Source organism: Sminthopsis crassicaudata, chromosome 2, assembly GCF_048593235.1.
Source record: "Sminthopsis crassicaudata isolate SCR6 chromosome 2, ASM4859323v1, whole genome shotgun sequence".
NCBI lineage: Eukaryota > Metazoa > Chordata > Mammalia > Dasyuromorphia > Dasyuridae > Sminthopsis > Sminthopsis crassicaudata.
In genome coordinates this window covers 152,623,109-152,695,197 of record NC_133618.1, presented here as the reverse complement: position 1 = coordinate 152,695,197, position 72,089 = coordinate 152,623,109, and the positions used below count along the sequence as shown (strand labels likewise).

General features: G+C 34.8%; 1 protein-coding gene across 1 annotated transcript; it reads left to right on the top strand.

Annotated features, from left to right (window-relative positions):
* Positions 1–40,205: 40,205 nt before the first annotated feature.
* Positions 40,206–65,340, top strand: CST7 (cystatin F). Its single transcript, XM_074287712.1, has 5 exons — positions 40,206–40,342; positions 60,069–60,188; positions 60,733–60,890; positions 64,326–64,442; positions 65,145–65,340. Exons 1-5 carry the CDS (start codon positions 40,273–40,275, stop codon positions 65,220–65,222), a joined length of 543 nt encoding a protein of 180 aa, XP_074143813.1. The 5' UTR covers positions 40,206–40,272; the 3' UTR covers positions 65,223–65,340.
* Positions 65,341–72,089: the final 6,749 nt, after the last annotated feature.

Sequence of the window (72,089 nt, the reverse complement as noted above, 5' to 3'; positions counted from 1 at the left end):
AAAGTGTGTAGAGTTTGACCCTAAGATCAAGTCAGGAAATAGGCTGGAAAAAAAGAACAAATGAACAAAGAATTCTATCACAGAAAGCTCTTATGGTGACAAGCATGTTCTAAACAAAAACTCAGAAGAGATTCACTCTAAAACAAAGCTCAAAGCTATGTTTGTTTATTTTTGCCAAATTTTGCCAAAATTTTTGCCAAACCTCAAAGCAAAACACAGTTTGGGCACAAATTTAACTAGAATTCCTGGAAGAGATGGAGCAAAAGTATTTTTTGTTTGTTTTCTTTGTTTTTTTAAGTTTGGTTTGCTCATACATACACATATACATAGGTGATAAAGACACAATTTTTAAAAGAAATGAAATTTATCAAAGGGCTATCTTCAATCAAGAGCAATGTGTCATTTGCTTCTATCAGGTCTCTTAGTCATATATACTGGTAAATTATAGGTAAGAATAAGACTAACACTAACATTCTATACCACATCGTACATTAAATATAAGCTACTCTAGATATCGAAAATATCTCCCTGCTGTTGACAATGGTCTGTGGGAAAATTAGATTAAAAGACTCTACAGATGCCTGGATTAGTCAGTAGGGAAGAAACATTTGGGCACTTGATTAACACAGTAATAAACAGTCAATAAATGAAGCTAAGATGAGATTGAATAGGAAAGTTATCATCATAAATTTAATTGGCAATCTTCATATAAGAATGAAAGGAGAAAATATACAATAAAGGATATATCAAGCCTTCAAAGATAGACTTTGTCAGGTAAGGAATTCTTCCCTGGAAGAAGTTAAACAGATTGATTGTATATTTTCTAAGACTTTTTGAAGGATGATGAAGTTTGTGATAAATATATCATTTTTGTAAAATCACTAAAGTTGGCCTATTGATTCAAAATTCCTTTTCTGAAAAATCACAGATGGTACAACTAATGTCTGAAAGCAAAGGCCAATCATAGGTAAAATTAGATCATTGAAATATTCCTAACAGAGAGCTAAGAGTCCTGATTTAAAGGATCCAGAATAATTAATTTTAATAAGGAAAAAGGGAAAGATCCAGAGTCTGGATACAGTGATATGGCTGGGTCAAATTATATATACATGGTTTAGTAATTTTTGAGGTGTAATTTTAAATTGTTTTCCAGAATGTCTACATCATTGGCATCAAACTCAAATAGAAATAGCAATAATTTAAGCCTTACTTAAAGTTCCCTGCTGGCAAGATATTGATTTAGACAACCATAAATTAACATTATCTATATTCTATTGTATTTTTATTTTGTTAACTTTTCCAATTATATTTTAATCTGTCTCTGGGCCCACTTAGGAGTTGATGAAGGAAACTGTGATTTTAATACCTCCAAAAGAGACTAATTCACAATTGCACAGGAATAAACCTAGATCTTATCTCCTAAATCCATGGCTTTCTCTCCTGTACTTACCCTGTCTTTCATTTTCCAAGATAAAGGAATTAAATGAAATGCATTTAATGACCATCAAGAGAGATTCTAGGTTAGTTCAAGATCTTTAGCTTTTTTCTAAAAACCTATTTCCCAAATTTGAATGTTAGGACCTCTCTTCAAATTGTCTGTATTTCTTATTTAAAGTCAAGGTCTCTATCTACAACCAGCATTCCCAAAAATGTGTGACTAGTGCTGAATGTAACAAGAAAAAAAATTCTCCCCAGCAGAATCATAATTAGAGTAAAAAGAGTTTTGCACCTAGATCAGGAGATGCTTCCTTCCCTCCTGTGATATAAAGTCCACTATACCCATAGTTCACAGTCCTCTGTTTGTGCTAGGACTCTGTCCTTTGCCCAGCTACAACCCAGACCATAATACTCTTCTCGAAATGAAATAATTATCTCATGGTCTGGGGGAGGATCTCCCTGGGATATAACCACCTTCCCTTCCTGGAATAATCATACTTATAATTGGATTATTCTCACCCACTCCTATTAGAGTTTCTAATAGCATTTTTAATCACATGGGGAAGAGTACAGTGAGTTTATTCTTTCCTTCTCTTTTGATTCAAGAAGAGAATAAAAGCCATTATTTCAAAAGGCAACTATAAATAAAAATTTGCAGTAAGTCAGCTTTATAATTCCCAACCTCTAAATCTTTCCTTGTTCTGGTATGGTATCTTCCTATTCTTTCCATAAACTTATATTCATGTTGTTATTTGATATCAATGATTCTATGCCCTACTCTGAATTTCAATTAAAGTGTTATCCCTGCCAAGGATATTTCAGCAAATAAACTTTTGTTAAGTGCCAACTAGGCTCAAGTACTAAGGCTGGAAAGGAACAAGGAAAGGAATGCAAAGTTTAAATAAAAGATATTCCCTACCTTCTTGCAGCAAGGGACCAAAACACTAGTACTAATATCATAAAAACATAGTATCACAGAATAAGCATCCTAAAGAGTTACAGAAGATTTTGCTACATGAAATACATCACTGATGGAGAATAAAAGATGTTGTTCTCTTTTTCAGGAATTTCAGAATTCAGAATTCAGAACATATAGGAAAAAAAACTTTGGAAAGCAGAGAACAGCTCCTGTAATCATAGCACATAGACAACTGATTAGTCAATTTGTCCAAAAGCATTTTTAAGAGCCTATTATATGCCAGATAATGAGCTAAACTCCAGGGAATGGGAAAAAATATATGCCCTCAAGGAGTTTACATTCTCATAGGAGCCAAAATATATCAAACTATATTAAAGAATAAGTGAACATATTTAACATGTATGAGACTATCTGCCATCCAGGGGAGGGGGGTGAGGAGGAGGAGGAACTTTGGAACAGAAGGTTTTGTAAGGGTCAATGTTGAAAAAGTAGCCCATGTATATGTTTTGTAAATAAAAAGATATAATAAAAAAAATAATAAAAAGAATAAGTGGAAGGTACTTTTGAGGAAGTATGAGCTACTGAGGATATAGGTAAAGTCCTCATACAAAAGATGGGATTTGACCTGAGTCTCCAGGGAAGCCAAGGAAATCAGAGGTGACAGAGGCAGAGTGTTCTGGGCATGGTGGATAGCCAATAAGAAGGCATGGAGAAGAGATGAAATGTCAAATTCCAGGAACTATAACTGGGCCATCACTGTCATATTATCTAATGCAAAGAGAAAAATAAAGTAGAAGAATGATTTAAAGGTAGGAAAGGGCTAGGTTAGGAAGAACTTTAAATATCAAACAAAGTAGTTTATATTTGATCCTGGTAATAAAGAGCTGCTGGAGCTCTTGGTGTGTGGGATATAGGAATGTAGCCAAAACTACACTCTGAAAAACCACCGTGGCAGCTGAATGGAGGGTGAATCCAAGAGGTGAGACACTTGAAGAGGGCAGAACAAAGAAAGGGCTAATAATTAATCCAAAGACTGGAGAAAAGGAAATATAACCTTACAGGTCACGCTACCTTGGAAAGAACTCAGTACAGGCAATCTGCTCCTTAATGGAAAGTGAATGGCCATAATATTCTAACTCATATAGACCCAGTAGGGGTTCTTCAATGTTAGACTTCAATCTATATTTCTCTTATTAATAATTGAAAATTTTCTTAATAGGTTTGTGAAACATAGGTCTTAATAAAATAGTTCATTCATATTTCATGAATTTATTTGGGATTTTCAATTGATTCTCAAAAGGTAGAGGATAAACAGCAGGGTGGAGTAGCTAAGTGACTTAATGAATAGAGTGCCATGTCTATTGATAGGAATACCCCAGTTCAACTCTGGCCCTAGATATTCAATAGCTGCATGAATGTGGACAAGTCATTTAACTGAATCTCTTTGCTTCGTTTCCTCATTTGTAAAATGAGCTGGAGAAGGAAATGGTAAATCACAGCAACATTTTTGCCAAGAAAGCCCCAAATGGGATTACAAGAAGTTGGGTATGACTGAAAATGATTAAACAACAAGATTAAAGAATGTTGTATAAATAAGATTTTGCGAGGACCAGATGTATTAGCATCCAGATGAAGGAGAGCTGGGGTTTGTGATGAACAAGAGAAATAAGCACTATGATTAAGACATGAAGAAATGAAAAACTTAGATATAGTTGCTGTATCTATATCAAAAAAAAAAAAAAATCATACTAAAGTCCTTGAACAGTAGCATGACCACTTGCATTTCTGAGATCACACCGCCACCTTCTGGATAGAGAAATAACTATTTTTTGTTCTGATTTAATTTTTCTCTTGCCTGTGGATCCTTTGAGGAACCCTTTGCAGATTCACACTTGTTCTGTGTGCACCTGAGGTTATGAACTATCTTTGCACAATCGTCTGGTCACTACCTTATACCTGCTTTTCAATCAAAGACAAGTAGTTGTGTCAATACCACAGAAGAGGACTAGAGACTTTGTTGCCCATCAATAAAGAAGTAAAATAAAAAATTGAAAAAAACAAAAATCAATACCAATAATTTATATGTATATAGTACTTTACTAAACACAATAAAACAGTACATAAACATGCCAGTCAAACTTCATTAATTCAGCCAAGATGTTGAGCCGGACAATGTGAGAGAAACAAAGATGGATTAAAAAAATAATTTCTACCCTCAAAATGTTTGAAGTCTTGTAGGGAAATCAGATATCTAGAAATATCTGTAAATATGAATCAAATACATGATTTAATGAGTAAATTCCTGTTACAATAAATAATTCGCCATTTTCAATTCAAGAGTCAACTATCTAAAAACAGGAGTAATTTATCTGAGTACTAAATTGTACTAAAAGTTTAGAGGAATTCAGAGATCCTTATGGCTTTATCATATGAGAAAACTTCATAGAGGAAAGAGGGACTTATATTGTGCATTGCAAGCAGTTTAAGATTTGAAGAGAAGAGAGGAGATATGATTCAGTAGTTTTCACCCACTTAGAAACTTGTTAAACATTCAATAAGAACTCATGATGTGCTTGATACTACGCCAGAGATTCAGCAGATAGTCCTAGCTTCTCGGACAGCCCCATGAAAAGAAAGAAAGACCAACAGATGATATAAAAGGATGGTAGGATCAGCAGTTCATTTTATATTCTTTTCTTTGATTAAGTAGTTTAATTTTAAATTCTAGATCCTGCCCACGAAGAAGAAGAAGAAGAAGAAGAAGAAGAAGAAGAAGAAGAAGAAGAAGAAGAAGAAGAAGAAGAAGAAGCTGAGTTCAAATCCATCCTGACACTTAATAGTTATTGGAAAAGTCACTTATCCAATAGAAGAAGAAGAAGAAGAAAAGAAGAAGAAGAAGAAGAAGAAGAAGAAGAAGAAGAAGAAGAAGAAGAAGAAGAAGAAGAAGAAGAAGAAGAAGAAGAAGAAGAAGAAGAAGAACAAGAAGAACAAGAACAAGAACAAGAACAAGAAGAACAAGAACAAGAACAAGAACAAGAACAAGAACAAGAACAAGAACAAGAAGAAGAACAAGAAGAAGAAGAAGAAACTCATTTATCTCTTGCTTGCAACCAAAACAAACATATCCCTTAATGTAACTGAGGTAATAAATAATTATAGCATAATTTGTTTGGAAGGGGACCTCTTTCCTTCTTTTATCTTCCTATCCACTCCCCACTCCTCCCATATTGCAAGAATTGATGGAATGATATTTCTACATAGGATATTTCTACCCCTATGTAATAGGAGTCAATGTATAACATGGGCACATCATCTGCCAACTCATAAGAAGAGGCCAGGGGTACTTCTGGAAATTTATGATGATCTGAAATGAACAGGACCTGTTCCCCCATATGGAACAAGTACAGAGATTCTGGAACAGGTTTTATTATCTAATATGGTGAAGGAACTAGCTGTTGACTAGCTACTGAACTGGATACAGGTTGCATTCAAAAGCTTCTGATCAATAAGAAACAACAACCAGGATGATTTCAGAAAAATCTGGAAAGATTTATGTGAACTAATGAAGAGTGAAGTGAGCAGAACCAGAAGAACACTATATAACACTATATATCACATGATGATCAACTACAATTGATTTAGCTATTCACAGCAATACACTTTTAAAGTAGTAAAAATGAAAAATGCTATCCACCTCCAGAGAAAGAATCACTGGATTCTGAATGTGAATTGAGCATACTATTTTTCACTTTAACTTTTCATGGATTTTCTTTTTGAGCTGTGTTTTTTTTTACAATATGACTAATATGGAAACATGTCAGGGGGAGAGAATTTGGAACTCAAATTTTTTTTAAAAATAAATGTTTTTAAAAGTCTTATGCAGTTGGGAAATAATGAAGTAAAGTATAGTACATAAATGTGCCACATTTAGGTTACTATTAAGAATATTACTATATTTATAAGATACAGTGAATAAAATGAATTAGAGAAGCTTGAGAAGATTTACAAACTAATACAAAATGAAGTTAACACAACCAGAAACCAGTACACACAATAATTACAGAAGTATAAAGAAAAAGGAAAACAAAGCAATCAAAAATGAATGCTATGAAAATATAATGGCCAAGCGTGGCCTTAGAAAAAGGAAAAACAAATTCACATATCTCCATTCTTCACAAAAATGAAGGGGTCTATATATAAAATTAAATTTTACTATGTCAGTTTTATAATTTTTATATGGCATATGGAAGGGAAGGGAGAGAAAGATTGGGAAAAACAGGTGGCATAAAGACAAATTTTTTAAAGGTTAAAAAAGAAGTTAGCCAATAAACTTTTATAGATGATGAATCATGCCCTCTTACCCACAAGAACCTCATATAATGATTTCTATTCTTAAGAGATCTCAGCAATACTAATGACTTGTATTTTACAGACTCTTGAGTTGTCACTGTCCATCTAGTCCAATCCATATACTCTCTATAATGTGCATATCCAGGTCATCTACATTTCATTAGAATACCTCCCATGAAGGTGAACTATCTTTCTCATGTAATCATGTAATCTCAGAAAGTTATACCTTTTACCAAGCTTAAATTGGCTTCTTTAATGCTTTTACTTGCTACTTTAGTCTTAAACTCTGGGACCAAACAAAACAATTTTATTCCTTCTTCTATGTTTAATTTTCCTCCAAGGTCAATGAAACAACATCTCATATGATTCAGTGAGTAGAATGCAAGTTTCTTGGTGGTAAGGACTACTTTCTCTAGGACATAATAATCAGGGATGAAAATTTGTTAAACTAAATTGAACCAATGATAATTGAATAATCTTCTTAACTGGTGCCTAAAATCACTGGAAAGGGTCTTCAGAGATGGTCAGCTACATATATCACTTGAAAACTTGTGCTTGTGCCATATTGGCCTTCCCTCCTCTCCTATTCATCATGTTATAAATCTGTGAGATCAGACAATAGGAAAATTCTAATAAACTTGTATTTCAAATGTTCTTGCCCTAGAGCTTTAAAATCCCATTTACTCTAATCATAATATTATTTATATGAAGTGAATTTTGTTTACCCAGTACTTTAGGAAATGATTAACTGAGTAATAAATATTTGTTGAATATTAGGAAATTTTTGTGAACTTAGCATAATGTAAGATATAATTGTTGATAAAATTTAAGATAAAATATTCATCTTTTTTACATTTTTGCCACAAGAAGAATCGAAAATAGCACAAGAAATGAAAAAAAAAAAAAAAAAAAAGGAGAAATAGCTAAAACCACTTCTCATATTAAACAATGACGTAGTGATTTGAGTATGATCTTTGCCATTCACTAGCCAAATGGCTTTGGTCAAATTACTTAATTAATCATTCTGAATGTCAGGTTTTATCTCTAGTAATAGTAGAGAAGATCATCTCAAATTCATCTTTATTCCATACAAATTATGCTATAATTATTTATTACCTCAGTTACATTAACTGTTTCATTCTTTCAACAAATATTTATTGCTTTAATAGTAACATTTGTGTACTACTTTAAGCAAAATGTGTTATAATTTTTTTTATCCACACAATCTTGTGGGATAAATGCTTTAATTATCCCCATTTTACATATAAGGAAACAGAAGAGAGAGAAGTTAAATGACTTTCCTATAGTCAAATACCTAAGATCCACAAATGAGGATAGATTTGATCTCAACTCTAACTGCAGATCTACTGCTCTAACCATTGAGACATCTAGTTCAGGGGTATCATACACAAATAGAAATGGAGTCATTAATCCATATATAAGGATCTCTGATAACCACATATTGACTTCTTAAATGAAATGTTATTTATATTATCACATTTTTATTTTTTTAATATTTCCAAATTACATTTAATTTGATTTAGGCTGAACTCAGGAATGTCATGCATGTGGTCTGGCAATGAACATATTTAACCCTTCGGATGTAGCTATTTCAATACAATACAAAATACAGTATTTTGCTGTACACATACAAAAGTATATGTAGTCCCTAGTCTTTGGAAAGGTTTCACTACTGTCACCTCTGCTTTTACAGATAAAATTTCAAAAAGACAGGCTAAAGGATATTTCTTCATCCACAATAACAAAGATATAACTAGAAATCTTGTTCCTGAGATAAATAAAGTTGGAGGAAAGTGAAAGACAAACTGTCTCAGCTATAGTCACACCAGCCCATTCTCCAGAGAAGGTTGTTTATACCCCCATGACATAATCAGTGCTTTCAGATAACCCAACCCCCCACCCCAGGAGGACCACTAAGTAATGAAATTTATGGGGATTGCACCCTGGGATATAAACCAAAGATGATCACAAAGCAAAGACATTATGGATCCCCAGACCACCACACAGAGGGATTATGTATGTCTTCTATTGTGTGAGTAGCAAAACTCCATGATCCATGGAAGAGGAAGGGAGAAAAATGAAATCCCTTCAACCCCAACAGGTGAGGAGTGATTTATTCTTAAAGAGTTGGACTCTTACTCCATGCTTTCTCAAATGCCAAAGACAGCATTTTCCACAGCTCAATCCTGCTTCCACTCATCCCTAAAAAGTGAAACTTGTTTTTAAAGGGCCATGAGGAGCATGGCCAACCCTTCAGCCAGAAAAACCAGCTGCCTGTAATTCCACCAAACTCAGCTGAGGAACCGTTTCAAGTCTCATAAAGAGTAGCAGACATTTCTTTAATACATTAATACTCTGTTGTCTCTGTTGGCTATCCCTTACTTTCTGCAATTTCATTATCTTGTATTAAGTAAAATCATTTGATTGAGGTGACCTAATCAAATCCTCACACTACAAAAGTAAATATAAAATATGTACAATGCAAAGACATACAATTCAAATAAATGGTTGGGAGAGATGTATATTACCAGCTGAGGGAATCAAGAACAACCTAATGTATATGTGGAACTCTATTTCTCATCACTTCTGTTTTTGGACAGAATTCTATTGGGATCATGGACCCAGGAAATTTTATCATTAGGAAACTCATTGTCCCTTGAGAATCATCAGCTTTATTACTCATAACTTATCAGTATCCCCAGTACTTCTGCCCCTCGGATTGGAGGGCTGGAAGTGGAGCAAAAAATTCTTTCCCCCCCCCCCCGGGGCAATTGGGTTAAGTGACTTGCCCAGGGTCACACAACTAGGAAGTGTTAAGTGTCCCAGCCGTATTTGAATTAGGGTCCTTCTGACTTCAGAGCTGATGCTCTATCTGCTAGGCCACCTAGCTGCCCCAGAGCAAAGAATTCTTCCCAAAGATTCCATTCAATGAGGATTCCCAGGCTGGTCAATTCTTCATTTTCTACCAGCTGCGCTCCTTGGACTGGATTCTTACCATCCTATCATCATGTCAAATATCTCCTTTTCACCACCCACTGTACTTTTCAGGTTACTTTCCATATCTTCCATGTTATCTTCCACAGTTACATTGTAAGCTCATTGAGAGAAGGGACTCTCTTTTTCTTATTTGTATCTGCAGCACTTAGTACAGTGTCCAGTCCCTAACAGACATTAATAAATGTTTATTAACTCATTGGCTTGAGATCAGCATTAAAGAAAGTAAGGATTCTAAGAAAGAGGCTGTGAGAAAGGAAAACATTCTAGCTCAGGGGAAACAGTCTGTGTAAATGTAAGGAGTTGGAAAACAAAATGCCATGGAAGGAAAGGCAAGAGGAAAAGCAAATCAGTCCTTTTGACTGGACCAAAGAGTGTATAAAGGGCTTCAGTGTATAGATAAGAGTCTGGAATGTTTTCTGTGTCAAATAGGAGTTTGTGTTTTATCCTAGAAGGAATAGGAAATCATTAGTTCTTATCGATTTATAAAGTGGCATGACCAGGTCTAAGCTTTAGAAATTTCATTTTGGCAGCTCAGTGGTAAATGGATTCAGAAGAAGAGATATTTAAGTCAAGGAAACCAATTAGAAAGCTATTTCAGTAGTTCAGGAGAGAACTAATAAAGGTATAAACTAAAATAGTGACTATGTGAATAAAGAGGACAGATGTTCTTGAAGATAAATCAGTAAGACTTAGCGACTAGTTGGATGTAGAGACTGAGAGAGTAAAAAGTTAAGGATGATTCTAAAATTATGAACCTACGTGATCAAAAGGATGATGATACCCTCCGCAGAAATGAGAAGTTCAGAATGGATGGGCTTTGAGTCAGGGAAAGGTAAGAGAAAATGAGGATGAATTCTGTTTAGGACACATTGAACTTGAAATCTGAAATTGAAATAGACCTAGTCTCAAGTCCTGCCAATGACACATATTGGCTATGTGACCCTGAGCAAATTGCTTAATCTCTAAGTATTCTGGGTACCTCTCCAAGTCTAGGCAGAAAAATCCCTAATACCAATGAAATCCCCAGTCTAGTCCATAGAGACCCTATTCTATGGAATACTCAGTTGGAAACCCCCATAAACAAGTAATAATATGGGACTCATTTACACAGAAATGATTACTGAATCCCTGGGAGCAAATTAAGTCAAGTAGAGAAAGAGAATATGGAGGTAACTGAGCCAAGGACAGAGCCATGGGATAGACACTCAGTTTAGAAAAAGGTCATGGAGAATAATCCAGTCAGGCATAAGTACCTACAATGGGCTGGCACTGTTCTAAAGCTGGAGTTACAAAGTTAAAAGGTACTCCCAGCTTTCAATAACTTCCCAGTTTGGGAAATAACATGTGTCAACTCTGAACAAACATGATATAAACAAGATAAAATGCAAATGATCAAAAGAGGGAGAGAGATCAGAAATTTTATGGTCACACGTGTCCTCTTTGCCTTTATCACTTCTCTAGAGCCTGGACTATTCCAATAGCTTTCTGATTGGTTTCCTTGACTGAAATCTCTCTCCTTCTGAATACCTCATCAGGTCAGGAATTTTAGATGAGTCTTGAAGAAAGCTAGGAAAATTAGGAGGTGGAGAAAAGGAAAACTTGCAGGCCTGGGGAACATCCAGTGGAAAATTAAGAGTCAGGACATGAGTGTGGAGTGCAAGGAACAGCAAGATCAATGTCCCTGGGTTATAGAATATGTAGAGGTGAAGAGATATAAAGAAAGAAACTGCAAAGGTCAGAAGGCGTTGGATTATAAAGAGCCTGAAAGACCAAATAGAGGGTTTTACGTTTGACCCTGTAAGCAAAGGAATCACTGCAAGTTGACTGTATAGGAGATGTCTCAGTCAAACTTGAACTTTAGGAAAATAAATTTGAGATCTGGGAGCTGATGGAAAACCGTCTCAAGAGTTGAGAGCTGAGTGAAGTGGCAAAGGAGACCAAAAAAGTGCAGACAGATAAGTAGAAAGAAGAAAAATAGAAAACAAAAATACACAGAGAAAAAAATTCTAAAAAAGAGTAGTCAATAGTGTCAAATACTTCAGAGTTCAAAAAAATGCGAAAAAAGTCCAATAGAATCAGCCAATAAGAAATCATTGGAAACTTTTTAGGGTACAATTTCACTTGTAATGAGTTGCATGACCAGATTACAAGAATTGAGCAATGAGTGACAGGAAAGGAAGTGGTCTCTTTGCATCTAGTTGTACAGACTACAGTTTTAACTAGAAACCACAAAGGGGGTCCCAAACTATGTGCTGGCACTGTGCCAGCTGGAACCCAAAGAGAAAAGAAATTTGTTCTTCCAAGAAAATTATTTTGAAAACTTGGAATATATGGGCTAAAAAAAATATGGCTAGCAGAATTCAGAAGTAGATGAATGCCAGAACCCAAAAATAGTAGGATCACAGGATCTTTGTCTTACATTTAGAAAGAACTAGAATTTATATAATCCAAAACCCCCATTTCACAGATGAGGAAACCGAAAGTCAAAAAGGCAAAGCAACTGAGTAAGGTCATTCGAGTACTAAGTAATAGAGATAGAAATGTAAACCAGATTTTTTCTTTTATTTCCATGTTTCATCTGTCTTTCTACTGATTACATGGAATGAGATATCTGGTGGTGGAAATGAGAGCTCTGTGCTATTTAATAGTTTTTCAGAGATTTGGAAAATGCATGAATTTTATGCATTGAATGTGAAAATAGCACAAAGCACTATGAGAAGTTGGCAGCCTCCAACATTGAGCTGAATCAGAGAAGTTGAAATTTAATAGGGAGAAATGTAATTCTTTACTTTTTTATTTCAAAAATCAACTTCAAGTATAAGACAAGGGATATCAGAAAAAGATTTGGAGGATGTGGACTATCAGCTCAAAATGAGTCAAAGTACAGAGTGGCTAACAAAAAAAGCTAATGCAATCTTACACAGAGTAGAAAGAACTGGGGTTGTAGGATGGCACAGGGTGAGCATCTCACTGTCCTCTTCCCTGATCAGACCACATTTAAAGTATTGTGTTTTAGGAAGAATGATGATAATAAAAGAAATTGTCCAGGAGAGGACACCAGGGATGGTTTAAAAAAAAAAAAAAAGTTTCAAGCTTTTGCCATGTAAACATTGGTTATATGAACAGGGAGTGTTTACCCTGGAAAAGGCAAAAAGGAAGTGGGGTAGCTGAGGTAGTACATAATAATGAATCAGGGTTCTAAAGTTAGAATCAGAATGATATGCATTTAAATCCTGCCTCAGATATTTACTAGCTGTGTGATGCTGGACAAGTCATTTAAATCTTCCACCTTCCATTTCCTCAACTGTGAAATGGGAAAATCCGAGCCTCTACCTCATGCAGTTGAGGATTAAATGAGTTATGTATTTAAAGTACTTGGCAAACTTTAAAAAGTGCTATAGAATTGCTTGTGTTGCTCAGTTCTGAACAATCCTTTTGGGATTTTCTTGACAAAGTTTGCCATTTCCTTCTCTAGCTCCTTGACAGTTGAAGAAACTAAGGCAAACAGGGTTAAGTGACTTCCTGAGGGTCATACTGCTAATAAGTCATTGAGGCTAAATTTGAACTAAGGAAAATGAATTTTTTTATCCAATTCACTGCCTATCTACACTCTATGGAAATATTAACTAATGCCATTGTTGTTGTTCCTAAGGGGAGAAGATTTCCAGTCAGAAAGGGCATCAAGGTAGTTTGTCAATCAATAAATATTTATTAAGTTGACTTCTATGGTTCATTCCATCTCTTTTTTAAAATTTATTTTATTTTAAATTCACAGAATAAAACAAGCATTTCCATAACACAGTGCAATTAAAAAAAAGACAATTGCAGAACAGCAAACAAAAAAGTCACTTCTTCCATTTCTTAATCTAAATCGAATAGCCTATGATCACAAGCACTGTGCTAAATTTGGGGAAGAAGACAAAAGGTAAAAACAATCCCTGACCTCACAAATTGTCAACACTTGAAGGTGAATGTAGAGAGAGTGAGATGGAGAGTGAGAAAGAGAATGAATCACCAGAGATGCCTACAGGGAGAACAGGGTCTTCTGACCAGCAAGCTTCTCATTTTTCCCTCTGTGGTGGTAAAGATTTATGCCCAAGAAATGAGAAAAGTCTGCTTTAGCTGAGAGTTTTTTCTTGAAAATGAGACCAAATTAAAGTACTTGTCAACTCTGGGAGCTCTTACTTCTTTGTTCCTTAGGTGGATAGATTCCTAATGCATATATTTATGTCTGACATAATAGATAGCTAGTCTCAGAGTCAGGAATATCTGCCTGGTAGGTAGGAAGCACTTGATGTTTCCTTTATACCAAAGAAATCATTCATCTGAAGGGGGTGTGGGAGAAGATGGTGTTGTTAGGGGGTAAGAAAACAGAGACAGAGAGAGAGAAACTGAGACAGAGACAGAGAGACAGAGAGATGAAGATATAGACAGAAAGAGAAAGGAAAGATAATATTACAATAAAAGAAATCTTGAAAAATTAATCTTAGGGGCAGCTAGGTGCCATTGTAAACTGCATACAGGACCTAGAGTTAGGAAGACCTGAGTTCAAGTCCAACCGGAGGTAGTTGATATACTATCTGTGTAACTGCCAAAAAAAAAAAAAAAAGTTAATCTCTAGTGTCAAATTTTTTCACTTTGGGGGAGGAAAAATTAAAGTGTATATTGTGCCTATCTTTATTCTCCCCATATATCTATATGCCTGGAAATAGAGAACAAGAAGAAGTTATTTGTTTTATATATTTTAATAGATTTTTAAAATCATGACCAAAAATGTTTGGATAGGCCTTAAGTACAGTCCCTACTGTGCCTATTAGGAAATAGTGCTTTTCCTGGCCAAAAAATAAGGAGGTAATCAAGGGAAAGAAAGCCGCCTGGGGAGATCGCCGGCTGTGAGGAAATGCAGCAGGGACTGTGATAAAAAGCAACATCTGACTACACCTGCTGGGAGCAGCAGGGAACTGCACAGATAAAAGTATGGTCAGTGACTAGAAGTTTACATAAATCCTTGTGAAAGGCTTGCTCATTAAAATCTTTCTGCTTGTGTTCTGAGGGTGCTTAGTTGTTTTCTTCACTGTTTTAATCAAACTTCCTATATTTAATCTCATGAACTGCATGGGTTTGGCGTCAACATACTAGCTAGTGCCAGGTGGTGATTTCCCCAAATTTTCTATATGGAGTTTTGTTTTCTTACTCCTAGCACTTAGCACAGTGCCTGGCATTTTGCAGGCACTTAATAAATGCTTAACAAATGGACTGAATAGTTTATTTTGAATTTCACTAATTAATTAATTTTGAATTAAATTAAATATGAATCAAGACAGCTAGATGGCAGAGTGGATAGAGGGCCAGGCCTGGAGTCAGGAAGATCTGAGTTCAAATTCATCCTCAGACATTTACTAGCTATGTGAACCCCTGAGTAAGCCACTTAACTCTGTTTTCCTCAGTTTCTTTATCTGTAAAATGAAATGGAAAAGGAAATAGCAAACTACTTCAATATTTTTGCCAAGAAAAACCCAAATAGGATCACAAAGAGTTGGACAAGACTAAAACAGATGACCAAAACCAAATGAATTAAATTGAATATTTAACTTTTAAATGAATCCATTCCTTCTTCTACTAGAAAATCATTGCCATCATGTTGGCTTAGGCTCAAAGACACTTAATGCAACCTGAGGTGAGTTATTTCAGAAAACTACAGTTTGTGATCTCACCAGACAGAAAGCATTTGAGCCTTAGGTAAAGAATGACACTGAAGTTTTTCAAAAGGGATAAGCACCAGACACAGAAAAATAAAGATTTCTGCTAGGGAGATCCAGAGAGCCTGTATTTCACATGGTATGTCTATAGAATGCTGGACCTGGAGACCCAAGTTCAAATCTGTTCTCAGATAATTACTAGCTGAGCAAATCATTTAACCTCTGTCTGCCTCAATGTCCTCATATGTAAAAAAGCAATGATAATAATAGCAATTACCTCCCAAAGCTGTCATGAGGATTAAATGAGATAACATTTGTAAAGTGTTTTGTAAACCTTAAAGAAACATTAATTCTTATGTGTTTTTTAAGTTCATCAGTTCAAATTACTGGTTACTTAAAAGCACTGGATAATCATTACAGGGGTGTAGAGAGTACAAAGGACATTCACGCCAAGTTCCTATCTAGAGAATAAAGAAGTAGTGAAAAAAAAAAATTGGGGCCAAATACAAAGAATAGAGATGGTCCTTTGAAAATGATGATTAAAAGGCATTCTGGAAAAACACAGACCATGTTAGACTGATTTAACTTAGATCAAACAATTACTATTTTTTCTATTTTGAATTCAATTTTTTAATTCTGAAATTTAACACCAAAAAAGAGCATTTCCAATCACAAAGAGGATCATATGTGAAACTATGAATCTTTTACTTATAGCTTGCTTTTTAAAGGTATTTCATAAATTTAATTCATTTCTTTCAAAAGTGTCCAAGTTGTATCTATTTCCTTCTGAACTTCCTTGCATTCTCTTCTCTGAGTTTTTAAAAATACTTCAATGACCCTCTTTTATCTTTTCTTTTTTTTTTGCAACAATATTAGTTATATACAAGTTTCCATCTCACCTCCAAATCCCCTTTTCTAAGAGAAGAGAGAGAAAAGAGAGAAACAAGACGTTTTGTAAACAATAGCATCAACAAAATCTATCTTCGTCTTGCCTTGTACAAAAACATGTAACTCAAGAGGCAAAGTCATTATGACAGAAAGACAAGAAGAACAGTGAGCTCCCCCATCTTCTGAAAAAGTATATATAAATATATTCATATGGACACATATACTTTCTCCTACCAGATCTAGAAAATAAACTAGACCAAATATTAATGAAGAAATCCAAGAAAAAGTCACAGTGAATTATTTCTCTAGCCCAGGCCTATGCCTAGGCCTAGGGAGAACACTCTGAGAACTCTGGGGAAAGGGTCTGGTCTGGAGTGAGCCAAATGGGAAACATTTCAGAGCATGGAAAAGCAGTTCACCAAGGCAAGAAGAAGTCTCAGACCCAAAACAGTGTATTAACAACCCATGCTGGGGCATTGAGATAGGAACAGGTCCCAAGTGGTAGTTTTATCACTCACTACCCAGGCATAAATCCAGGAAGGTTTAAAAAGAGACCTGCACTTGGGAGGCATTTCAGAGTAAGAAGCAAGCTCAGGACATGGGCAGTGTACCAAAAGAGGAGCAAGTTCAGAAGCAATCAACAGTGTGGCTCAGATCCCAGAAACAAATCAGGGATTTGGTTCCAGCTTTTAGCCCATGAAGCCTGCAGAGAAATAAGCAGGACAGGAATGCCAGGCAAAAGAAAAGCTTGCAATTCTGCCCCTTTGAACCAGAAGAACTTCCCAGTTAGAAAATAGAAGATGAATCCAAACAACAATAATCTGCCATCGCTCAGATCCAAACATAAGTGAGGAATTTACAAAGTTCAGGCCAGGGAAAAGAAGAAAAAGGAAACAACAATCAGACTTTGTCATGGATTAGATCACTTTGACAGCATGAAAAGCATGGACATCCTCAGCCTATCCCTGAAGTCCTGGAGTAGGACAACTCTCAATATCCCAAGAAAGCAGGAAAAAGATTAGACTAGCACAGACCTCCCCTCCATAAGTCTCTGAAGACTAGCCCTAATATCAAGTCTGAAGTCAGGAAATAGGGTGAAAAAACGAAAAAAAAATACTGCCATAAAAAATTATGATGTTGAGCACTCAAGATACAAACCCAAAAAACTCTCTGAAAATTAAAAAAGATCAAATAGAAATCAAAAATGATTCCATGAGACAAAAAGAAATAAACAAAATCAAAATTCTGGAAAGAAAGAAGAAAATTAAAGGTATCTGATAGCAAAAACAATTAACCTAAAAAAAAGATGAAGGAGGAAAAAGAATTAAGAAGAACTTTACTGGGCTTCCTGAATGATCAGAGACAGAGAAAGAAAGAGAGCATCCAAACATATTTCAAGAAATCTTAAAAAAAAAAACTCCCTGGATCCCTTAGAATTTTGAAGTGATAAATATGAAAAAAATCAACTATTCACCTCCTGAAAGAAATTTCAAAATGAAAACTCTCAGAAACATTATAAACAAAATTCATAGTTTCCAGGTCAAAGAAAAATACTGCAAGAAGCCAGAAAGAAAAAATTAAATTATTAAGCTACCACAGTCGGAATAATACATGATTAAAATATGAACAAAGGCAAAGAATTTAAACATAAAAACCAAGAAAAATTTTCCATAAAAACTGAGCATAATCCTTCAAGGAAACAAATTTATCTTTAATGAAACAAAGACCTTCCAAGAAATCTTGATGAAAAGACCAGAGAAGTGGGGGAAACTCTGAAGTTCAAGCCCATGAGTTAAATGAAGCATAAAAAGGTAAACATGAATGAACGACCATAAAGAACAAATTATAAAGACAAAGTTATACTGTGTACAGGAAAATGATGTGTTCTCTCTGACCTTATTATCAGGAATCATTGAAAGAGTATAATTAGATTAAAAACTCGAGAGTGATTCTGCATTTTCTTGATGACCTTATGAGAAGAATAGAGAAAGAGGAATATACTATGAATGAAAGAAGAGAAAGAAGTCCGGGAAAAGTTACCTCACATCATCAGGTTACAATGCACAAGTAGGTATCTATAGAAACTTCACTTCACTCTCATCTGAATTGGTCAAAGGAGAGGAGAACATATACACATGGATATACACAGAATTGGATATGGAAACATTTCATTAGTTTCATTCAACAAAGAAATCAGAGGAGAAAAGGAGAGAAATAGAATGAGAAAAGGTCAGTTAGGGAAGAGATTAATCCTCAGCAAAACAAACTAAGGATGCACAAAAATATTTATAGCTTTTTCTGAGGTGGCAAAAATGGTAATCTGAGAGTGGTGTCCATAAATTAAGAAATGGCACATTGCAGTATATAAATATGATGTAATATTATTGTTGGGGGTTTTTTAAAAGCATGAAGACGATGATTTCAGAGAAATCCAGGAAAACTTGTAAGAATTAATGAAGAGTGAAGTAAAGAAACCAAGGAGACAATGCCAAAAATACAGTAAAAACAAATAATTTTTAAAGAATTGGTAACTTTGATCAATGTTATTACAATCACAATTTCAGAGGACTAAGAATACAGAGATAAAGAACTCAGAGGGCAGAATGAGATATACATTCTTGGGAACATAACCAGTTCAGAAACTTTTTTTTGTTTTGTTTTTGTTTGACTATATGTGTTTGTAATAGGATATAGTTGATGGTATTGTTCTCACGTAGGAGTGTGGAGTGATGGGAGAAAGATAAACCAGATTTTTGCTGTTTAAAATATATATGTATATATATATATATATATATATATATATATATATATATATATATAATTGGATGTATATGTAAATATAGAGAGAGGAGTGAGAGAGAGAGAGAGAGAGAGAGAGAGAGAGAGAGAGAGAGAGAGAGAGAGAGACAGAGAGACAGAGAGAGACAGAGACAGAGACAGAGAGAGAGAGAGAGAGAGAGAGAGGGAGAGGGTGTGGTGGTTGGTGGTATTGTTCTCACCTAGGAGTGTGGAGTGACAGGAAAAAGAAACCAGATTTTTGCTAACTAAACTATATATATGTATATATATTTGAATGTGTGTATATATATATATATATACAATATATATGTATACACACACACACACACACACACACACACACACACACACACAGAGGAGAGGTGGAGGAGGGAGATTTTGATCTTCAAGTCCATCACCTCTCTGTCCAAAGATGGGTAACATGCTACATCGTGTAGTGAATCATCAGTACAAAGACAGAAACACAAGATGAAATACTGTGAATGAGTCAAGTTGTCAGAATCCAGATCTAAATGAATGTTGAAAGGCCAGAACAATGGGCCAAGTAGAATGAGATAAAATCCAATAAGAATCCAATATAAAGATTAGTACTTGGCTTCAAAATACCAATTTTATGATCACAACAAAAGAAAAATTGACTAGATGTATTCTGAAAGTAGTAAGGTATTACAATTTGAGTAAGAATCAATAGTAAATGTATAATGGTATTAGTCATTAGCAAAACAAATCTTCAGCTTGAAGGAGGAATCACAAAGAAATGTTTAAAAGGAAAGAAAGAAATGGTAAGTGCCTAAACAATAAAGATCTAATACTGTCTTCCTAGTGATCATGACATGATTATAACAATTGCTATAAAGGAAAATTGGGGACATATTTCCACAATAAGGAAATAATGCTTCCCTAATTTCATGTCAATTTCAGGCAAAAGTTGTACAGAAAGCCAACTGCATTGAGCCAGGCTGAAAGTCAGGCATGTGGGATATTTTCCATGCAAGAAGAAATATTAATAATAATATTAAGAGGAAATAATGGGGAAATTGAGTCAGGGGGCACCTCAGCCCATGCCAAGAGTCTATTCTCCCAACCTTTCCCATGAGAACTCCACTTGCTCTTCATAGATATAAACCCCATAAGGTTGTAAGCATCATGGATCATTGGTTTAACAGCATTCCTTGAGGATCATGCTTGGAATGAGACTCAAAAATGTTAGTTATAGTCCCATAAGGTCTTAAATAGCAAGTTTCAAAAATTAAAGCTAGATTCTATTTTCAACTATTACCTGTCCTAGATAACAAATATTGATTATAATCTCAACTATTACCTGTCCTAGATAACAAATATTGACTATAATCTCACAAGCATAATCTATTTTTATGTCATTTGAGCATGGTTAAGCAAAACCTCATTCAGAATTGTCCCAAGAATAAAACCTATTGTCCAAGAAAAGAAAACTAGAAACCAATCGTATGAGATATCTGAGACTCAAAATGTGCTCCTTAAATGGACACTGAAAATGGGTTCTGAGCCATCTGCACCTAGAGAGAGAACTGTAGGAACTGAGTGTGAATCACAACATAGTGTTTTCATTCTGTTTGTTGTTATTTGTTTACATTTTGTTTTTTCTCATTTTTTATCTGATTTTTCTTGTGCAACATGATAATTGTGGAAATATATATAGAAAACTTACACATATTTAACATATATTAGATTACTTGCCATTTAGGGGAGAGGGTGAGGAGAAGGGAGGGAAAAAATTGGAACACAGGATTTTTCAAAGGTGAATGTTCAAAATTATCTATGCATATGTTTTGAAAATAAAAAGCTTTAATAATTTTAAATGGCTTTTGAAAATATAAGGAGACTTTATGTTAGTTAATATTGGTAATAATTACTGTATTATTTAGTCTTTTGTCTTTAGCTTCTGAGATTGGGTTCTGATCTCAGTCTTGATATACTGGTTTATGTTTAAAGTTTCTTGGTTACTTTGGTGTCATGTAAATCTCCATTTTCAAAACTAGACCATTATGAGTCTTTTAAGTAGTTTAATCTATAACCTGATATTGATGAAATCTGACTTAATACAATTATAACAATGAATTTATGAAAAATTTGAACTTTGCCCTGCATAGCTACAAAATTGGATTGTCTCCATATATTATTTATAGAATCTTGACCAAGGAGATGACAGAGAGGATACACGATTCTTTCCAACCTTTTCCCACAACCCTCAGGCTAATTAGTAAATCCAGTCTCTGAATTAGTTTTGGACTGGCAGAATCCATGAATATTGAGAGCATAACAAATTACCAGCAGAAGATAATTTCAAAGATCAACAGAAAAGTTCTGTTTCAATCGGGCATGGAGAGAGCAGGCTGAGGGCAAGCAGACCAAGCGCAAGCAAGCCCACAAAGACTCCAGTGCAAACAGCACAGATCTGGGGAGATGGGGGCTCCATGGGCCAAGAATCTATGGAGGGTAATCTACAGCAGTGTTGGCCACTCTGCCCTGGTTGTAAGCCAGTAGATTAGCATACTGGTTACAAGACATCCAACACAAATACAAAAGTAAATAGTGAACAACCAACCAGCAGAATTTCACAGGTCCTGGCCACACCCACCCAGTACTGGGAATGAGCAGCTGCTGCCACTAATAGAGAAAGCTTGGACAACCTCCCTTGCTCTAAAAGCAGACCTCAACTTAAAAAAAAAAAAAAAAACAATGAGTAAAAAAGCAAAAAGAGATCATAGATAGTTTTTATGGCAAAAGAGAACAGATTTCAAATCCAAAGGAGACTAAAAGCAAATTGTCTCCAGATGAAGCCCTAAAATGTAATATAAATTGGTCCTCATCACATAAGTCTCTCCTACAAAAAATTGAAAAGGATCTTAAAAGAGAGCTGGAAGAAAAATGGGGAAAGAAAATGAGAACTTTACAAGAGGATTTGGAAAATGCAACATAGAAATTATCTGAAGAAAGTTCACTATAAAATAGACTTAGTGAAATAGAAGCATATATAACTTGTTTAAAAATCGATTTGACAAAATGGAAAAAGAAAAGAATTCCCTGAAAAACAGAATTTGTGAAACAAAAAATAAACCCATGGAACAAAACAACTCATTTAAAAATTCAATTGGACAAATACAAAAAGAAGTTTAAAAAAAAAAGTAAATGAAGAAAGTAATTTACTAAAAATCAGAACTGAACAAATGGAAATGAATGAGTCAGAGACATCAAGAATCAGTCAAGCAAAACCAAAAAAAAATGAAAAAAATATAAAATACCTATTTAGGAAAACAACTGACCTGGAAAATAGATCTAAGAGAGACAATCTAAGATTTATTGGACTTCCTGAAAAAAAGAACCTAGACACTATTTTTTAGGAAATCATTAAAGATAACTGCCTGAATGACATAGAATCAGAAGGTAAAATAGCCATTGAAAAAAATCACCAAACACTTCCTGAAAGAGATCCCAAAATTAAAACTCCAAGGAATATCATGGATAAATTTCAGAACTATTTGACCAAGGAAAAAATATTACAAACCAGGGGGAAAAAAAATCAATTCAAATACCAAGGAACCACAATAACAATTACCCAGGACTTAGCAGCTTCCACCTTAAAGGATGGAAGGGCCTGGAATCTGATATTCTAGAAGGTAAAGGAACTGGGAATTCATCCAGGAATAAAGTACCCCACTAGGAAGAAGATAGACATTCAATGAAACTGGTGAATTCCATTTATTTCTGATGAAAAGACCAGCGCTAAACAAAAAAAAAAATTGACCTCCAAATATAGAACTCAAGAGAAGCATAAAAAGGTAAAAAGAAAAGAACTCGAGAACTATACTTCTGTTATGAGTATACATAGAGAGTATGTATATAAATTGATTTTACTGTTATAATGTAAAAAAGAAATTAAGAAGTGGAAAGGGGATTATACTAGAATCTTGGTCAAGGATCTATGTTATGCTGACCAGAAATTCAGGTCCAAAGATTGATGCAAGATTTCTCACAATTGTACATTTCAAGCAATCCAAATGTCTTATCTAAAAACTAGGCTCATACTGATTAATCAATTGTTGTTTCAAAGAGCTACTACTACCAGGTCCTTTTGCCTACTCCCATAACTGCCAGACATGAATCATCTGAAGAAAGCCCCTATGCCTGAGTAAATGGAAGAAGAGAGAAGAACTGGAGAGTTCCAGGGACCTAAAGGTTTGCCTAGTATAGACCCAAAAGCAGCTGACACTCAGATGACACAGCTGTTCTGAAATTCCAAACTAAGAGTATACTGTCCTAATTATTTTCCTCTTCTCTTCTTGTTATGTGCCAACCACCAAGGTTCTCATTCTCTATTAGGAGTTTCTAAATGATACTTGGGCACACTTCCCCAATAGGTCTTCTTAAAGAAGTCATCTCCTGGGATAAAAAATATCATAGTTTTATTGTTAAGGGGGAGGGGTTAGAGCTGTCATCTTATCCCTTAATGTCCCATAGCTGCCTCCCAGCTCAAAATCTCTTCCAAACCCAACTGCCCTCTCATGGCATCTTGGCTTATAGCTGCCTCTCCTCCATTGACGAGAAGGGGAGGGGTTCTTTCAAACATGCTCCCTTTGGCCAAAAGGGGGAAATATCAATATCTAAAACCACCCCTCTCTTTTTACTCCCTTTTTTTTTTTTTTACTACTAGAAGACACTCTGTTTTACCGAACTAAGACCTAGCAAAAAAGCTGTACCCTGAGCTTGATATAACAAAAATCCTTTGCATTCATCTTCTAGATGAACACTGGTGCATCTAAGTCACAGAACTGATGGTAGCTATTGGTGCCAACAGGCTCAAACACAAAGCCCTACTATGAATGGACTTTCTGTCCCTAGACAATCCTGTCTCATTGTTGCTGCTGTGTGTCTCACCACTGTTGCTATCCTACACATTTTGATGGGAGCAATATGATTAGAAAGTAAATGTTTATCTTCTGCCTTGCCCCCAGTGAGAATCAAAGTATGATATCTAAAGGAGCCCTTTAAGGTCTGTTTGATTTGCACTTGGGAAGTGACAATTGATTTATATTTGATTCTGGAGAGGAAATGTCCAAGTAGTAAGTGACAAAGTCAAGATTCAAACCTCCTATGACTTCTACATTGGTACTTGTGTAGAGGGCCCACTAAGTAAAAGAAAGACCATTATTTGCTTTATTTCTTTCTTATCTAGCCTTAATCAATGAAAGGGCAATTGCCTCAAACTGATATCCATTAAAGACATTAACTTAAAAAGAACAGTCTCCCCACTGCATCCAAAGCTATCCCCAATCATCCTGATCTATATCTGGTCACAGGATCCAGGTTAGTGCTTTTGCACAGTGCTCCCTCATTCAAATCCTACTCATTTGCATGTCATGGAATCACCTCCCTGATGTCATGGTTGTCCTCAAGAACAAAAGACAAAAAATACACAATCACCAAATTATGAACCTCCAACATACAGCTATAGATATAAATGCCCTGCTACCTTGTTCCTTCCCCTGTGATATTCATATTTTTGGGAATTCAAAAATAGTTACTATCTTTTAGAACATTTAAGCAGCCACAGAACTATTCAGCTGCCTAACCAGCTGCAAGATGTTTCACAAGCTATAAAATTAAAAATTGATTTTGCTTCTATTTTGCTCAGACTTAATAAAACTAGATGTAATATTTCCTTTCATGATTCCTACTTTCAGAAAAATTTACTCACCACCCATATCCCAGAGAAACTTGACTACAAGGTTAAGCTATTGTTTTATAAATACTTTCACTTTTGTAATCCTTTCCATCACCCAATTTCCAGAGAAATTCGATAAACTAAAGATGGAATCTCATCAATTTAAATTATAGTACCAATTCAACTGAAGACTGATCCCATTGCCTTTGTTTTGTGAGTCAAATCACATGTCATGGCTATGGAAAAAGAGAGTTTCAGAAGGAAAGGTCCAAATGATGTAATCTCAATCCTATGCTATTGATAGACAATTGGAAGAAGAAACACCTAAATTTCTTGAGATTTTGCCCTTTCATAGTGCTAATTGTTATAAAAGACCCTGTCAGCCCTCACTCAAGGTCTTGAGTCATTGAAAGATGCCACTGACCCAATTTATTGGTTGTTGCTCAATCATCCAGTCCTATCTGAGCAATTGTGAATCTATGGTCCATAGCATGTTTATGGACCATACTAGAGTGGTTCATCTTTTTTTTCTCCAGTGGATTAAGGAAAACATAGGTTAAGTGAATTGCCCGAAGTCATATAGTAAACAAATGCTGATATGAGATTCGAATTCAGGTCTTCCTGACTCTAGACCCAGTGTTGTAGCCACTGAAGCATCTAGCTGCTAGTGTAGCTAATTAATTGATCATGCTCAAAATGTTTTCTCTCAAAATTTCTTATTCAACAAATCCCTAAAGTTTTCCCATCTTCTTTTTCCCTAATTCCTTTTTTCCAGTTAATTTCATCTGCGCTTTAATGTAAAGCTGATCCCAATGTGGTCAATTTTGATTATTCTCCCTTAAAAGACACAGTGGTTTTCTTTCTACCTAAAGAAATACTGAAAGAAGATGACAATAAACATATCTCCAATGTGCAATAGCTGAGTTAAGCCACATTGAAAGGATGAATCTCCCCCCCAAAAAAATCTAAAGTTATTTACAGAACCACAAACATACCAATTCTCCCCTCAAAATATATTTACTTGATTCTAATTGAATTGATAGGCTGATTCTATACTTTTTTATCATATATATAAGCTCTGGAACAACAGAACATTCTTCAGACCCTAACTAATATTCAACTTTTCACCTTAAGGTCATTGAGGTAGATCAATCATTTATTTTCTATGTACTATCTTGAACTCCCTCCCCAACAGTCAGTTTAATCACATAACATCTTTCTTGAAACCCCACCCAAAAAACTCAAAAAATTTTAATTTTTAAGTTTTTTAATTTTTTTTTTATTTTTAGCTTTTAATTTAATTTTTAAATTCAGTAGTTTCATTTTGGACTTTAAGATTCACAATCAGCGGGCCCAACCATACCTATATTTTTATACCCAATTATAGTCCATTTCATGTCATACATTTTAGACTTATGCCTTATTTTTGGTTTTTTCATGCTATCTTCCTTCCCTACCAATCATCATGCTTGTCCTTTGGGTGTCTTTATACTCAAAGTTAAGAGCTTCTCATCTGCCAAGATATTTCTCTTATCCTTAAAGTTTCATCTCAAAGGGGATCTAAAACAATTAAGGATAGCTAATTTGTTAAATATTAAAATCAAGATTCAAATATGAAAACATTAATATATATTGATGTGTGTATAATATTAGAGTGTCCCAGAAACCAGTCTTACCACAGAATGCATAAGAGAGAGGATTCTGGAAAGGTGGAGGAATCAGTCAGAAAACTTTTGGCTCTCCAAATTTCCTCAAAAAAATTATAAAATAAAATAAAAGGATGTTACCTCAGAGTATAAATAGAGCAGTAGAAATAAAAAAGAGTTAGGATAAAATAGTTGCTCTTTTAAAGCAAATGAGAAGACCTCAGGAAAGATTCCATGGATACTTGATGAACCGAAAGATTTACAGGGATTTATGAGGAAAAAAGACCAAAACTCAATGAAAAATTTCATATAAAAGATCTAGGAGAATGAAAATGTTAAAGCCTAATTATAAGGGATTGTTAAAATCAAACTAATTACTTCTTATATATGAAAGTGTTATCAATATTCTTAAGAATGTCATCATTAGTGCAAAAATATTAATTGTTCATGGGTAGGCCAATCCAATATAATACAAATCACAATTCTATCTAAATTGGTCTATTTATTCAGTACCAATAAGACTACTAAAAATATTTATAGAACTAGAAAAAATACAGTGGTACCTCAGCACTCATCTGCTTTGAAACTTGTTGAATTTGATAGCACTAGCATTGGGTAGCTCTTCCCCAAGGAAGATGGTAGTGAATAGGATAATCATTTTGGAACCTACAGTGCTGGGGGCAACTTGTGGGGCAGTTTCCACAGAATGCTGTGGCTGCAGTATATAATTTCCCACCTCCTAAAACAGTAGTGCCAGAAAGGGCATAGAGCAGCCAGAATGCTCAGCAGGAGGAGAAGCAACAGGAGTAGCAGCAACAACTCAAGCAGCAGTTTTGATTTAAGCAGCAGCAACAAGAGCCTTAGGTGGAGGCAATAGTGAAGGACTCTGGATTCCTGGCAGCCTTGAGTCCCAGGAACTAGCTGGGAGATGGCCAGAACCCTGAGCAGCAGAGGGCACAGAGCCATAGCTTCCTCCTCTATATCCAGGGCCCTCCTCCCCACCAAAGGAAGCTTGGACAGCATGGGGTGGAAGAAAAATATAAAGGTCACAGTTCCTCTCAGAAAGTGATTTGGGCCAAAAAAGGAGAAGCCTGGCTCCACTGGGCTGGGCTGGGCTGGGCTAGGCTTATTTCTCTGTAACCAGAAGCCTTACTTGTCCCTTTGGGCAATTAGGTGGGAGGGATAGTTAGGCTGTGGACTAAAGATATACTCCTTATGAGAAAATTTTATTTAGTACTCATCATTTTTGCAACTCATCACACCTTCTGTAACCAATTAATGATAAGTACTGAAATATCACTAAAAAAAAAATTCATCTAATAGAAAAGAATTAATGAAAAAAATAATGTGAACAAAAGTGGCCTAGCCATACCAGATCTCAAAATGGATTATAAAGTGGCAGCTATCCAAAAAAAAAAAAAAATCTGGCACTGGATAAGAAATAGAATAATGGATCAGTGGAATAGATTAGGTAATACAAAATTTCATTATAGTAAACGACCAGGGTAATCTAGCATATAATAAACCAAAGTTCCAAGCATTTGGAACAAAAATTCATTATTTGACAAAAATGCTGGGAAAACTGGAAACTAATATGGCAGAAACTAAATATAGGCCAACATCTCACACCATATACCAAGAGAAAGTCAAAATGGGTACATTATTTAAACATAAAGGATGACACCATAAGCAAATTAAGAGAGCATGAAATAGTTTACCTATCAGATTTATGAATAAGAGAAAAATTTAGAATCAAAGAAGATATAAGCAGCATTGTAAAATGTAAAATAAATAATTTGGATTATATAAAATTAAAAAGGTTTTGAACAAACAAAATCAATGCCACCAAAATTATAAGGAAAGCAGAAAATTGAAGGAAAAATGTTTGCAACAACCATCTCTAATAAAGTCCTCATTTCTGAAATGTATATAGAACTAAGTCAAATTTGTAACAATATAATTCATTCTCCAATTGGTAAGTGGTCAAAGGAACAGGCAGTTTTCAGACAAAGAAATCAGAGCTATCGGTATAGTCAAATGAAAAAATTATCTAACTCTCAGATAAACCTCATACATATCAGATAGGTTACTATGAAAAAAAAAAAGGAAAATGTTGAATGTTGGAGGAGTATGAGAAAACTGGAACACATGCATTGTTAGTGGAGTTATGAATTGATCCAAACATTTTGGAGAGCAATTTTGAACTACATCCAGAGAGCAATCAAACCATGCTTACCTTTTGATCCAGCAATACCACTGCTGTGGTCTATTTTCCAAAGACATCCAGATGTGGAGGGGAATTTATACAAAAATATTTATAGCAGTTCTTTTTGTGGTGGCTAAGAATTGAAAATTGAATGGATGCCCATCAATTAGATAATGGCTAAACAAGTTGTGGTATATGATTGTAATGAAATATTATTGTGCTTTAAGAAATGACAGGATGATTTCAGAAAAACCTGGAAAGATTCACATGAACCAATGCATAATGAAGAGAACAGAACCAGAAGAAGGTTGCACACAGTGACATCGTTATTGTTTGATAAAGAACTGCAAATGATTTAGCTAGTCTCAGTAATAAAATGATCCAAGATAATCCCAAAGGATTAATGATAAAGCATAAGATCTACCTCCAAAGAAAGAACTGATATTGTTTGGATGCAGACTGAAGCATGCTATTTTTTACTTTCTTTTTTTTTCTTTTATTAGAGTCTTCTTGTACAAAAAGACTAATACAGAAATGTTTTACAAAATTGCACATTTATAACATATCTCTGATTGTTTACCATCTCAAGGAAGAGGGAAGGAGGCAATGATAGAATTTGAAATTCAAATTTTCAAATATTTTTAAAAATAAAAAAGAACAGATCAAAAAAAGATTGTCATCATTATTATGGTAGTTTGAAAGAAAAATTGGGACTGAGATGTGTATGATAGGGTGATTCTAAAAAAAAAAACATAATTGGATAGGAAAAGGTAAAAAGGAGCAATAATCTCATAAAATGTAGTTTGAGAGGAAGAATTGATAAGGAAAAGAAAGCAACTGGGGGCTGGAGAGATGGTAATATTGGAACCTAATTTGCAAAGGATTAAAGGGTTAAAGAGGGAACAAGATATACATCTAACAAGGATATAAATGGGTTAAAAGATAAAACTTATGAAGAGGGGTAGCTAGGTGGCACAATGGATAGGCACCAGCCTGAAGAAGGAGGATCTGAGTTCAAATTTGACCTCAGACATTTAACATTTCCTAGCTATGTGACTCTGGGCAAGTCACTTAACTCCAATTGCCTCAGGAAAAAAAAAAAAAGCTTATGAAGAAATAAGAAAACTAGGGGACAGGAAAAGGAAGAGTCTTTTAGGAGAATATATAGATTAAAATTTAGAGGAGTTGGGGGGAGAGGATAAGAGAAGTCTCCCTAAGAGGAATAGGTAGAATAAGGAATAAGAGGGGAGGGGAGAGGATAAGGTAATAGAGATGGAGTAAAAAGGAAGGCTGAGAAAAATAGCGATGAGTAAAAATAAGATATTGAAAAATTCAAAAATGGTAATTATAACTTTGAATTTGAATGGGATAAATTCACCCCAAAAGTGAAATGGATAGCAAAATAGATTAAAAATCAGAATCCAACAATACATTGTTCACAAACGAGAGAGAGACAGAGTTAAATAGAGGGTTGAAGTAAAATTTATTATTCTTCAGCTCATGAATAAAAAGGCAGAATAGCAATCATGACCTCAGAAAATTTTAAGGCAAAAATAAATTTAATTAAAAGAGATAAATAAAGTAACATTTTGATAAAAGGCACCATAAATAATGAAACAATCAGTGCTGAACCTATATTCACCAAATAATATAACATTTGAATTTTTTAAAGTAAAGTTAAATTAATTATAGGAAATAGCTAATAATATAATAGTAGAGAACTTTAACCTTCCCCTCTCAGAACTAGATAAATCTAACCAAATAAATAATTGAGAAGTTAAGGTAATGAATAGAATTTTAGATAAACTATATATGATGGGTATCTGGAGAGATAGGAATGGCAATAGAAAGGAATATACCTTTTTCTCAATAGTTATAGTACCTTTACAAAGACATTAGGACATAAAAGTTTAATAGTTAAAAGCAGAAATATCACACTGCAACAAAAATTACATTTAATAAGGTACCATAGAAACATAGATTAAAAACTAATTGGAGAACAAACAATTTTTTTTTTATTTTTGAACCTTTTTATTTTCAAAACATATGCAAAGATAATTTTCCATCATTGACCCTTACAAAACATTGTATACTAATTCCCCTCCTTCCTTCACCCTCTCCCCCAAATGGCAAGTAATCCAATATATGTTAACATGATAATAATATATATATATATATATATACATATATATATATAAATCCAATATAGGCATACATATTTATACAATTATCTTGCTGCACAAGACAAATCAGATCAAAAAGGGGAAAAATGAGAAAGAAAATAAAATTCAAGTAAAAAACAACAAAAGAAGTAAAAGTGCTATGTTGTGATCCAGATTGAGTATCTGCACAAACCTCTCTCTAGGTGTAGATGGCTCTCTTCATCATAAGATAATTGGAACTGGACTGAATCATCTCATTGTTGAGAAGAGCCATGTCCACTATAATTGATCATCATATAATCTTGCTCTTGCTGTGTACAATGATCTACAATGATCTTCTGGTTCTGCTCATTTCACTTAGCATCAGTTCATGTAAGTTTCTCCAGGATACGTATCTCCAGGCCTCTTTAAAATCATCCTGCTGATTATTTCTTATAGAACAATAATATATATTATCATATAATCATATATGAGAACTCATTCAGCTATTATCCAACTGATGGGCATCTACTCAGTTTCCAGTTTCTTGATACTACAAAGAGGGCTGCCACAAACATTTTTGCACATGTAGGTCCCTTTCTCACCTTTAAGATCTCTGTGGGATATAAGCCCAATAGAAACACTGGTCAAAGGATATGCACAGTTTGATAACCTTTTGAGCATAGTTCCAAATTGCTCTCCAGAATGGTTGGGTCAGTTCACAATTCCAACAATGCATTAGTGTCCCAGTTTTCCCAGATCCCCTCCAACATTCATCATTATATTTTCCTGTCATCTTAGCCAATCTGAGAGGTATATATTGGTATCTCAGAGTTGTTTTAATTTTCATTTCTCTGATCAATAGTGATTTAAAACACCTTTTCACATAACTAAAAATGATTTCAATTTCTTCATCTGAAAATTCTGTTCATATCCTTAGACCGTTTATCAAATTCTTATGAAATCTCATAAATTTGAGCCAATTCTCTATGTATTTTATAAATGAGGCCTTGAATGTAAAAATTTCCCCCAAGTTATTGCTTTCCTTCTAATCTTGTCTGCATTAGTTTTGTTTCTACAAAAACTTTTTAACTTAATATAATCAAAATTATCTTTTTGGTGTTCAATAGTCAACTCCAGTTCTTTGGTCACAAAGTCCTTCCTTCTCCACAGATCTGAGTAAACTATCTTATGATCTAATTTGTTTATAATATCACTCTTTATGACTAAATCATGAACCCATTTTGACCTTATCTTGATATATGGTGTTAGGTGTGGGTCAATGTCTAGTTTTTGTCATACTAGCTTCCAAGTTTCCCAGCAGTTTTTGTCAAATAGTGAGTTCTTATCCTAAGAGCTTGGGTCTTTGGGTTTGTCAGACATTAGATTGCTATAGTCATTGACTATTTTGTCCTCTGAACCAAACCTATTCCACTAATTGACTACTCTATTTCTTAGCCAGTACCAAATAATTTTGATGACTGCTGCTTAATAATATAGTTTTAGGTCTGGCATAGGTGGGGCACCTTCATTGATTTTTTTTTCCCATTAATTATTTTGAAATTCTTGATCTTTTGTTCTTGTAGATGAACTTTGTTATTATTTTTTTCTAGATCTATAAAATAATTTCTTGGGAGTTTGATTGGTATGGCACTGAGTAGATGCATTTAGGTAATATTATCGTTTTTATTGTATTTGCCTACGCATGAGCATTTGATATTTTTCCAAATGATTAGATCTGACTTTTTTTGTGTCTTATAATTGTATTCATATAGTTCCTGACTTTCCCTTGGCAGATAGATTCCCAAATATTTTATACTATCAAAAGTTATTTTTAAATGGAATTTCTCTTTGTATCTCTTGCTGCTGGACTTTGTTGGTAATATATAAAAATGCTGATGATTTATGTGGATTTATTTTGTATCCTGCAACTTTGCTAAAGTTGTGAATTGACAAATAACTTAATCTTTAAAAATGAGTGGGTTAAAGAACAAATCATAGAAACAATCAATAATTTCATTAAAGATAATGACAATTATGAAATAACATCAAAACCTATGGGATACAGCAAAAGCAATAATTAGAGAAAAATTTGTAACTCTACATGTTTACATCAATAAATAAAGAACACAGCAATAAATTAGGTATGCAATTTTTAAAACTTGAAAAAGAACAAATTTAAATCCCCAATTAAACATTAAATTGGAAATCCTGAAAAAAAAAAAGATCAAAGGTAAGATTAATAAAATTGAGTGTAAAAAAAACCTTTAAATTAATAATTAAAATTTATTTTCAAATAAATTAATAAAAATAAATTGATTAAATAAATGAATTTTTAAAATATAATAAATATAAATAAATAAAATAAAAACCAGAGTTGGTTTTATTTTTTAAAATACAATAAAACAAACTATTGGTTAATTTTATTTAAAAATGAATAAGGCTGTATATACTACTAATGAATATAAAATTAAAACAATTATAAGATGTTTTTAATAGTATTTTATTTTCCCCAATTACATATCAAGACAATTTTTAACATTTATTTTTAACAAGATTTTGAGTTCCAAAGGGTTATTCCTTTTTTTCCTTTCCTCCTGTCTTCCTAAAAGGGTAGATAATTTGATATAGATTATAGAAGTGCTATCACATAAAACATATATCAATATTAGTTATAGTTGTGAAAGAAGAAACAGATAAAAAGGAAAAAAGAATAAAATAAGTGAAAAAGATATCTTTTCATCTGCAATCAATCTATCAGTCCTTTATCTAGATATAAATAGCATTTTCCCAACATGAGTCCTTTGTACTTGTCTTGGATCATTGTGTTGCTGAGAAGAGCTGAATCATTCATAATTAATCTTCCCACAATGTTGCTTACACTGTGTACAATGTTTTCCTGCTCATTTCACTTTGCATAAGTTCATATATGTCTTTCCAGGTTTTTCTGAAATCTGTACAATGGTATACTATAATATTCATATAGACAGCTTGTTCAGCCATTCTCCAGTTGGTGGGCATCCTCTCAGTTTCCCATATTCTGCCACCACAAAAAGAAACGCTATAAATGTTTTGCAAATTTAGATCCATTTTCCTTTTTTATGATCTCTTTGGGATATAGACATAATAGTGGTACTGCTGAATCAAAGGGTATATACATAGTTGAGTTGCCCTTGGGGAACAGTTTCAAATTGTTCTCCCAAATGGTTTGTTCAGCTCACAACTACGTCAAGAGTACATTAGTGTCCCAATTTTCCCATGACCTCTCCAATATTTATCAGTTTTCTTTTTTGCTATATTAGCCAATCTTATAGATGCAATTTTAATTTGCATTTCTCCAATTAAAAGTAATTTAAAGCACTTCTTCATATGTCAATAGATAGCTTTGATTTCTTTGTCTGAAAACTCTTATCTCTGACCATTTATCAGCTGGGAAATGATTTGTATTCTTACAAATTTGATTAGTTCCCTATATATTTGTGTCCTTTATCAGAGACACTTGTAAAGATTGCTTCCAGCCTTCTGCTTTCCTTCTAATCATGGTTGTAGTGGGTTTGTTTTCAAAGCTTTTTAGCTTAATGTAATTGAAATGTTCTATTTTACATTTTGTAATACTCTCTATCTCTTGTTTGGTCATGAACTTGTAACTCCCTTATTTTCTCCTTTAATAATTTGGATGCTATATCACTTAATATATGTTTCATGCTGATATTATTACTTCATGCTTTATGGTACCTTTTAACAAGATGTAGCTTCCTTCCTTATCTCTTTTAATTAGGTCTATTTTTGTGTTTGCTTTATCTGAGATCAGGATTAGTACCCCTGTTTTGTTTTGTTTTGTTTTGTTTTTTTACTTTAGCTGAAATATAACAGATTCTACTAAAGACCTCTTATCTATATGTCTTTTAGCTATACTATTAGTGATATAGTTTTTAGGAATTACAAGTTTTCTTTCTCCTTTTTATCTGTTTAGGCTTCTTTTGTCTTCTTGTGAAAACTTGAAATCCTTCTAATTCGTGGAATTACCCTTTTTCCCCTTGAATAACTTTGCCTAATTTTTTGGATAGGTGAATCTTGATTGTATTCCTAACTCCTTTGCCTTCTGGAATATCATGCTCTATGACTTCTGATCCTTTTGTACCTGCTAAATTCTGTGTAATTCTTATTTTTGTGACTTCTCAATATTTGAATTATTTCTTCCTGGCCACTTACAAGATTTTTTCCTTAACTTCATAGTTCTGTACTTTGGCTATAATGTTCCTTGGAGTTTTTATTTGGGGATTTCTTTCCTGAAGTGATTCTTTCTTTACCTATTTTGCCAGGATATCAGAGCAGTTTTCCTTGATAATTTCTTGAAAGATTCTGTCCAGCATCTCCTTTTGTTTGTGGCTTTCAGATAATCCAATGATTCTGACATTGTCTCTCTTGAATCCTATTTTCCAGGTCATGTGTTTTTCCTCATTAGCTTTTTATATTTTCTTCTATTTTTTCATTCTTTGTATTTCTTTGATTCATTCTTTATATCTCATAGAGTCATTATTTTCTAGTAACCCAATTCTAACTCTTAAAGAGTTGTTTTCCTCAGTTAGTTTTATCTAATTGTATTTTTTAAGTTGTTTTCTTCAGCAAGTTTTGTTTTCTTTTTCCAAGCTATTGATTCTTTTTTCACAATTCTCTTGCATCACTCTCATTTCTTTTCCCAATTTTTCTTCTACCTTTCTTTTATATGATTCTTAAGTTCTTTTTTGAGCTCTTCCATGAGTTCTTTTTGAGTTTGATACCACATCCTGTTCTTTTGGGGGGGGGGAGAAAGGAGTTGTTCATAGGTATTTCGACATTGTCGCCTGAGTTTGTGTCTTGATCTTCCCTGTCACTAAAATAACTTTCTATGATCAGATTTTTTTTATGTTTTTTGCTCATCTATTTTAGACTTTTTCCCTTTCATTTAAATTTGAGCTCTGCTCTCTGGGTAGAAGGGGCACTGTCTCAGGATTTTTGTACCAGGGGTAATAAATGAGCAAGAGTTTGACTCTTCAGGTCAACAAAGGAGAAGATATACTCCTTTTGATTTGGAAAAAATTAAGGATTTGAAAAAGGCTTGCACTCTTTATGGGGTTATATCTTCTTGTGTTAAGATGATATTAGAGAATTTGGCTCATGAAATTTTAATCTCTAGTGATTGGAAATCCATAGCAAGGACATATTTAGAACTGGACAAAACATGTTGTGGCTTTTGGAGTATAGTGAACTATGTAGAATACAAGCCCAATGAAATAGGCAAACTGGAGTTAATATACAAATCATCTTTGACCAGCTAGCAGATAAAGGTCAATATGCAGACTCTTCAGCACAGATTAATTACCCTTTGATAGCATATGAGCAAATTGCTGCTGCTGCTATAAAAGCATGGGGCACCCTCCCAAGAAAGCAAGATTGATGGGAAGCCATCACGAATAGAGCAAGATCCAAATGAACCCTTTGCTGATATTGTGGGATGTCTGCAAACAGCTGTCATATGGAACTATTTGTGAAAATTCAGCTACAGGAATTATGATAAGACAACTGGCTATGGAAAATGCTAATGAGGTTTGTAGAAGAGTTATTATGGGACTACACAAGGATGCTCCTTTAGAGGAGATCATAAGAAGCTGTGCCACAAAATTCCTTTTATACCCAGGGTATAATTCAAAACATGGGAAGACAGGATCCCTCTTGGCAAGGACTTCCAGAGAGACTTGTCAATGCTTTCAGTGTGGTAAAGTAGGGTATCTGAAAGCTCAATGTTGGCACAGAGATTCAGTGAAAGGACAGGATGAGAAAATAAGACCCAAAAACCTGTGTCCAAAGCGCAATAAGAGCTTCCACTGGGTCTCAGAATGCAGATTGAACCAGGGAAATGAGAGGCAGAGCCCAGCTCCAAGACCTCAAACAAAAAACAGGTGGGGCATGATGGCAGCTGAGGTTACACCCAGAGAGTCTTTAGAAGTTCAGGACTCTGATATGATCAATCAGCTGAAAAGCAATCAGATGGGAGAAAGGGTTTACAACTGGGGAGAATACAAGCTTTATAACTCAACAGAAAAACAGTGCAAGCAGCTCCAATATAATTTCCCAGTGATGTGAAGAGATACAGAAAGTGGTAAATGGAAGGGACCAGATAGGTTAACTGCTTGGGAGAAAGGGTTTGCTTGTCTCTCTACAGATGGAGAAGGAATCAGATGGGTGCTAATTAGCACATGGAGAAAGACAGAAAATGAGAAGGAAAAAAAAAACTTGAAACAAAGGAGAAGACCTAAGAAACATCTGACACTGAAAGAGCATGGCTGATAGTAAGATTGTTACAGAACTTCAAAACCCACAAAAATCAATGGATTCCCTGAGACATGATAAGACTGATAAAGGACTTCAAAACTTGCAGAAATTATTGGATTCCCTTACACATGAAGTGATGGACAATAGATTGGTTTTGAACTATTTCTAGGACTTATGGACATGTGTAATTCCTCATGTTGATTCATATTGTTTATTTGTAATATCTCCCATGTTGATGGACTTAGGTATATCTGTTTCAAATGAGACCCTTCAGAAACCTGCTAAACTAATTTGATTTCCCATTTCCTTTGGTGCTTTCATCTCCCTTCCTGAGATGTCAGGAAAGGTGTGATCACCTCCTTTTTGGGGTTCTCACCTCCCTGAGAAGCCAGGGAGAGTGTGACCACCTATGTTCTAAAAACAAAAGAAAACAGGAAATGTTATGGGCCAGAACTCTGAACTTGAAACAAGTATTCTTACAAGGTGTTTAAGTCAGTAGAATTGATAAAGACAATTGTTAAATAGTTTAGCATGGTGCTTAATAGTTCTCTAGTTCACTACATATACTTAATACTTAATATAGCTCTACAAGATTAACACCTATGATAATGTAATTATAAGAGAGTATATAAGCTTGGACAAACTCAGCCAGAGTTAGAGCCATAGAAAATAAAAGACTGGAGGCAGGAGCTCAAACTCTCAGAGTCAAGGAGAGAGATTCATTCCATCTTCAGTCAGGCTCCTGGTGGCTCTCTAAGGGACTGAGAGACAGATTCATTCACTTCATCTCAAACTCTGTGGGGGCTGGTCTCCTGCACTTCCCCCACTGACACCAAGGCCTGTCAGAGCCAGAGACAGACTCAGAAGGGCCAGATTCATTCACTTCATCTCACACAGCCGTGATGGCTGGCCTGGTCTCCTGCACTTTTCCACTAAAACCAAGACTCCAAAAGACGTTTAAGAAAGCTAGCCCAGTCCCCAGGCAAAGAAACTACATTGTGAAGGAGATAACAAAGGATTTGGACTTTTACACCTGGCCATTCTTGTGGTGAAGACCTCCAGACCTCAAGAAAACCACCAAGAACATTAAACTCTATCATACTAAGGTGCAAGATTGTTTAGTAGTTTGCTGATGTGAGGCTTGCTTCTGGCTCACTTGCTGAGAGACTTTCTGTCCTGGACTGCATTCCCCTTTTACCAGAGTGAAACAGACCTTTCTTGCTGACCTTCCAAGTTTCTTTTGGCTAACCTGTTTTTTCGCTGGTTCTGCTATTCTAAGATTTGTATGGGGTTAGTATTTTATGATTGTTTGGAGGTGAATATAAGAGTTATTGTGATTTACTTCTTACTCTGCCATCTTAGTTCCCAGAAGTCAAGGGCTCTAAGGAGTTATTTTGTCCAATTATATGCCAATAAATTTAACATTATAAGGTAAAAGTTGTTGAGAAAATGGGAAAGCAGTCTGTCAGAAACTGTACATAAGTCAATAGTTTATGCTTATACATAAGATCAAAGATAAGATAAGATCAAAAAAAGATACATGACCTAGTATAAAGAGAGATATTACAAGAAAACTTGGAGAACTTGGAATATATTACCCATATTTAAAGATAAGTAAATAATTTTAATAAACAAAAGATAAAAGGCAGTATGAGGAATAAACTAGATAATATTTATTATATTACCTTAAAATTTTTGTATAAGTAAACCAAATATTGCCAAGATCATAGGGAAAATCGAAAATTGGAGGAATTTTTTAGACAAATTCTCAGGTAAATGTCTCATTTCTAAAGTATCTTGAGAATTTTGTCAAATTTATGAAAATACAAATCAATCCTCAATTCATAAATGGTCAAAGGATATGAACTAGAAGTTTTCTGATGAAGAAATCCAAACAATTTATAGTTATGTAAAAAGCAATGCTCTAAATCATTATTTCTTAGAGAAATTAAAATTAAAACAACATTAATGTATTATTTTACACCTATCAGATTGGCTAAAATGATAGAAGGAGAAAGTGACACAATGTTCAAACAGATGTGGAAAAATTGTGACATTAATTCATTGTTGATAGAATTGTAAACTGAGCCAACTATCTTGGAAAACAATCTGGAATTATGCCCAAAAAGTTATTAAACTGCTTTTTTTGGCCCAACAATACCAGTACTAATTGTTTCCAAAGATTATTATGGAAAAAGTAAAGAATGTATATGTTCTAAAAATATTTGTAGCAGTTCTCTTTGTAGAGGCAAAGAACTATAAATTGCAGGAATATTCCATCAATTGGGAAATGGCTGAACAAGTTGTGATATATAGTTATGATGGAATATTATTGTGCTACCAAAAAAATGATGAGCTTGATGACCTTAGGAAAACATGGATAGATTTGTAAAAAATAATGAAGAGTGAAATGAGTAGAACTAAATAACAACAACATTGTTTTAAGAAAAATTTTGAGTGACTAAATCATTTTGACTATTATAAATACCCAAATTAAGGAGGAAGATACTATCTGCATCTAGAGAAAGAACTGATCAATAAAAATATGTGTAGAATGATTTTACATACTTTGTTTCTCTTCTGCCTCCAAAAGAAAAGGCACTAGTCTTAAAAGTTAAAGGTATGAGTTGAAATATTCCTTCCTAGTTATCAAGTCAACCTGGAACAAATCTATTTTTCTGCCTTCAAAATGAGGATAATATCTGTTCAGCTTACTTCACAAGGTTGTCATGAGGCTCACTGGGTAAAGACTTTGGCAGCTTTAAAGCCTTATAGAAAGGGGCTCTAATATTCACTAACTTTAATTTTTCCTTTAAAAAAAAAACAGGCAATTTGACTTTGGGGTGTTAACCCACATGCAGAAGGGGAACATGTAATTGTGTTTAGAAAGAGTAACTGCTGAAAATGATTCAGCAAGTAAATCTACCCTGGTTCCCTAAAGGAATCAGCCAAAGGCAACTGATGAGGTTGAAGACTAATTGCTACAACTGTGAAAAACTTCAGAGCTAGTGTTTTCTCAGCAGCCAATGAGAGCTCTTAAACAACACGAAATATTTTCTCCACCTACCCACCCTCCTTCCCACTTAACTCACACATGCTCTAAGGTTGACAGGAGTGACCAACATGTTCTAATTGTCAGACTTCTGAAGTGGAACCATGAGGACAACTTGGATTTGGCTCATCTTTTGTCATTTAACTCTGGCTGATTCAGAGAGCACTTCCAGTGGTAAGATGAAAGAGATGAGAATCTCTTCTTTCATGTTTCTCATTTCTTCTCTGACCCCTGTTCTCCCCCGGAGCTTTCTTTGTGCATGATTACCATCTTGTCTTATCATCAGAGAGATAGATCACTGTGTCTTTTTTTTTTTCCCTCTGTGCTTTAATTTAATAAGTATATCATGCGATAGCTTTTACTAACTGATAGATTTTCAAAGTGGTCTTAATTGCCTCCTATCCCTTCTCTATTACTGAGTCCTTTACCTTGAACTTGAAAGAAAGAAATATATTTCAGTATAATATTTCCTTTGTGATCTTGTATATTTTATTTTATACATATACAGATATTCTGAGAAAGAGATTACAGAAATTTATCACAAGGATAATACATTATGATGAAGTGGTTTTATACCAGGAATGCAGAGCTGGCTCAATATCAGGAAAACTATCAGCATACTTGATCTTATCAATTACAAAACTAAGACATTCTGAGAAGGAATTTCTAAGCTTCACCAGTCCAGAAAAGGATTCTTCAGCACAAACAAAAAAGTGTTCAAATCTCTAATCTAGCAAGTTGAGGATTTTGTTACCGTATATTTATAGAGACCATTTATGGAGAAAAGAGCACCAGATATGGAATTAGAAGACCTGGGCTGGGATCCCAGATCTTCCGTTAACTTACTGTGTAATCTTTAGAGTAAATCAATTCACTTCTTCATCTGTGAAATGGGAATAATAAGTACATAATTAAAGCTCAAACATAGCTCTTGAAAGGTAATAGAGATCTTCAGGGAGAGACTGGATGACCACTTGTCAGGATGTGATAGAAATTCATACATCTTGGACTAGGATCCTACGATCATATATTTAAAGCTGGAAGAAACTTTAGAGATATTTTAGTCATTTTATAGAAGTTAAGTGACTTACACAAAATCATAGAGGCAATAAAAATCTGAAACAGGATTCAAACATAGGTCTCTAACCAGATTCGGTGTTGACTTCTAAAGTTCTAGGATTCTGGTACTATGTACTTCAAAAGACCATTGTGGAAAAAAAGGAAATTTAGAAATTGTGAGAATCTCTAAAACTGTAAGCTACCTTTCTTTGTTAAATCAAGTTTAATTTAGAGATGGCTATGACCAGGCAATACCATCAGAAAAGTCAGAATATTGAGTAACTAAAAATCAAAGATTTCTTAATATGGGCTCTATTTTTTCAAAAAATATTTTTTTCTGTAAGTCAATAAACATTTTATTAAATATTTGCTATGAGCCAGGATAACGAGATAACGAAAGGCAAAAGCCAGTGCCCTCAAAGACTCACAAATTAATAAGGGAGGCAAGAAGTAAACAAAGAGGTTACATGCAGGATACAGAGAAAATAATTAAGACAGGGAAGGCACTAAAATAAAGAGGGACTGGGAAAGCTTTCCTGTGGATGATGAGATTTTAATTAAAGGAAGCCAGTAAGCAAAGCTGATAACTTTACTTCAGCATTCTTTGGTTTGCTTTGTAATCCTATGCATACTTTTATGCATTTTAAACAACTGTTCTGAGAAAAGGCTCATTGGCAGATTCAAGAAACAAACAAACAAAACAAAACAAAAAAAAAAAAAAAAAAAAGAGGGGGGGGAGGTAAAAAATCCTAAAAAAGATCTGGATAGTTTCTCTTCTTTGTAAATCTCCTCAGTTAAGCATCTAACCACTAGTCAGTCCTACCAAGGAATCCAACACTTCCCTCCTTCCCCCACCCCACACTCCCCAGCCTCATTTTGCTCTACCAAAGAAAGCACTGAAAGCAAGCTTTCTAAGCTACATGTGCAAGCAAAACAAATGCAGGTTTGGATTATGGCCAGTGCAATATTTGTGGTTTCCTTTTGAGGTGAAGAAGCTTCAAAAATGCTGTTCCTTTTACCACGCTTGAAATTACAGTGTTTTTGGAAACTTTGTAAGGGGGAAGCTGGAAACCCTGTGTTCATAAAGATTTTTCTTCTGCATCAGACTGGGACAACAAGGAACTTACCTGATAAAAGCACCTTAGAGGTGTAGAGATAATAAGAGATTATACTTTGTTCTTCCTTAGAGATGTGTAGATCTTTCTGAAATGTTGATTTTTCTTCTTACCCTCAAACTTCTTATTAAAACAGAAATTGTTATTCAGACATTTTGAGCTAACTATTTTTATATCTGATGGTTTCACCACTAACCACCACGATGGCTGTCATACTTTATTCAAGATAAAGAGTATTAAGAAGGGTAGTTAAGAGAGATTATATACATCTAAAAATTATAATGAATATAGACATGCAGAAAGTTGGATACATAAGCACATAAAAATCATGATCTCTGAATCTTTGAGTCAAATCCAATCATTTTTACAGATGAGAAAAATGAAACTAAGAGAGACAAAATCATTTGCCCAGATCACACAGGACCTTAGTTGCAAAATGGTACCAAAATCAGCCACATAGTATACATTGTGCAGGGTATTGTTACCTGAACAAACCTACCAAGATCTCTACCTCTCAGTGCTACTACCTCATTTTCTTGCTGATTTTCTCTTCCAGATTCAAGACAACTCTAAGATATGGAAGTCTCAGACTGCCTACATTACAAAATTTATTTCTAATCGGTTCCCAAATATCTGTCCCCTTTATATTAACTTCCCTTCTTTCAATACCAAAACATACATATATGAGCTTGGACACAAATTATTATTTTTTAAAATAATAATAGTTTTTATTTACCAAATATTTGCATGGGTAACTTTACAACGTTGACAATTGCCAAAACTTTTTTTTTCCAATTTTTCCCCTACTTCTCCCCCCCAGATGGCAGGTCAACCAATACATGTTAAATATGTTAAAGTATAAATTAAATACAATATATGTATACACGACCAAATAGTTGTTTTGCTGTACAAAAAGAATTGGACTTTGAAATAGTGTACATTTAGCCTGTGAAGGAAATCAGAAATGTAGGCAGACAAAATTAGAGGGATTGGAAATTCTATGTAGTGGTTCATAGTCATCTCCCAGAATTCTTTTGCTGAGTGTAGCTTGTTCGGTTCATTACTGCTCTATTAGAACTGATTTGGTTTATCTCATTGTTGGAGAGGGCCACGTCCATCAGAATATATTTTCATACAATATTGTTGTTGAAGTGCATAGTGATCTTCTGGTTCTGCTCATTTCACTCAGCATCAGATCATGTAAGTCTCTCCAGGCCTTTCTGAAATCATCCTGCTGGTCATTTCTTACAGAACAATAATATTCCATACTATTCACATACCACAATTTATTCAGGCAATCCATCCACGTAGTTTCCAGTTTCTGGCCACCACAAAGAGGGCTGCCACAAACATTCTTGCACATACAGGTCCCTTTCCCTTCTTTAAGATCTCTTTGGGATACAAGCCCAGTAGCAACACTGCTGGGTCAAAGGGTATGCACAGTTTGATAACTTTTTGAGCATAGTTCCAAATTGCGCTCCAGAATGGCTGATTACATTCACAGTTCTACCAACAATGTATCAGGGACACAAATTATTATAAAAGACCATATCCTGTAAGAGCAATTTTAATAAGAAAACAAAAATAAATTTTAAAAATTTTGAAAAGAGCAATTTAAGATAGCATAGGGATCTGATACGGCTGCACAAACCTGTTATCTCTGCTAGGAAAGCTGAAGGTAATGGATCACTTGAATTAGGAACTTTTGAGCTACAGGAAAGCTAATAATGCTTATCCCACAATTGAAATAAGTCTAATTCCAGCCCTCTGGAATCTGTAGTCCCTCAGATTATTTAGAAACATACAAATTAATCCAAGTCAGAAAAAATGGAGTATCTTAAAGTCAGCCAGTGAGTTGCCACTCTACCATCCATCTGATAGGGAGACCTAGCAGCCTATTAACAATAACAACATAAGAATGCAACAACAACAAAAAAAAAGAATTTAAAGGAATAAGTTTATATTACAAGTCTCAATGAGTGATGAGGTAGAGATAATTTTTTTTCTCTTCCTCCCTCCAGTCATGGGGTAATAAGAAATGAAATACTCCAGCCATGGTGGAACAGTAGCATATGGAAACAGGGGGAAGACAGACACTATAGACTTGATTCCAATAGTTTCATCAATCCCTAGTCTGCTAGTCTGTTCAATTATATCTCTTCTCATGGTTTCTTTTTTCCTCTTTCTCCTACATATTTGGAGATAGATATATACTCTACTGTACCCTAAGATCCCACTCTGCTGCTTTTCTAATTTTATATCACAAGGAAAGTCCACAATTTTTCCTTTCTTCCATCTCTCCATGTGACTTCTTCCCAACACTTTTCTCCTATTTCCTTTTCCAGAGATTTAACACTTTATATTAGTAAAATGTATGCACACTTTACACAGAGATTCATTCCTCCCCAGCCCACCAACTCTCTGTGACAATATCTCTGGGTGGGGGAAGACCTATAAGTATATGCATTGGTATATAACCTACTCTGAATGCTATCTGCCTGATAGGTATAATAAACTGGCCTTTTACCAGTGCTAGAATCATTTTTGTCTAGATCAGAAGATCGTTTCTTAAGGGATATCATTGGAGACTGAGAAGGGGTGGTAGGAGGAGATACTTATCCTGTCTTCTAGTCCCAGGATTTTTGGTTGCTGTTGTTCAGTCATTTTTCAGTTGTGTCAGACCCTTCATGACCTTATTTGGGGTGGTTTGCCATTTTCTTCTCCAGCTACTTTCATGAAAGCATCTCCCAAATTATGGCCTGCTGATTCTGAGCAAAATGATTTTGCCCTGTTCTTACTTCTGCTATGTTGAAAAGCAGTAAAATCAAACCCTAAGGAGCTCATAACATTTAATTTCTAATTCACTATAAAATAGATCTTAGTAGCAGGCCTTATTAGCCCTTGTTTCAATTCCCCCCCTTACATAGACTGAATATCCATCTTTCAAAATAGATACAATATAGACCACTTTAGCTGGATGAAAATATTCTGATGAACAAGGAAAGTAAAACTATTCCTAATCATTCAAGGGGTTGTTATACTAACCTTCAGGCTTCTCCCTCCGGTTCCTATGGACTTCCCTCTGGCCATTTTTGTATCTTGTTAGTGACTAGTGATATATGATACATCCAGTAGCTAATTAACAAATGTTTATTGTGCTCTGCTGTACCTCCTTACCAGAGATATTGTGGAAAAAAAAAAGAGTATGACTGTGAAAATGCTATCATTTGATGTATGGATATTCATTGGAGTAAATGAATGAAAAAGCATTTATTAATGGCTTATTATGTGCTAAGATTTGTGTTAAATACTAGAGATACAAATTAAAAAATTAAAATAAAATCAAGTAATTTCTTGTTCTCAAGAGCTCACTCTCAAATTAAAGAGGACAATACATAAATTTATATAAAGGGTATCTGGAAAGACCCAGAGTCATGGGAGTGCTTATACAACAAGGCAAAGGGGTCATTGGCTTACATCAATAGGTCAGTTGACAGTGCTAAAGGTCTGCATGCCATAGAAGCTGGGCAATTGGTAAGAATTAGGGTACTTTAGAAGACAGTATCAATAGAGATGTAAAGGCTGGTGAGCCTCCATCATACCAGAAAGAAAAGAGATGGTGATTCACATAGCATCCAATTCAAACAGCCCAGATAGGTTCTGAACAGCCTGGGCCAGGAGAGAGGATTTGAAGGGGGAAAGGAAGCAGAAAGAGCAAAGGCCAGAAGTATCTTAAAACCTCTGAAAGTTTAAGTTATTTTCCCAAAGTGGCAGAGCCAGTTTGTATGAGGGAGGTCTCCTGGCTCTGAGATTAGCTCTTTAGCAGTTATGTCATGCTACCTCTCGTGACTAAGAACTTTTGGATACAAATACATAAGTATGTACAAGGTAAATGGGGAGATAAGAGAGTTGGACATCAGAAACTCAGAGGATCAGGAAAGACAAGGTAGAAAGTATCTCTAAGGCAGTTCTGAAGGTATAAGAGAATCTCAGAGGCATAAGGGGAAGAAGGGTACATTCTGGGTATGGGAGAACTGGAAAGCATGTGTGTGAAGATAGAATAAAGAAGCCAATCTGACCAGATCACAGAATGCAGGAAGGGAAGGACTATACAAGAAAAATGGAAAGTAAGTTGGGGCCAAGTTAAGAAGTGCATTAAAAACTAGACAAAGGCTCTGACAGATACTCCTCTAAGTAAACAGAAGTCAGTGAAGTTTGAGTGAGAGAGTGAAATGGTCAGATCTACTCTTAAGGACAGTCCCTTTAGCGGCTTGTGAGGAATGGACAAGAGAGTTAAAGATAAAGCTATTTCAGGCCAAAAGGGATATTATACAGCCTCTGGCCTCAGGAAGTTTGCAGTGCAATTGGAGGTGGAGTTCAGATGCCACACAGATGGCTATTAAAGAGGTGCGAAACAAAATATGGGTGAGATTTAAGGGGAGAGGCCTTTACTAACTAGGGAGAAATCAGAAAGAACTTCAGGAGGAGGTACCACCTGAGAAAGGTCCTACTTTAAAATAGTAGGTGATCAACAGATAAAGATGGAGAAAGATGCCATTCTAGGAACAGGGCCTCAATAAAGGCCAGAATTGACTAGCTTGGGGAAAGCATAAAGGTAGGGAGGGGAGTAATAGGTAAAGTTGGAAAAGTGGCTTCAGGTTGTGGGGGGACACAAGGGGAGTTTGAACTTCTCTTCAAGGTAAAAAGTGAGTCACTGAATATCTTTCTATGACTTTAGGACTTTGTCCTATATGTGTCAGAGAGAGAAAGACAGAGACAGAGAGACAAAGAGAGATTGAGACAGAGATAAAAAGACAGATAAAGAAATAAACATATACTTGTCTATAGAAAGAGATAGATATAGATATCCAGATATATCTCTCTATACTTTCTTAATATATAGTTTGTATGTTGCCTCCCCCATTAAACTTTTAGCTCCTTGAGAACAATTGTTTTTGCCTTTGCTTGAGAACCATTGTCTGAGCTACATAGTAAATGTCTAACAAATGTTCAGTTGACTAACTAAATGATTTGTCTTTTACAAATGAAAGAAGCAAGATACAAAGAATGAAACCCTCTTGCCTTAGGGCCCATAGCTCAATGTTGGAACATTAGAGTCTACTAGAGCCCACCCTCTTCGTTCCTAGTTCTTTTCAGAAACTCCCTATACCTGCCATTTCACTTCTATACCCCCACCCCACCAAGAAGTGCATTAGCTCCTATTTATTATTCAAATTGAAAGCAGAGGCACACTTTAAAAGGCTTTCTCTATTAGAATTATTATAACAACCTTGCTTATGACTCAGTGTAAATTATCATTAAAACCATATTGGGGGTTGGTGTTTGTTGTAGGAAAAAGGAAAAGAATATTCAGTCCCTTCCACAAATGAATCATAGACCCTTGAGATAATAAGGGAAATTGAGTGCCCATCAACTTCCCCACTACCACCATTACATCCTGTCAGAATGGTTGGCTTATGACAGTTATCTAGAGTTAGATAATTCAGTCACAGGGATGTTATATTATGCACACAGAGAAGTCCAGCTTATATATATCCACTTTGTCTCAGACTGACTTTCTTCCCTAGTATTCATGTTTATTCATTTAGCTTCCAATAATTTGTGATATCATACTTTTGTATGAAAGACTTTTCAAGGTAGATAGCATCTTCTATCAAGAAGAAATCATATAATCCAATCATGTCACTGATGCCCAGAGCATTCAAATAATTCGCCCTATGCCATATAACCTATGATTTGTGGGTGAGGACCCTGTGTTTAGAGCCAAGAAGCTGGAGTTCAAATCTTGTTCTGGTTTTTTAAGACAAACATTTGTTCTTTCTCAACTATTAGAAAGTCTGAAATTTTGGGAGATATATTATTAATAATCTTACAGTTATCAAGTGATTTGATAACTATATGACTAAATAAATTGCTTAACCTCTCCAACTACTTTTTTTGTTTGTTCATATTTTCCATCTATAAAATGGGGGTGATAATCTGTACTTGTTAGTGTTGTTGTGAGGATTAAATTAGATATAAAATCTTCAGCAAATTAAAAGATATTGTAATAATAGGGGTAGCTAGGTGATGTAGACTCAAAAAAATGAAGATTTTGTTATTTAGCTAAGTCATGAGGATCTAATAAACTAAGACTAATGGAAAAACGCATATTTTTAATTAATATAGTAATGAATACAATAAGAAGGATGGTTGGCCAAAGCAAACTCAGCTTTATACAGCTTTCTTATTGACAATATTAATACTAATAAGGAGTTGAGACTTCATAAGAGTGGCCAGTCTATCCACTAACATGAAACTAAAATAGATCATGGATGGATTCATAGTATTTAACAGGTGCTGGGTGGATAGGGGAGCAAACCTGTCTACTACCAACTTAGTAATCAGCTTTTCTCATCTTAAATAGACTGGTTTTTGAATAAGAGGCATGGGCCCATCTCTGAGCCTATACTGAAAGCCTTTCCAACTTGGTAGGATTCATCACAATTTATATATGACTTGAAAAGTTTTCAACAATCTGGGAGCACCTTCATGCATGATAAGATAATGGATCATGAGATTAGTCTCTAGTGCTGCCTACTGAAGCATAGTGATAATTTCCAGATAACAACAATATCATTGATTGATCTGTGGCTGAATGTGAGACAAACTGCCATTCTGTTTATATCAGGCTTTAGGCGGGGAGGCAATGTATAGAAAGCACTTTGAAAATCATCTTCTGCAACCCTTCCATTTTATAAATAAAACTAATGAAACCAAAGAAAAGAAAAAAAGAAAAAAAAGCCACCAGTAGTATAGATAAATTACAATGGGTCCTCACTGTGAGTTTGAAAATCTGCTGTTAAAATATATATATATACACAATATATATTGTTTTCCCATGACTTTCCTGTCTCATTCAGTAGATATGATTATATCTATATAATCAACCAACAGGTGTTTATTAAGGGCTTGCTATGTACTTGGTACTGACTAGATGTGAGATATAAATATAAGCAACAAGACAATCCTCACTCTTAGAGAACTTACTTTCCATAAGGGTCACAACATGTATCTCTGTAGAATAAATACAAGATAGGGGCAAAAGGAAGATACTGCTTAAGGGATAAGGAAAGGTTTAATGTTGAAAGTAGTGCTTGAGATGTATCTTGTAGAAAAAGAGGAATTCTCTTTGTAGTAGTGTATTCTAGATATTAAGGACAAGTAAGACAAAAGAGGAAGATGAGAGACAGCAGTGTGAAGACCAGAAAGGACAGTTTGACTGCATCACAGAAAGATGAAAGAAGTGTAATATAAGAACAAGCAAAGGGGGTTACATTTTCTTCTAGAGGCAACAAATGTATTGAGGAAGTGAACAAGGTCACTTCTGTGTTTAATGGAAATCCTCTTGGTAGCTGTATGAAAGATGGATTGGACAAATTTGGAAGCCAATTCAATAGCCTCAGCAAGATGGTAGGAAGGCCTGAACTAAAGCGGCCCCTGAGTGAATAAAGGGAAGGATTCAGATTAAAAGAGTTTATAAAAGTAGAGACAGCAAGGTTTGATTGCTATTTTGATATATGAAGTGAGAAGAAGTGATAAGTAGAAATTATATCAAGGTTGCAAACTTGGGTAAGTAGAAAAAAAATTATAACTCTTAACAGTAATGAGGCAGCATTGAAAGAGAAGTATGTTTGGGGGAAAGATAATAAATTCTATTTTAGATATATTGAGTTTGAAATGCCCAATAGATGTAGAACTGAGGACAGAGACTAGTGCCAAATACATATATCTGTAAATCATCTGTAGAGAGAGGAAAAGTAAACCCACTGGCATGGACAGAACCTTGGGGGTACTCCCATACTTAAGGGGCAGGACTTCTGGCTCCAGAAATAAAAAACTTCATAATCTGGCTCTACTCCCTCTTGCTTGCCTTCACTTATGTCATTCCCTTCCTATATACTCTGTTCCAACCAAAGTGGCTTCCCCAAACTGACATTTCATCTTCTATCTCCATGTCTTTTCACAGGCCATCTTCAATACTTATAATGTGCTTTTTCTCCCCTTCTACCTTGGCTTCCTTCAAGTTTCAACATGGTTATCCCCTCCTATTCAAAAACATTTATCTCCCAAGCTGTTAGCATTCTTTCTCTCTCCTAAACTATCTGGAACTGTATTTACTTATCTGTTTAAAAAAAAAAAAAAAAAAAAGATGTGAGGAGTCACTACCCTGCCCTCCAGTTCTTAAATTTCAGTTCTTAATATCAGTTCTTAAAAGATTCTACCTGATTTTGTCTTGTATATTGGTGCCTAAGCAGTTCCTTTCACAAACTTTGGATTTTGTTAGTATGGGTGCTTCCTGTCTAGTGTTGATGAGAGGGATGTCAAACATGTATGCACACAACACTCCCCAAAGCCTGAAGCTGATTAAAAATCAATAGGAAAATATTTAACAAAATAAATAAACACATGATAGAACATAATGTTGATACATGGTTTTCTAAATCAATATTTGGTCAACAGGGATCCTTATGGATAGTTTATTTGAATTTGATACATATATGCTTTTGCACTGCACATTTTTCTAAAGAAAATCTATTCTATTTTTCCCCTTATAATCAAATTCTGGGCCCATCCCATATTCCATTATCAGTGCTGAGATATATGTCCTAATGGATGATTTCTATGGGCTATCACTCCAACAGCATGTAAGAATTTAGAATGTAATAGGGACCCTTCATCCATCTGTTTTTTTTCCTAAGGACAAATTTTTTTGAATGAGTACAAATATTATTTAGGAGGTTCTGCAGTATTGTTCAAATTCAATGAAATCCATAAATGTCATCTGTAAATAGACACCAAAGGACCAGACCATCCTTCTTTGATTTGACCTCTGTGCTAGGGCAGTAGCAAACAACTTTGTCAAGCAAGCATCTCCTTGTTTTATGCCTCATTTGATATTAAGAATCAGAGGATCATCAAAGAAATATGCATTATTGAAGGGAAAATTTGAGGTGGTATTTTGCTTTACTGATTTATTTTTTTTTAATATTCAATATTAACGGCTCTCATGATTTATTTGACTTAGATTGGGTCTCTTACCAAGTTTTCTGTAAACTTATTTTTCCTTTGTTCATATAATGAGAGGTTACTCATAATAATCCCATCTCCTGTGATTTTACAAACAATTTAATATCTTAAACCAGTGCTGTTCTTGATTGCTATATCTCTCTCCTTAATAAAGATCAAGTGTTTGTTGACTGGCTCTAGGCTCTTTTTGTCTTTTACATTTTCTAAACTTGTTTAGGAAATGATGATAGATTGTAAATGTTGCTCATTTCTTATTTTCCACTATTATCAACACAATTAGCATAACACATTTTGTTTCAATTCAACAAATATATTGCTTCGATTGTTCTCCATATAGCTTCATTTTTTATTTCTTCTAGTATAGTATTAGAAGCACCTTGCAAAAAGTAAATAATAAATATTTTAAATTCAAATTTATAGAGGCACAAAGTCACCATGAAAAAAAAAAAATGATAGTCTTACTTTAGGAATGAGAAGTTAAAGGAACAAAAGAAAACATCTAGTCCATCTCCTTTTACAAATAAGGAAAAGGGTACAGAGAGATCAAGATCACACAGGTAGAAATATAGTGTTTGACTGCTTAAACTATAGATTCAGTCTTCTTTCCACCAAATCATTGTATTTCTTCATTTTGGGGTATTTTGCTGACAACCCCTCAAATATAAATACTTAAAACCAAAATGTCTTTCTTCCCAATTTTCCAAGTTCCATTAATGGCACTGACATATTCCTAGAGTTCCCACTCTTCCCTTGCTCCTGGAAGGCTTATTGAAGATCCTAACAAGGTATAGGTGGGACTGTATTATAGATGATAACCTTTGAGGTCCCTTTCAATCCTGAGATACTTAATTGACAAAGACCTCCCCTGCCATAACACACAATTATATGCTTTCTTCTTTTACCTACATATATGTGTGAGAAGCATAAAATATGAGAAAGAATAAATATGTCTGAGGATAAGGAAGTTACCAATTCTCAAATATCTCTGGTGGTGAGAGAGGTGGTTAGGAAAATGGCATAAGTGAAGGGGGAATTCTGCTAGTTGGACTCTCGTTGCATCACCATTTCCTTTCATTTGAATGGTTTCACAAGCAAATGATCTGACTTCTAAGTGGGGGCTTTCCACCCGCCCCACATACAATATTGAAAAGTCTTTTCTAAAGAAGACCCTCTACTTCCCTTACCCTCAGAGCTAAGTTCCTTCCTTTGTGAATTTAACTAGCATATCTTGGCTGACTAAAACCACACATTCTTATTGAAAGGCCTGTTTGAGAGTGAAGGATTGAAACAATTTTTTCCCTTTCAATAGATGTTGATAAACATAAAAACAAAAATGTCTTTTCTTCTGTTACCGATGTTGGAAAATCTTTATGTATTTAATGCTAAAAGTCCTAAAATCTAATCAGAGGAGAAAAAGCCTGCTCAGTACCTTCAGACTGTCCAAAATCTCTAGATGATAGTTGAAAAAGTAACATTAAGAGTCTTGAGTTCATTTCTCACCCACCACTCGTTTAATCTGGAGAAGAGAAGATTGAGAGTGGGGCAACACATCATAGCTCTCTTCAGGTACTTAGAGTCTTCACATGTAATCTTTGAATAGTGAAATTAATTGAAGGTGCCAAATCAATAAGCATTTATTAAGCATCTACTAGTTGCCAGACCCTGCATTAAATGCTGAGGATATAAAGACCAAAAACAAAATAAAATAAACAAATCAAAAAATAAAACAAACAAACAAATAAAAACCAGTCCAGCTCTCAAGAACCTCACACTCTAATGGAAAAAACCTCAAATAAATAATACACATAAACTAGATAAATTGGAAATCACCTCAGAGGGAAGTTACAAACATTAAGGAGAAATAGGAAAGACATTGTAAAAGGTATAAAGGAAAGGGAAAAAGAAGGTAGAAAAAAAGTCTTGATTCTCCACATGTCTAATTCTAAATTCATATGTCTCTTCTCAAAGAGACTAAGGCCCACTACCATTAGTTTAGTTGAACAAAAGAAAAGCTAGTTATCTGTAACTTTCCCATAAACCATAGGCTTGTTCTCCACAGATAGCCACTAGTTCATAAGGGATCATAGAATCAGATTTTGAGACAGGAGGAATCTTAAAGGTCATCAAATCCAACTTCCTCGTTTTACAAAGAAGAAAATTGAAAAGGTTCTTTTTAGTCTCTTGCTCAAGATGATCCAGGGGGAAAAAACAGGATAGTTGGGATTAGAAGTCTAGGCCTTTGACTACTAATGTACTATTTCCACTGAGAAATATAATGACTCCCTGAAGTTATCTTCCGATGAAACAAGAGTTTTGATCATAGCATGTTTTTTGTTTTTTGTTTTTAACTCTGAACTCTCCTGAATTGATCTCCAGATTTAAAAACAAATAAATGAACAGCATTCAGGGCTTTTTCTACAATACTTCATGTATTAAAGAGCCCTCTGTTTCTAAAATGCAAAACAGGGTCTCTGAATGAATATCTCCTGTAATGATATGAACATTGGCTTTGGAGTGATTGAATCACATAATTTGAGAGTAGGAAAGGACATTAGCAACTCTTCAGTACAATCCACATATCAAAAGAATCCCCTGATAATATACCCAAGAAGTGAATCAGATAACCTGAGGCTAAAAGTATTATCATGGTTTGTATGGGATTCTTAGCTTCAGTTTCCTTATTTATGAAATGAGATCATTAGTTTAATTCTGTCTCTTTCCAGCTTTAAATCCCACAACCATTTTCTGACCACACAGCTCCCCTACTGCAAAACCTCGCTTTCTGAAGTTGGTTTCTTTGTCTCCCTCCTGCTTATCCTAACCCACTTAAAACAGGGAAACCCACATTTTCTGATGTTGATGAGGTTTGGCTTCCCTCGATTCCCAGTCAGGGAACCAAAAATGATGAGGTTTGGAGCAGGGCAGGGAGTTGTGGGAATCCCCTTCTGGTTGGTGCAGGTCCTTTGTAAATGAATTTATGAACCTGAAAAGTTAAACTGGCAAAAGAAGTTTATTATTAGAACTGAAAAGTCAGCTTTTGCAGGCTGACTTTCTTAGTGGCAGGGTAGCAGAGAAATCCTGACCGAGAGGTGAATAGGGTCTTGTTAAGGAAATAGGTAAGAGATAAAGAGGGAGTAATGGTGAAAGGAGGATGTCTTTTCAGTGGGCAGAGGGTCGCAGCTATGCCAAGAGGAGAGAGAGAGAGGGGGGGGAGAGGGGAGAGAGGGGAGAAAGGGGAAAGAGGGGGGAAAGGGGAGAAAAGGGAAAAAGGGGAGAGAGGGGAGAGAGAGGGGAGAGAGGGAGAGAGGGGAGAGAGAGATTCCTTGACATGATTAGGTCCTCTACAAGGGATTGAGTTGAAGGAAGCTTGTAATGTGGGGAGTTCTTGGTGGGGCTGGGAGCAGTTTGAGTTAAAATCAAAATAGAGAATCTTGGAATTGGTGTCCCTGGACTAATCTCCAACTCAATAGAGTTGGATAGAAATCTTGATCTCCAGCTCTGGCTAAGTAGGAGTCCTAGACTCAACTAGTCCCACTCAAATAACAGAATGAAACCCACTTTATCTTGATTCCTTAGGGCAGGTCTGTCAGGGGAGACCTTCTCTGAGTTTCCCAAGCTTTCCCCCCAAAGTCCAAGAGAGAGTGAGTTTCAGCGCTCCCCTCATCGATCTCATTGTCCTTTCTGATGAAATGTTTTAGTTTCATTATTCCCTCTTTTCATGCAGATTCCTGACTCTTTATCCCTTTGGTTATTGTCCTTATTAATAACAACAATTATGACAGGATATAATAACTTGCATTATTAGCAAAGTGCTTTATGTATTATTATCTTATTTGATCCTTACCACAACCTGAATGTTGAAGGGTGAAGATGAGGGGTGAGAGATACCCTAACAGTAATGGTGTTTCCAGACCAGTTTTGCAAGTTTTTGCAAAAGAATTCACAGTCCTGATCTCCAAATGAGAGTTTTGGCAAAAAATGGGTTTATTTTCACAGAGAAACAATTTCCCTCAGTGGGTTATTCCTGATGGGAATTAGCAAAGGTTTGGGTACAGAATCTTGTCTTTTATTAGTCCTCTATGGTTTGGGGTTAGGGAGAGATTAGGGGCTAATTTTCAAATCAAAAAAGGGTGGTGATTGTTTCCCAGACCAAAGTGATTCCCAGATAACTGGGAAGTGGGAGATTCTTGTGGGAAACCAGCTAGCTTTCCCAAGTTAGATTCAGGTGGGTGGGGATCATTTTTAGGAATTTCCTTAGGCTAGGTGGCCCACCTTCCACAAATATCAGAGAGACACAGTTCTATTACATCATTATGAAATAGCTGCTATTACAGTTTTTTCTTCCACATTGTGACTTTTTCCATCGTGGTTTTGATATATCACAGGTCATCATAAGAAATTAAATGGGAATTTTGGAATACTTTTGCTAAAACTGTAGACACACATGAGGATCAGCAAAAGACCCAGAAAAAAGTTTAGAAACTTAGAAATATATAAAATATATGTATATATATATATATATATATAGTATTGTATTATGTTAAAATATTTTATCTTTTAATACCATAATCATTCAGACTTCTTCTTGGGTATGAAAGAAAGACCCAAAAATTTTACACAGATTTTTCAGATCCCAGGGGCACTATGTCCCTAATCTCCATAATATGGAAGGGATGACTATATTGTCTCCACTTTATAAAAGAAAAAACTGAAGCAGATAGAGCCAAATGGTCTTATCTAGGATTACACAACTAGTAAGTTCTGAGGTAGGATGTGAATTCAAGTTTTCTTGACTCCAGCATTCTATTCAATGTGCCAATAGTCATATCAGTGGCCCCCAAAAATGTCATTCATGAACCAAACTGGTGACAATCCTCTCTACCTGGCTAGACTAGACCTTGGACGATAGATATATCCTCCATTACAAAGCTATAATGAAAGCTTTCTCAGTTTGTTAGGACCTGTCAGAACTTACACTCTAGTGCCATAGATTTCAAGAACTCGAGGTCACCTCCATGTTTCAGCAAGATATCAGATCATACGATCTGGACATATAAGAGCATATGGAGATTTTCTTAGAATCCAATGTCTTTAATTTGCTCAAATGAAAAAACTGAAATCCAGAGAATTTAAATGACTTGTTCATAATCACATAGCTAGTGTTAGAACTAGTAGTGAAACCCAGTTTCAACCCCTGGTCCAGTGCTCTTTCCATAACAAAACACTGTTTAACACTATTGCCAAGGTGAGAGAAAATGAAACTACATACTTCTTTCTTACCCAGAAATTATAGTTTCTATCTTAAAATCCCTCATAACTTATTAAATTACTACCCTTCCAATACTTTATGGTCAACCAAACTGGTCTCCTTACTGTTCCTCACAAGCAACCCTCCACCTCCCATCTCTTCATTTTAACATTCATTGTCCCCCATTCCTCATACTTCATACCTCCAATTCTCAGAATCCTTTGTTTTCTTCAAAAATTTGATCATATATATGTATGTAATGTCCCATATTTTATCATATATAATATGTATTCCTTGAATTTTATATGTACTTAAATATTTTTATTATCCTCCAAAACTTTGCATTTTTTTTAACAATTCGATTAAACTCTATAGAATCTAAGAGACTCTTCTACAATGGTGATATTTCTAGAGATCCTACTTTTGATATAATTTGAGTTTATGACTATAAAAAAGGGAATCTAGGCAAATAATAGACAAAAGTGAGCTCATACTCTGATGTGGATATAGTCTGTTCCATTGTTCCTTCAAATATGGCACTGATGAAGAAAGAGATCACTTATCTAACTCTTGAACGGATTCTTACCCTTCTTATACCACTTTTTTCTCTTCCCTTACTCCAAAAACAAATCAACCTTGCCTAGAAGGGAGGAAAAAAGAGCCAAAGGACTTGATTCATTCAACAAATATTTACTGAGCACCTTAGTTGGGCATACTCTGTCCACAGGAGTATCTACCAACACATTCATGCCTCTCCATCCTATAGAGTTTTTATCAATGTTTTCTCATGTTTGTCCCCACCTGAATCATTAGGGGGAAATGAAGAATTATATGAGCACATTAGATATATTAGAAAGCAGTGGTGCTTTCCCTTTGCAAAACAGCATGGTAGATCCAGGGTAGGCTATAAATTTGTAGCAGTCTAATGAATAATATCAAGAAGTTTAGTCATATAAGAGATAGATAACATGCCACATGGGAGCTACAAACAAAGTGCTGGAGAAGAAAGGAATTATTTCTGATTAGAAAAGTAATTAGTTGCATTTCAGTTGGATATTAGCATTTCAAGAGTCAGTGCTGGTAAAGTTGTTGAGGTTTAGAAGGAAGGAAGAAAGGTCATCCTAAGGAATGAGAACATTTGGGGTGGGAGTTCAACCTAAATTGAATGAAATTTTCAGCCATTTGTAGGAAAGTAGAAGGAGACAATATTGAAAATACAATTTAGCATCAGATTGTGGAGTACCTTAGAGATGAACTATATTTAGTAGGCATGGGAGTTTTTTGGGTTGGTTTTAACAAAAGAGACATGATTAGGGCAGTGCCTTTGCAATACTAATCTGGAGGAGAAGCTCTGGAAGTCATTTGTGCAGTCTAGACAAGGTTTGAAAGCTTTATTTCCCTAATTTTTCACCAGATGATGTAGCTGGTGTCACAGTGGATAGAGTGCGGCTGCACTGGGAGTCAGAAAGATGACTGTTCACATTTGGCTTCTGGGAAAGTTGCTTAACTTCTGTTTGCCCCAATTTTCTCAATTGCAAAATGAGGGTAAAAATAGTACTCACCTTATCAGATTGCTGTAAGGATCAAATAAGATAATATTTGGAGTGCCTACACAAAGTAGGCATTCTATAAATGTTTATTCCCTTTTCCTTTGTTATAAATAATGAAAGTATGTTCACAGTTTTAGTTCTTCAAAATGGTTGAAAAATTATTAATGTGTCCAGATCCTCCAATCCAAGATTGTACTCCAAGGAGATCAAAAATGTAAAAAGCAAGGTCATACATAAATCAATATTTTTTCCAGCAGCACTTTTTTGTGATAGGAAAACTGATACCCATTGATTAACCATTTCTCAAACAAATTATCGCATTAATATGTTGAAATATTATTGTGCTGTGAGAAATTATATGAATATCTTACATAAGACATCCATAAACTAATGAAGAATGAAATAAGAACCAGGAAAATATACACAGTAACTACACTCTAAGTGGAAAACAACAGTCCTTTCTCTCCTCATAAAGTCCTCATGAAGATTCTCCCTCTACCCCACTTTCCAAGAAGAGCATCTCTGAGTTATTTAGTTAGACCTCCGAGGTTTGGTCCTTTTCACAATTTGATTCTCAGTTACCAAAGAGAGTTCTGAGTTAATTATCTGTTCTTTTTTTGTTGTTTTTGCTTGAACACTGCCTAAAGAGTGTGTTTCTGTTCTGTGCTGAACACAGTGAACCCCATTAGTCAAAGATTTCCATTTCAAAGTACAATGACCAGTTGTGGAAGGGCAGGGGAGGAGAAGGCAGGGGAAGAGAAAAATACCCTCCCAACTTCACTATCTGGGGTAGGCATAAGGACCTTCTCCACAAAGAAAACTACTGAACTTCCAAACTGACATTCTAAAAAATGATCTCTCAGAGTGCCTATGTTCAGGGAAAGAAACAAAGAGCTGAAATGGCAGACAGAAGTTCAAGCTCACCTAACCAAGAACCTCTGCTCTAGCAGCCACATTTTGGTAGAGACCATAAATGGTTGGGGCTGGAGGTGAGAGTTGAGAGAAGGGAAGTATCAAGCAGACAGGAACCAGCCTCTAACCTGTGAGTGGATGGAGCCAAAAGACTAGAAGAGTCAGGACACAAACAGAAGCTTAATTTCAGGGTAAGGAAAATTACATTTGCAAATGGAAGCCTCCCTCCCCCAAGAAGGAAGGCTTAATATGCTGGACCAAAGACAGATCTTATATACCACAATTGACTGGATTATGAGTTAATCATGTTTAGGTCTTGAGTTACTATTCCCATGGACCCAGTGGGGACAGTATTATCTCAAGCCTTGGGGGTTATGCCTGCCCTGTGTGGCACAGAACCAGAGTTCTGTGACAGGAGCAGAAGAGCAGCATCTGTCAGTGACAAGAAATTGGGATTGTGAATGTGATTGATGGCCTGGGAAATAGGGTGAGCTAAATCCCTCAGTGAAGGCCCGATGCTGATGCAAGCATTACACTTTGCCAGAGGATATCATCCTGAGTGCACAGGATTACTGTTTTGCCAAGCTCAGGACAGTTGGCTTGCTGACTTAGCTTTGGGAAATAGAGTATCTTCAAGATATGTTGACAGAAGGAAGGTGAGAGAGGAAGCTAACTCTCCTTTAAAATTGATCTAATACCCTATTCACCCACCCCTACTACAGAAGTGAGGATAAGGGGAACCAAAGTTCCAGAGTTTCTTTCATCATGGTACAGTGTCAGCATCTTCAGAGCTGAACATGTGGTCCAGGAAACATGCTTAGCACTACATGGGAGTGTGCCCAAAGGAGGTGGAGCAAAAGGAAAAGCCTTCTTTTTACCCTTCTTATATGTGAATCAATATTGAAGTGTTTCTTCTTGTCTCCTAGGTGATGAATGTCTTCCTTGCTTGCCACTGTATCTGGCTGTTCCAAAGAATGAAGGATGGATTAGAAAAGATAAATGCTGGAAGCCTAGAGGTCAATTATGTGATTATTGCAATACTACAGGTAAAAATTATTAACAATTTGAACTAGGAAAGTGTGAGAATGGGGAAAAAAACTACTCACTCTTCTTGGCATTAAACTCAAATAGCTAAGATCCTCTCTTCTCTAATTAGAGATTTTGGACTAATTTCTGAATAGATCAGAGCTTATTATTATAACTAGCAGGTGCTTAGCAAAGAAAATTGGGGAAAAGAAGAGGTAGTGTGTGTGTGTGTGTGTATGTGTACATACCCACAAATTTAAAATTATTTGAGGAGACAATAACTTCTGGGGTTCTTCCAGTGCTCAGGAAATTATTAACAAGTTTGTTTGCCTTTTATTTTTCTCTAAGCCCCCATGTTGCCAGTCAATTTATCTCAACTGGCAGTTGTTAGAGATTTTCCTTAGGACTGACTTACCTACTATTGCATAATTGAGGAAAGGGGAGAAAGGTGGAGGATTTGGGGGAGATGAGAGAGAAAAGTATCTTATGGTGTCAGTTATTCACAGGGGGTCCCTTCCATTATAATGGAATAATGTGATTGGGTAGCTATTTTTTTTCTTTTAGAGCTTGATGCTGGAGAAAAACCTGGATTTCCCAAATTCATAAAACCCAGTGACCCTGGGGTTCAAAAAGCAGCCAGGTTTGCAGTTGAAAGGTTTAACAACTGCACAAATGATATCTTCTTATTTAAAGAACTTCATATTGATAAAGCAATGGTGCAGGTGAGTGCTTTGATTACTAATCTCTACCAGATGCTGTTCCCCAGTCCCTTAGGGAAAATCTAAGGAAAAAGAAAATGCAGGATTATTTATTTACCCAGAAACTGAAAATAGCCAGAATTTGGACAACAATCTTATCTGCTCCCTCCAAAAGTCTCTAAAAAGCCAAAATGTATAGGTTGTCATTTTATAAAATGTTAGTTTTTATTAAGAGAATCCCTATGATCCTTGAGCCAGCTAGGGGATGTGCTGGATAAAGCACTGGACATAAGAGTCCCAAGAATCTGAATTCCAGGCTAGCCTCAGACACTTCCTAGTTTGTGACCCTGTTTGACTCAGTTTCCTTATCTATAAAATGAGCTGAACAGGAAATGGCAAACCACTCTAGCATTTTTGCCAAGAAAACTCCAGATGGAGTCACAAAGAGTTCAACACAATTGAAACAACCAAATAGGAGCTTTGACCCTCATTAACACCCTGTTTATTCATGTAAAGAGAATACTAAAATTAAGGTCAGGTGGAACTGGATTCAAGTCTTTAATCTACCAATTACTATCTGTGTCACTGTTGGCAAATCAATTAGCCTTCCTACTTCTTAATTTCTTCCCCTATAAAATGAGGGAGTCAAACTAGATAACCTTTGAAATCTTTCCCAACTCCAAATCTATGATCCTGTTTTAGATCCACTTCCAACATACTTGATTGGAAGGAGTGTCCTGAGAAAAAATGTTCTCATGTAAGTCAAGAGGGCCCAGGATAACATTTGGCCTTTTGAGACTTATTAGTCATGTGTGTGTTATGTACAAGTTTTAACATCTATAAAACTGGATAAAAACCTATAGGAGCCACCTCCCAGGAGTATGAAGTTTAAATAAGACATATCACATCTTAAAACTTATTATGTAAGTATCATTATCATATACAGGATTTCTCAGACCATAGCAAATTAGAAGCAACAAAATAGGAGATTAAAGGAGGAGCAATGATTTAGCTAAATGCTATTAAACTGCAAACATCAAGACAGAAAAGCTATTTTTATAAAAGAAACAATAATCAGGAGTTATTTCATATGGGAGAAAACAGGCTTACTTATCTCAGTATCTCTAAGTACATCACTTTTGTATAGTTTTATATAAGTGTAAATGTTCATAATGATTAAATTGAGGAAAATTTGCATTATGTTCAGCATAATACAAGGAGAAAGGGAACAGATTTTAGATTCTCATCCAAAATGCTTCAAACCAGTTAACCAAAATTTTTTTCTTTATAGAACACCTTCTTTCCAAATGATACAAAATAAATTCAGTATTTTATTTTACTTCTTCAGGCACTGAATTTATGGAATTTTGCTCCTCTATTTAGGGTAGACTTTTTTAAAAGTCCTATGGGGTTTTTTGTGTCAGGAGGAATTTCAAAAATAGCATCTTAAGTCCTTAATTTTCAGGTTAAGTCAATATAAATGCCATCCCTTTTTTTTGGTAGATGTCTAATATTATTTCCCTCTTCCTACCCTTGATCAAGGTTTATAAAATCACAAATCACCTAGCTATCCTCAATTTCCAAAATCTTTATTGTCAAACTATATCAAATGTAAAAAATTTAGAATCTAACACCATTTAGAAGTAAAATGCTTAGAAGAATTAAAGAAAGGCAACATAATCCAGGGCAAATTAATTTTTCTTTTACCTCTTCCTAAAGGCATTTGGCTATCGGTGAAATTCTAGGGAAGATTTAAAGAGATAATTCCATAAAATTATTCAGTCCCTCAAAATTTCTTTAAGTATTATGTCTCATATTTTATACAAATTTAAAAAGTAGAGATGAGGATTATCACTTTTCTCACAGGTATATTGAATGCCTTGGGCTACCATTTTAATATTTATGAGAACTACAAGACCGATGATGACTGGTATAAAGAGTAAAAAGGAGAAAAGACAAATGAAGTATTCAAAGCAGTAGCTATTTTGGGTATCTTAACAACACAGCCTGATTCTTGAATAATTGTATATTGTCTATACCCTAAGGATTAAATGATTAATTTCAGTGAACTTCCAAATGAAGTATACTACATCACAAAATTGAATGGTGGATGATAGTAGAAAAGTAGAGGGAGTAGGTAGAGTCAGGCCCTGAAGTCAGGAAGATCTGAATTCAAATCTGGATTCAGACACTTATTAGCTATGTTACCCTGAGCAATTAATTTAACTTTAACTCCAATTGCCTCTCCCCCCACCAAAAAACAAAAACAAAAACAAAAAACCTAAAATGGGAAAACAGCAACAAACCAATTGTTTAATTGGAATGAGAATTACAGAGAGATGAAGGGCTATCGCAAATATAAACTCAAAATGTCCAAAACAGACTTCCTTATATTTATTCCTCCCAAACCCACATTTTTTCCCAAATTTCCCTAATTTTGTCAAGGGTATCATACCCAAGGTTTGCAGTTGTAGCATCAAATTCAACATCTGTTTTGTGTATGTTGTTCTTTAGTTATTTCAGTCATGTCCAACTCTTCATTACCACATTTGGAGTTTTCTTGGCAGAGATACCAGAAAGGTTTGCTATTTCCTTCTCCAGCTCATTTTACAAATGAAGAAACTGAGCAAATAGGGTTAAGTGAGTTCTCATAGCTAATAAATATTTGGATTCAGGTGTTCTGACACTAGGGACAGAGTTGTGTCCACTGCACCACGTAGCTGTTTTGTATATGCCTATCCACATATGTGCTTATTGTCTCTCTGTTCAAGTGTAAAATCCTTAAGGTGTTTTGTTTTGTTCTCTGGCAAGGGCCTGATAGAGGCATTTCATAAATGCCCCCTTGTTAGACTTAAGACTAGGTTACCTAAAGGAGAAAGTATTCACAAAACTTCTGCAAGAATGGCCAAAAGCTGAAGAATTGGCAAACTATAATGATAGATTTTCATCTATCATGGGATAGGATTGAATTTATGATTTCATTGGTATAAGGAACTCCAATAGAGAAAATTCTATCAAAGCAGGACCTGATCTGAAAATGACTGTTTCCGAGAATTGCCTGGGACACTGAATTATGTGATTTGTCCAGATTTTGTCAGACAGGCTTTGAATTCCAGTCTTTTGAATCCAAAATCTCCAGTTTCTCACTGTATTACATTGCTTCTCAATTGAGTTTATCAGATAGTCAGAGTAATTCCATGTGAATTTACAGACATTGATAAGTGACTAAAATATCATGGTGTAACACAAAGGTCAAAGCTCAGAACATAAGTTACTTTCCTCAAGGAATTCTCTCTGTCATTTAGTCATTCAAGTACCTTATCTCAATAACTCCCTATCCAGTACAAACAATAGTCAGGGTCTCTGACCTCTCATCAGTGATACCAAATAACACCTAAAGTATAATCCTAAATCTGTTTTATTACAAATAATCCAAGAGTCTATTCTTATTCAATTTAGCTCGTGAAAGGACTAAAATATATGATTGACATGCATATAAGCCGAACAATGTGCAAGAAGAATAAACATTACAACTTGGACAACTGTGATTTTCAAAAAGATCTAACTTTACAGCAGGTAGGGCACTTGAGCTTCCTAACTTCATAAATTTTCTTCTTCACAGAATCCCTTGCATGATGCATACTCCTTGATCATTTTCAAGGTGCTTCATAAAATTACCATGTCATATTGTCTTTGACTCGTTATGTTTTCAATTTTATACTGTGTTGATGTTGGGCTTCTACACTATCATGAGCCACCTATAATGTGGGAAATAAGTCAAAAAGATGTTCCATTGTTTTGTAGGAATTATAAGCACTACTGCTTGTTTCCTTTCAATCTAATAAACGTCTCTCTTCCATATAAAAAGTTGAGCAGGGTAAAGAAGTACCAGAAATCACTTCAAGTGATTTGGTATGGGTTTATGTCATATGTCTGAGGAATTTGTATTGAAATACATGCTGCTTAGTGTTTTGTTTATTTGCTTTTTCTTTCTCATGGTTGTTTCCTTTTTGGTCTGATTTTTCTTGCACAACATGATAAACATGAAAATGTTTTAAAATATTGCACATGTATGACCTATGTCAGATCGCTTGCTGTCTTGGGGATAGGGGAAATAACAGAGGGAGGGAGGGAGAAAATTTAGAATATAAATATTTTATAAAAATGAATATTGAAAACTGTCTTTGCATGTGGAAAAATACTATTGAGAAATATATATATATATATGATGTTGAGTTTAGAAATATCATATACTTCATATTTTCTATCTGCTTACAGACATTCAGCTGCTATACTGAAGTTTGGGTCATTTCCTGGCTCCAAAAGACTGAGGTGCTTGTTCTCCATTGTCAGTAATTTCTTACTTCTCCTCAACCCTGAAAGGCTGAATGGTGTTTTGGTTTTCAGTTCAGTTTTCACTTTCTGTATCACAAATAGTCTGTATTCTTTTAATGTATTTGTGCTTTAGAGTCCACTAGAACTTAAATGAACTGATGCTGAATGAAGTGAGCAGAAGCAGAAGAACATTGTACACAGTAAGAGTAACATTGTGTGATGAGCAAGTATGATAAATGTAGCTCTTATCAACAATGAAGACAATTACAGAAAGCTAATGATGAAAAATGCTATCCACATCCAGAGAAAGAATTAAGGGATCTGAATGCATGTTCATACATACTATTTTAACTTTTTGTTTTTTCTTTTTTGTGGTTTTTTCCATTTTGTTCTTATTCTTTTTTTCACAGCATGATTAATGTGAAAATATATTTAACATGATTGCACATGTGTAACCTATTTCAGCTTGCTTGCTATCTTGGGGAAGAAAAAAGAGAATGAAGAAGACAAAAAATGGAACTAAAAATCTTATAAAAATGAATATTAATAATTATTTTTACATTTAATTAGAAAAAATAAAATACTATTTATAAAAAAGAAAAAGCCCACTAGGATGGCTAACCCAAAGCTTATTTCTTAGCAATAATTCAATAAAAATAAAAAACAAATTGTACTAAAAAAATGGACTTCAGGGCACTGTCTCAGTATATGACAGAAAACTAAAACTATAGGGAACTCTTCAAGTATGAACTCATATCAATTACATATATGTGCTTTAACAAACATGCTACAACTCTCAACTGTTCAAAAGTTTTAAGAGACTTGTAGGTAAAAGCCAAAGTACTTGCCAAATGATTGAAATTATTAGAGATAATAATACTAATATTATCTGCATCTTGATAATTTATAATAATATTAAAATAAGCACCAACTTTAAAAATAATGTATCTTACATGGACTAATATAACATGCAGAATAGCATTCATAACATTCCTCAAGGAATTCTGATTCAAAGGAGGAGATAAAATTTATACTAACAACTGAATGCCAGGGCAACATATTTGATGAAGGTTCTCAAAAGAAAATGAAAAAAATGTGAGCAAAGAGTGGAGCTTCAAAGGAGCATACCTGGAGCTGGCAGTAAGAACAGAGGGAAGTTCCAGATGAAAACACACACAAATAACTTCATTCCTTACTATCTTTGCTCTGACATAAAAACTGAAGTTGGATATGATGATATATTTAGTTTGGGCTCTTCTTTACATCTCTAAGGCTCTTTTTTTCAGATTACCCACATGCAAGTTATAAGAACAAAGTTAAGATAAAACTTTATTTTATAAACTCTATAAAAATCTATTTCTTTTCTTTTTTGCAAGGCAATTAGGGTTAAGTGACTTGCTCAGGGTCACACAGCAAGCAAGTATTAAGTATCTGAGACCAAATTTGAACTCAGGTTCTCCTGACTTCAGGATTGGTGCTCTATCCCACTGTACCACCTGGCTGCCCCTCAGCTCTAATCTATAATATGATTTAGCTATGGTGTTAGTATCAATACTGATTTTGACATAATATAATTGTCAAATTTCCACTCCTTTCTCCTATAAAGTTATATTTTAAATTGGATACCAAAATGCTTTTGAAAATAATTTATAGAGTAAAAATCATCTGCTCACAGCAACAAGTGTTTTTCATATATTGATGAAATTATTATGAACACTTAAAAACTGGAAGAGACCTTGGAGATCATCTAACTCAATGTCTTCATTTCAGAGATGTGCGAAATTAGGTCAAGAAGCTCATTTGCTCAAAAACATGCATTCGTGTATAGTATTTATGACATTCACATACATATGTATGCAACGTTTGAAAACATGCCTACTTACACAATTATACACATATACATTGTTTATATATACATGTATATTTAGAATGCTATGTATATGAGTTGCAAGGGTTTTTTACTAGTCTTCTTCCTAATTTAGTAATGTTGAAGATAGTGTATTCAATGGCTATAAAAACAAGAGCTTAAAATATCATTCAATTTAATAATTTTCTAATTATATTATACAGTACAACCAGCATCATTTTCTTGACACCACAGCTAATGATGAGGAAGAAGACTCAAATTATAATTTAATGTCAGTTAATGTACCTCCACAATTTTCTCATTTGAATAATTATTGTCAATCTCACCCCATGTTTTTATTCCAGGATTCTAAAGATCTACCTAATAGTTCCAAAGGCAGAGATTACCCCAATTCTCTATATGAAGATGTAAAGCAGAAAAAAAAAATCTAATAGTTATAATAATGACCAAATGAGTGAATCAAGAAGAGAATGATGTATTTAGAGTTAAGAGGGGCCACAGAAGATATTTAGTTCAGCCAGCCCAGAGAGCTGCAAAGGTCCCATGTAGCAGAGCTAGGGTTCAAATATAAGTCCTCAGGATGATAAATTCAGTATTGTGTGCTTTTTCCATTGTACCATGCTTTCTGGAACTCTCCTGAATACTAATATAAAACTTTTAGAACTTTCTATAAAATCAATTTCTTCCTGAGAACACAAGTGTAAAAAACAAAATGTCACTTTCACTCCAATAAATCAAATAGTTTTTATTTTTAATGCACTTTAGGTAATCTCAATTTAATTCAGTATAGATGTTGATAAAGGAAGATTTTTTTTCCCCTTAATTTACTCCTTCCTAAGCACCTAAAAGACAGAAAAAAAAAACTACATGGTAGTAATATTTTCAGATGTGCCAATATTTATAAAAATATACAGGTAAATTATAGGATATTTTTTTAAGCCAGCAAGACATTCCTATTATATTACTAACCAGGACGCTTTAATTCTATCTCCTCTCACCAACCCCCTTTCAAATGCCTATAATAGAAAAAAGGGAAAAGTAAAGCAATTTGGAGGTATCAAATCTTTATGTATACTCAGGTATATAGTATGTTATATTTAGACAGTTTTTTAGACCATCATTTTTTCATTACTAAGGAATGAGTTTTATCTAGTAAACGGTACCTTTTTAGGATCTTAAATTTAAAGCAAAAAAGAAGTTTGGAAGCTATCAGGTCTAATCACCTAATTTTACAAAAGAAGAAACTAAGAAAGCAAATAGTTTTTAAGTAACTTGCCCACAATCATACAACTAGTAAAAGTCTGAAGCTGTCTTTTCCACAGATAAGAGATTTACAGAAGAATAATAACATAGGAAACAAAATACTTGTAAATAGATGTTGTAGCTTATTGTAAATATTAGCAAATGAACTATCATTACTATAAACTATATACTTCCCAAACTAAACTTTACACTCATTTTATTTTCACTGGTTTACCAACTATTGCTACCCACTTATTATTCAACTCCATGTAATCTACTGAAGTTCCTACAATCTAAGTACCAGGACAATTATCCTGGAATATTGCCTTTCATTAAATTCCTCAAGATGACTAATATCAAAGCAAAACATCCTACAATTCTTTCCTCCACTGCCAGTGCCTCCATTAAACCAATATTTAGTTAAATCTAATTGATCAACATATTTCCCCAATATCCATGTATTCACAGACACATACAAAACACATATAAAGGTTTTCTGTCTTTGGTGTTAGTATGTTAGTATGTCAAGAGCTGCTCTCAAGAAGGCATAATTGTTGTTTCCTGTGTTCCATGAAACTCTTAGAAGCCTCTATTATAATATCGAGGTGATCACATATGATAAATAAATGTAATTATTAATTCTCTATCTACATGGGAAAATACAACTAAGACTTGGAAAATATAAAAGTGCCATAATAAAATAAGACAAAAGACCATATCTAAATGATTATCCCAATCCCCTTTGACTTTATTGGATAACTTATTAGATGATAAAATACTAGAAATATCAGAAACTACCCAGTTTTAATATTTTAAATTATCTTACTAACAACAGGAGTGTATAACATTTCAAACAACTTCTAGAGGGCAGAACAATTGGAAGGTATAACCATTACAACATGGAGTTGAAACACTCCAATCAAAATTGATTGATCATTAGGACAGAGATACTTAAGGACTGGCTTCCTCTACCCTGAAGGAACAGCTAAGAGTAGCTTATCTTAACTGCAAAGAATTGTGTAGAAAGCCAAGGACCAGTAGATTCACTTTGTTTGCTTCATCCAAAATAGCTATTTTAAAAAATTAATGATGAAAACAAAATATACAGCCACAAGCTTGCCATTCCATAACTTAGCCTTATGCTGAAAGATAAAAATTTATAGCAGGTACAAAGAACTCTCCTTCCCCCCCCCCCCCCGAAAATAACTGTTCTTTTTCCCTGCTCTCAGAAGCCAATCTGATTCTGACCCAGCCAGGAAGAGGGGAACTAGAATAAAGAGGACACTATGACATTCTCAATTTCAAAATCCCTAAAACTGTCTGAAGTCAATACAAGAATTGGGATGTACCCCCTGTTTGGTCCTAAACCAAACTAAAGCTTAATAGTATCCAAATTAGCTCTTCTTACTGTTGATGCCTAATAAGGTAGTCAAGACAGTATGTCCTTAAAAATTTAAATGTAATAAAGACATCTTCTAACTCTGCCACTGAATCATAGAATGTTAGAGATGGGAAAGGCTTTAGAGATTTATGTAATCAAATCTCATTTTTACATATGAGGGAACTGAAGTCTACAGGGGGATAAAAAATCGACTTGCAAAAAGTTATACAGCTAGTTAATGGCAGTGGTATGATCTCCTAACCCCTAGGCCATTGCTCTTTTGACAATATTACAAGAATGTTTATAAAACAGAAAACCCAAATGTCTATTCTTAAGTATACCAGTGAAAGATGATATTGCCAGCTTTCCACTAGAAAAATTATATTTTGGCATTTAATTAAAAACAGAGATACTTCAAGTTTTTAGTTATTCCATACATGATGATTATAATAAAACTAAAGATTGGGTTTCAATTAGCTCTAATACATCTCATTTCCTAAATAATCCTTTCTGAAAATTAAAGTACAGACAGACATAAGAAATCCAATAGAAGTCCAAAGGAGAGCAACAAAAAGGAATTAAGGGTTTAGGAAAGAATCATTACAAGGAAATAAATGCTAAAGCAAAAAAGGTTTACTTCTTCAAGGGAGAAAAAAAAGGTTTACTTCTCCTAGAAATAAGAAAATATTTGGAGGTAGGGAAGGAAGAGAATTAATCACAATTGTTTAAGTGCATATGAAGACATAGTATATGAATGATGGCAAGTAGCTGTTATTACTGATGCCAAAAAGGATTATGCTTAAGCTACAATAGAAGGCATTTCACTTTTATATAAGGAAAACTCATAAGTATAATGGTTATGTAGTGCTAGCATGTGTTAGCAAGATATTAAGCCCTTTGGAGGTTTTTCAAGTAATAATAATTGACAACTATATAGCACATTTTAAAGTGGGGGAAATCATATATATATATATATATATATATATATATATTTTCTCATTCCTCACCACAACCCCATTGAGATAACTTCTATAGGTACTCTTTTACAGATTTACAGGATAAGAAAATTGAGGCTCAGCATGACCTATCTATTGTTACACTTCTTAAGTATCAGAATTGTGATTTGAATGCAAAGCTTCCTGACTCCAAGTCTAACACTTTATCCACTATATCCCACTGTCTCTTCCTTTGGAGTTTCATTCAGCATTCATTCTTTTTTTCTTTTTCTTTTTTTTTTTTCCCTGAGGCAAAGGGGTTAAGTGACTTGCCCAGGATGTCACAGCTAAGAAGTGTTAAGTGTCTGAGGCCACATTTGAACCCAGGTCCTCCTGATTTCAGGGCTGGCAGCATTCATTCTCAAAGAGGATCATGATCTTAGGAAAGTAATGATATTATTTGCCCATAAATAATTTAAGTAAGACAAGACTAAAAGGTCACCTCTTTCACTTTCCCCTCCAGAGCCATTTGAGTCCAGTGGCAAAATATAGATCAGACAACTGGAGATGATCCTCATGCAGTGGGAGATGATCCTTTGAAGCTAAGGACTTCAATAGGCCTCCATCTGTCTGAGGCAAGTGATTAAGGTTCTATAAGGAATGTAGATAAGAATGGCCTCTTTTGCCCAGTCCAAAAAAATTAAATAAAGAAGGGAAGACCTTCAGGGTTTATATTAAAGGGTTAATTGTTTTTCTCAGAAGGTTCTTCAGAAAGGCAAAAAGCTAATGGCCTTCTTATTGCCCTAGCTGTGTAAAAATAAAATTTTTTAAAATGGAGGTATAGAGGACAGGGAAAGTTGCTTAGAAAGAGGGGAAGCAATTTCCCCTGGTATAAACAAGATAAGTTAGAAATTGTTTGATAATAGACTGCAATCCAGGTAGGCATATACAAAATTCATATATACATATATGTATGTATATATACATATATATTAAAAACACTTGTGGCTCGTGGGAAAATCCTACTGGAGATCATGAAACTAGATGACCTTTTAGGATCTTTAAAAAACTATAGCATTATTTATAAAAAATTTGATGCTATTCACTTTGGTGATTAATGGGGGTAAAGGACAAAATCAGCTTAACTAAATTTTATAGTTTTAATTCAGAAAGCAGGGTCAATTACTGACTTTGTCACTAGAGGCATTCATTCAAATACTTCACTGTGTGCTATATATCAAAATGAAAGCCTCTGATCCATAGAAAGTTCTCTGGCCACTACCCCCCATTTTGCCTTCACAAAAGAATCAAGCACTACATCATATTAAAGCATAAATAACTATAGAGTAAAAACAAATATTTTTGCAACAATACACACATACAGACCTACTAACAAGATTTTGGCTTTTTTCACTAATTCCAAATTACTAAAGCACAGAAAACAGTATCATTAGCATTAAAGA

Bases quoted from the DNA above. Each gene is read 5' to 3' on its own strand.
- CST7 (XM_074287712.1), top strand. From the start codon at position 40,273: ATGAGGACAACTTGGATTTGGCTCATCTTTTGTCATTTAACTCTGGCT. The intron at 40,343-60,068 runs GTAAGATGAAAG...CTTGTCTCCTAG, and splicing joins TTCAGAGAGCACTTCCAGTG to GTGATGAATGTCTTCCTTGC. The intron at 60,189-60,732 runs GTAAAAATTATT...TTTTTCTTTTAG, and splicing joins TGATTATTGCAATACTACAG to AGCTTGATGCTGGAGAAAAA.